The 72,089-nt window shown below is 40.2% G+C and overlaps 1 protein-coding gene across 1 annotated transcript; it reads left to right on the forward strand.

Moving 5' to 3' along the window:
- Positions 1 to 1,697: 1,697 nt before the first annotated feature.
- Positions 1,698 to 30,559, forward strand: SDHAF3 (succinate dehydrogenase complex assembly factor 3). The gene is made up of 2 exons (XM_054641696.2): positions 1,698 to 1,972; positions 29,777 to 30,559. Exons 1-2 carry the CDS (start codon positions 1,811 to 1,813, stop codon positions 29,978 to 29,980), a joined length of 366 nt encoding a protein of 121 aa, XP_054497671.1. The 5' UTR covers positions 1,698 to 1,810; the 3' UTR covers positions 29,981 to 30,559.
- The last annotated feature ends 41,530 nt before the right edge of the window (positions 30,560 to 72,089 follow it).

The raw sequence follows: 72,089 nt of genomic DNA on the forward strand, positions 1-72,089 counted from the left end.
TAAGGCACTCAATTGCCTCTGCTGCCTCACCACATTGCCTGATAGTGCAGAGATCTCCAAGGACTTAGGCATATAAAAATTGTTATTAGACAAAGACTGACAACTTAGACTGTTATCAGCATCTTGATGAACTTACAGCTCTATCTTCTGCTCCACGGGGAATTCATTGATAAATCCTCACTCCCCTCGCAGAACCTAGGGAAGGTGCAAGGATGAGGCTCAAGAGCTGCAGCTGAAGCAGCCTGGAGGTGCAGAGATGCTGCAGGAACCCTCCTGGGCAGGAACCACCTGCTTTGGTCTCTGTGGACAGAAAGATGAGATGTAAGAAATGGTGACGGTCACAGATCGGCCTGAGTTGGTATTTGAGCCTGGTGAGTATCTGAGAGGCAAAGTGAGTGCCCAGCAGAGGGCTTAGGCAGGCCATGGAAGAAGAGGACTCCTAAAAACCACACAGGGTGGATGTAGCAAAAAAAGCTCTCAATGTGCAATATGACATGGTGGTCAAGATATAATAAAATATTTAAATAAGTTCTCTAAATGAATGCACCCTGAGATGATTCAGAAGAATTGCATCACTGCAAATAAGTGATACAGCAAATCAGTTTTCGAACCTCAATCCTTTTAAACTGTGAACATATTGAAAGACATATGGTAGACAAAATACTTTAGGTCCAGAAATCTTCCCTGAAAGAAATGTCTGCAGAAAACACAGTTTGAAAATATGAAACTGTACCAATCAATTTGAGGATCAGGCTGCCTCTGCCAGGGCCCAACTGCTCACTCTGACAGCACCACTGGCAGGAAAAGGACAGGAGACTGTCATTGAGAATAGTGAACCTGTAAGTATTTGCTTTTATTTCAGTAACTTTGTGTTACTGGGAACTTCAGTTTTCCATCAATGAAGTGCTTAGGACAATAAATAAAGAAATAATAATCAGTAAAATAGCCTGTACTTTGCTTTTTACTCTGTTGCTCTCATATAATGACTTGTGCATTCAATGAGGCAGTACATTTTTGTCATTTCCTAGTATTTTAGTAAAACTTAATGCTCCCTGGCCCTATAGAAATGTTTCCTTTTTGTTTTGAATCATGAGTAATTTCACTGGCTGGAAGGAACTTAACACTCACCCGCAATGAGGCAGGACTTTTGCCACTGCTGCCACTGCCTGACTCTGCTTTTTCCATTATATCTATGGCTGCTGACATTTGAGGGTTTTTCCACATGGGTGAGTTGGAAGTGATGTTAAGCTGCTGAAAAAGCTTTATGGAGAGCTAAGGAGTTGGAGTTTGAGCTGTCAGTGGGAGGTAGGAGAACGCAGGAGTGTTCTCGGTAGTGACAACGCGGTGGCACAAAGTCCCACGGGGGCAGTAAAGGCTTCTTGCTATGACTCCTCTCGTCTCATAGTGAAAATGCAAGTAAATCAAATTTTAGCGTATGATGCTTGGGGCTTAGTGGCCTAATTAATTTGTGCCACATTCTAATCTGGTATAAAGTACACATTTCATTCTTCTGGTGGTGAACCTGGAGCCAAAAATGAACTGATTTCTTTATCTAAGGAAATAAGTCTTATGTGAACATCGCGATCTCTGCCACCCGCACCCGTCTTTGTGAAACAACATCCTCCATGTATTCTTCCAAGTACTATTTGCAACCCCATTGCTCGGTATCGCTCTAAACGCCACGGGCGAGACGCAGGCTGCACGTTTGCAGGCAGCGCCGCCCCACACGGGCCGCTGGGCGCTGCTTCGGCTGCGGCGGGGGAGGCGCGGCCCGGCCCGGCCCGGCCCCGAGGGCCGCCCCAGGGCCGCCATGGCGGGCGGAGCGCGGCGCCTGTACCGCCGCATCCTGCAGCTGCACCGCGCTCTGCCGCCCGCCCTGCGCGACCTGGGCGACCGCTACGTGAAGGAGGAGTTCCGGAGGCACAGGGCGGCCGGGCCCGCCGAGGCCCAGCGCTTCCTGCGGGAATGGGAGGCAAGTGCCCGCCGCCCCGCGGGGCAGGGACGCGGCGGGGCCCGGCGGGGCGCAGGGCAGGCCCCGGCAAGGTCAGGGGCGCCGGGCGGTCGCAGCTGCTCGGGTGTCGGGCTCGGTGGTCTCAGAGGTCTTTTCCAGCCCAGCTGATTCTCTCTGCTCGGGCATGCTCCCGTGAAGGGCGAGCTCCTTGCAGAGCTGCAGAATGCCTTGTGACTCCATGTCTCTAGGCAGGTTATTTTCTATGGTTCTCAGTGCCTTGCCTCGAATGTGGGTGAGCACACACAGGTATATGTAACAGAGTGGCCTCAGTTATATAATTAGCTATGTATAAATATATAAATAAAAGCATACGCACAATTATCTGTATGATCTATAATAATGCATTGTATAAGTATATATAAATATTTACAATGACATACATAACTAATTGTATAATTATAATTAGCTAAGTATGGGTGTAAATAGCTTCCCTGTGAACTTGCATTTGATTTTGGAGTAGCATTTTTTCATTGTTTCTTAAGGAAGTAAGTCTTATGTGAACATTGCTTCTCTGCTTAACACCCCTTCCCCTGAACTTCCTGCCTGGTTTCTCCAAGGAGAGAAAAGCACTCCCAAGTGACGAGATCGTAACAAGTTTCACAAGCAGCAGAGGAAGGAGACCTGTAAGGTGCTTTCCCCACATGCCTGGACCCCAGTAGCTATCAGCATATTAACAGGTCACCAGGAGTCCACGTGGCAAACGTATAGGCACTTCACAGAGGAGAAGCTTCAGTTAAAGCATGAGCACAGCTGCAAGAGACAGATGTATTGACAAACTTCCCATTCATTTTCATGCTCCTTGAACTACTGGCTTGGTAGTACTTTTGAATCTCAAAACTGGTTTCCTTTCTGTGGAAGGAAACTCTGTTCGGCTTTGCAGTGGAAGGTGGTTAGCAAAGGCAGCATCCATTGCTTCCCAGCTTACCAGAAGAAGGGTCCTGGGGGAGAACTGCCCCATCCCTTCTACCTGCAGTAGCTGAAATCTTAGGGCTTAGAGTAACTGGGGCATCAGGAATAAGCAGAGAGAAGACTGCCTGGTGTTCTCTACAGAGGAAAGGAATAAATGTATTTTAATTGCCTCTTGCCAACTGATAGATCCTCAAATCAGAGAAATTTGTATCAACTTCTCAAATGCCTGGTGCTATTGTAATTTTCAATTGCCGTTTACTTAATACTGCTGAAATGTTTCCGCATCACTGCTTTCAATTTTAACATGAGCTAAGGAGACAAGTTACAAGTTACTATTTCCAGTGCTAAAATCTTCCTTAAAATAGTTTTAGAAAAGGAAGGAAATGTTTACATTGAAATATCTTTAGCCATTTTTAAAGTGAAGTATACAAATAGTGAAAATGTTTCTCAGTTCTGAAATGTTTTAAAGGTAGATTATAGGGAAAATGGTGACAAAAATTAGACTACGAGTAACGAATTGAATTTTGAAACCTGACATTTAGTGCTATTAGCTATGATATGTTCAAGGAAAGGAAACTAATTTAATAACTGTTTTGAGTGTGTGAATATAAAGAACTTTGCAAATATGTCTGTCTTCTAACAAGATGCTGGGAGATATTAGCACGTAGTTAATGTGTCTCTTCTCATATTTAATTTTTGTTTTGTTCTGGGGTCTTTTTTTCACCCAAATAATAATTTATTTTGAGTGTGAAATTTAAATCAGACTTTCACATTTTTGGTGTGTGAGACTTGCTTTGCCTCTTATGTTATGCTGTGGTTCCCAGCCCCATGAAGACTTGAATGAGGTAATCGAGGAAAGTGGTCTGTGGACAAACTGGGATTAGGTAAATCTGGGCTCTAATTACATACTAATTAATTCATGTTGGAGTCAGTCCTCTGGCCTGTTTTTGGCTAAGATATAGTTAATTTTCTTTGTAGTAGCTTGTTCAGTGCTGTATTTTGGATTTAGTGTGAGAATAATGTTGGTAATGCACTGTTGTAGCTGGTTTTAAGTGTGCTTACTCTAAATCAAGTATTTTTCAGATGCCCATGCTCTGCCAGTAAGGAGATGCACAAGAAGCTGGGAGGGAGAATGGCCAGGACAGCTGACCCAACGTGGCCAAGTGGATATTCCATACTATACAACCTGTAGGATGCTCAATATATAAACTGGGGGAAGTTGGCCATGAGGGTTGATCACTGCTCAGGCATGGGCAGGGCATCAGTCAGCAGGTGGTGAGCAGTTGTACTGTGCACCACTTGTTTCTCTTGTATTTTATTTTTTGCACCCTTCCTGGGCAGCAGGACACTCTTGAAACAGGTAGGAAGCTCCAGGACAGGTCTTGCAGGACACACCAGCATAGCTGTGGAGTGCTTAGATTCTTGCCTAAGAGTCACCCAGTTAGCCACGAAGGAAGCTGAGATAATGCTGCTGTTCATGTAGCTTGTACCATAACTGTGCTTCTTGCCTCTAATTTTATTAAATGAAACAAAAAACAATCAAACCAAACAAAAAATCCACCTAAACAAATCACTACAACATTAATACAAACTGGTTGTCCTGTTAAGTTTCTTTTTTTTTTGGAAAAATGCATGCTTACAGCTCTGATAACAGTATTATGGCATGTTGCATTTCCAACTTTTTTCTTCCCAATTTGCTTGTTCATTAGGCTAAGCATATACCTTGCTGTATGCACATTGGTGTTGTCAATATTCAGCTTCCATCTGGAAATGTTCTTTCCTCATACCTTCTGTAGAATGCAGGGCAGGGCATCTGGTACAGAATGGCATGATATCTCATGTTACAGAGAATTAGTATTCTTAACTTTATGTTAAAGTAATATGTCTTGATGTATATTTATCAGAGGGTAAAGATTATGGATATGATGATTGCAGTGATGTTTCTTGACTTTGAATGAGGATTCCAGTATGAAGTGTAATCTTAATAAGTCATCTGAAGTGCTTTTTGAATGAAAATTTCCAAGATGTTGTATTTTAACATGAAACTCCTTGACTATTGCTAAATCTCCTCAGGCTCTCTTTGGGTAGTCAGACCTTCTGGGTGCACCTGAATATAGTTCATAGCCTGTGGTGTGCTTTCTTGTCCTCCAATATTTGATTCATACTAGCTGAACATTTAGAAAACAGGCCTGGAATTTCAATCACATTGTGGTTGCCTCACATGATGCCCCTGCCCTCCTTGCTATTTAAATTATGTTGAGTCAAGGGAGCTGGGCATATTAATTCAAGTTTGTAGTCAGGTGGAAGTCAGCCTCTTGTCCCAGGCTGTGGTTGCTGTCCCAGCCTCAGGGAGGCTGTGTCATGGGGAGGTTCAGGTTGGACATCAGAAGGAATTTCTTAGCAAAAATGGTTGTTAAGAACAGACTGCCCAGGGAGGGGTGGAGTCACTGTCCCTGGAAGTGTTCAGGAGATGACTGGGTGTGGCACTTTGTGCCATGTTTTAGTTGACAAATTGTGTTTGATCAAAGGTTGGGCTCCATGACCTTAGAGGTCTTTTGCAGTCTGAATGATTCTGTGATTGTGTCTCACAAATGGAATAAATTTCCTTTATTTCTTATGAAACAGAGTGGAAAACCTATAGGGAGATTTCTAAGATCAGCTTTAAAAATAAAAGGAGGAGAAACAAGAAGTAAAAAGCTCCGAGATTATATTATTGTAGGATGTGAGTGGTTCGTGTTGTTTTCCTGTAAAGGAGATGAGAAGGGACCTCATCTTGTTTAGAAAGCACAGGAATTGAGGGATTTAATGTTAGAGCCAACCATGCAGATGGCTAATGAAGTTTTGTAGGAAACCTAAGCTGACCTATTTGCACTTATAAAATAGGGAAACTATCCGTTGAGTATTCTTGGAAGAGTTTTTAAGTGGGTAGCATCAATAGTAGACTGCAAGTCCATATGTGCTCATGTCAAAGTAGAAGAATATAAATATTGTGGTTTTCCTATCATAGGTATTGGATTCCTAGTTTGTGTCTGGAAACCTGCTGGAAAATATTAAAGAGGGATGATACAAAGAAAGTGAGCTTTGTTGTTCAGGAATTATGCTTCTTCAGGTAGATTCAAATTAAGCATATAAATTATTAATATATGTTCCTATCTATTTTCTAAATAGTTAATATTTTAATTAAAATAATTGGTACTCATTTACAGGAGACTGCTGATATAATTAGATTGATACTGATTATTATCTTGGAATGGTATTGAATTAATGTTGACAGGTATGATAAGTCAGTTCAGCAGTCTTCTAAATCACGGTAGCTGATGAGAATGCTTACATAAGATAAGTAATATTAAGATAGTATTGATTACTTCATTTCAGATTGCAATAGGTTCAATATTCAGCTAAGTAATTTCAGTAACAATTTGTTTCGCATTTAAGCATTAATTTTGAAAATGACCATTTTGTACTTGGCTTTTTTAAAAAGCCTGACCCTGTAGATGAGAGGGCCTGGACTGTCACTATGACAAGCAGAATCATTCTGCAGAATTACACAACATTTTCTCAATTTAATAGATTGAATAAATTGCCTTTTGAAATTCTTTGGCCACTCTTGACCTTTGGAATCTTTTTCCAAGCTTTCAAATGAACTGTCATGTAGCCTCTCAGGAATGACTAAATTTTTGAATCAGTGCATTTGATGCAATACAAATAATTGTCATTCATCAAATTTATTTTCAGTTGCCTGCGTCACTTGAAGTATTTACTTTGCTGGGAAGATTGTGGGATGCTGTCATATCTCAGAGAATAAAATTGTTCTGATATGTCTTTTTCTGCTCATGAGCAGATACACTTACAGAACTTTTTGCTTCTTAATTTTCTGGGCAAGTATAATCTTCCCTCCCCATCTTGATTTATTTTTAAACTACTAGCACTCAAAAATATGTTGGAATGTTGAGTGGAGAATTTGAAGAGCAAATAGTCAAAGAGGGTGGAAGAGGAAATTGTGGCCAGTACTGGAGTCAGACTGAAATGGGAATGGGATGTGTGGGTTCCCCTTTGTGCTGTCTTTCAGCAAATAATGTAGGTAGTACAAGTATAAAACAGCTGCTGGCATTCTGAATTCTGCTCTCAGTTTCAGTGAAGTGCATTATATAAGAGATGTTTTCTTTGCCTGACAAAGAAATACATTTTTTTGGAAGTAAAATATGTCTTTAGGTTTTTTGCCATTTTATTACTTCTATTAAAGTTGTGAAATAGGATTTTAGAGTAGTATTTCATTTTAACATTACTGGATACATCGGAATTTGCTTTTAGTGATTTTTATGGCTATCTGGATGAAAACCTTATTAAAAGTAACTTCCTACTGAGTCCTATGTTTTTATCCCCCACTTAGGGTGTTGACTAGTTATTAATCTGTAAGAACTAAACTGTAGTCAATTTCCTGTATTTTCTTTTATATTTCTCAAATGGTAGGAAGGAATTTTGCACTTTTCTGAGAGCCAGGGAGTTGTGGCTGATAAACTGAAGAGCATTTGGGATTAGGGCATGAATGGCTGCAGGAAATCAGGCTGCTGCTCTGACCTGGTGTTCCTGGTAGCCTGCTTGGTTGTAGGATTTGAAGTCTACCTCTGATGAAATTTTGCCTTGATGCACCCATGATTTGGTGAGTGTCCTGAATTAGTATTTATGTGCAATTGCAAAGGTTGACATTTGTTGTGAATCCCAACATTTGTTGTGAATCCCGTTTGTTGTGAAGTTTCATGCAAATGAAACTCTTTCATATTATGCCATCACTTCCATCCTTTCAGTGCTCTTTCAGTTTTGGGTTTAGAAGCAGGAGCTGGTGTCTGCTTCTCTTCTGTAGAGAGCTCAGACAGTCTGGGAGCTTTCTGAAGTGGTGAGACTTGGGGTAGCCTGGTGGATACCCACTGCCTTGTGCATGATGCACACCCATTGCAGGAAGGGGAATTTGTTACTTCTCACCTGGAAAGCAGCATCATTGTCCTTCAGGTTCACCTGGCCACTGCTGAGACCAGTGATTTTTTTTGCTGGGTTGGTTGTTTTGTTTATTTTCCCCCCCTGTGTACATGCTGGTTTTAGACCTTTACCGTATTTTCTAACTTCAAAATTTTATAAATTGTAGCATCAGCATTCTCAATGCTTCTGTCATGTTACTATGCCCATTATCTGTATGCTATCATATCTTTGATTGCATGTAGCTAGTCTGTAGATGGCTCTTTTGATAACTGCTTATCTGCTAGTTGAAGTTTTTATTTACAAGTGTTTTGACCCAGCAGGAAATCACATGCAAGTCATAGGGGTGACATCCAACAGTAATGTCAGTCACTTGCTTCTGCCAGTCACCTCAGGTACAATGCAAGTATAAGTACATGATGTGCAAATAGGTTTATAAATTTCAGATGGTTTCATAGCATGCCTTGGATATTTAAAATGTGGCATGAATTGAATCCCTGAACTGAAAATTCTTGGCAGAATATAGCAATTTTATTAGTTACAACTTAGGTTGAGAAGTTTAAATTGCTGGAGAAATGGGTTGCATCTCAAATGAGAGTTAACAGTTTACTCCTTACATTGAATAGCCCTGAGAGGCCACATTTCTCAGGGTTGAAGATACTCTAGAAGTTTTGTGAATGTCTGCTCCATGAGCAGAGACCTGCACCTTCCTAGTGAGTACAGGTTAGTGACAGGCAGTGTGAGAACAGGTCTCTAAATAAGAAAAGAGCCAGACACAGTAGAAGCAGAACCAGTAATGGAGCATTTACAGAATTGTCAATTTAAAAGGTAATTCAGGTTTCCATCTAGTGGTGGTATAAAATTCTGTCCAAGCCATATGAGGCAGCATGTGCATAGCCATGTTCCTAACATACCATTGTACTGGTGCATATGTGTGAAACTTAGGGAATCAAAAGCCTTTATTGTGTATAAATTATATATGTAATAGCACATAATTCTCAAGACCTCCAGATTTTTTTAAGTCAGAGCTGCAATGACCAGCAGTCTGTAATTTTGTGCATTCAGATATCCAAATACTCTTTGAATGTACATTTATCTTATTTGTTGTGAATGAGGCTGATTCCTCTTTTTCATTATTCCATGACAGCCATTTAAAAACATTTAACTTGACACAGGTTATTGAGAGCAAATGGGTTTCTTAAAAGGTTTTCTCCAAGTTGTATCTGTGCAAGTATGAATTTTGTTCAATTTCTTGCTTTCTCTTATATCTAAACAAAACAGAAAAAAAAAAAGGAAACAGGAACAGATGAGTATTCTGATTCTTCTGCCCCAGTGTTTTAGCTCTATTTTTAGTATTTAAAGTATTTTGCAGTAGAATTTAGAAAACCTACCAGATTATGTTTTGAGATGAGAGTTAACAGTGATTGAAAGATGGACCAAGCAGTGTGATGCTGCAAGGATGTTCATTGACAAAAGGCACAGATATTTAAATTGTTTCAGCTTCTGCCTAAAAATTTCCAGTTGTTCAGTCTTTGTGTGATTTAGTACATAGCAGGCCATAATGTATATTTTTTTCTTTTGCCCAATTACTTATCACAGCAGGCTGTTCTGTTCTTTGGGAGGGGGACACAGTTTCTGCAGGTCCTTCTTTATGTATCTTTCTCACTTTCTGCAGTTCTTTCTCACAGCTCTTGCTGTACAATCTTCAGCAACTCAAGAGTATTGTTCATGTCCTTTAGCTCATTCTGCTCTGCAACACAAGGTATCGAGGTTTGAACTTTGTTGCATTTTAAGACAATGTAGTATCTTAAACACTACATGGGTCAGACAAACAAACTGAGTATGAATTGCAGTTGTAAAGTTATGAGGATTTCTGCTTGTTTGTATTTTATTGACACCTTCCTTCTAGCATTTGTTTGGCACTTGTGTGAATATTGTCAGCATGTAGTGTTTTGTAAGCATGGTAGGTTTTTTTACCGCCTTGTCAGTGCATTTCCACTATCAACACTGTAAACACTGCCAACTTTCTACAAGTGCTGTCAAGTACCATATTTTGTAATTACTGCAATAATATTATGAGTGCTGTAATTGCATATACTGTATAGATGTGCCTTTCTGTCCTGTGTAGATAGAAAATTGATATTTTCTTCAAGTTAAAATTGCATCTGGAGCACATCAGAATAATTGTTTAGAAACTGTTTTTTTTTTTTTTCTTCTTCTTTCAGTGTAATGTGAGGTTGCAAAAATAGTGTTATGCATATTGGAGGATTTTAAAGCCCCAGATTTTTTATATAGAGAGCTATACTTAAGGCATACTGATGTGTACCCATTGAAGAATGAAAGGGGTTTTTTACACAGTTCACTGATATTAAAGTAATTTAATTGAATATTGTTTTTTGCAAGAAGTTGAACCTCAGATTTTGACCTGATGATCTTGTATTTAGTGGCATCTTTATCACCATTCATGTTGCTTTAGCAGTCTTTTGTATGCTGAGAGCTTTGGCTGTTTTGAGACTGAAGCTGACTGTACTTACAACCATACATCTTCTTTCTTCTTGGTGATGTCCTGCTTTTTGTGCAGCTCACTCCTGGGAATCCATCAAGCAGAAAATTTCTGCTGAAATATATTTTGTTTCTTTGTCTCAAAGCTGCTAATTTAAAAATATAAAAATATATTTTCTTTGTCTCAAAGCTGCTAATTTAAAAATATAAAAATATATTTTCTAAATTATATCCTTAAAAAAATATTTTTAAGGATATAATTTAGAAAATATATTTAATCATAGTGCCTGATAAAATGTTTGAGCTTCTAGCTTTTAAAGGTCGTTTCCAGAAGTAATGTATAGTAATGAGGTATTTCTAATGAACAAGTTAGAAATCCTACTAGAAGCATAGTTACTGAGTGTTGGATTTTAGGCTTATTGAAATGTGGGAGGGTTGAGTCCTGTTAATGTCCTGGTTTTTATTGTTTCAGGGGTATTAGTGAGAGACAGAGCAGTCTAAGATGAAAAAGAGCATGATGCACTTTTTTCTTCACTGCAGTAACTAGGTAAATTTGTAAAATACCTTCTAAATTGATCTTGCAGCCATATTTCAAAACTATCTAACAAGAGACACAATGTAGATGCATCTTCCCTTTCTCTGTGGGAATTACTGAATGATGTAAACTTGATAAACTGGTTTTATGCAACTTTATGGTATTTTTTCCTTCTTGCTGAACTATTGTATTCAGTAATTTAGAGGAAATGAACATTAGGTCACTGAAACATTTTTTTTTTAATTTTATTTTTTTTTTCTTCCTGAACCAGAAGAAATGTGGTGGAAGGGTTTAAGTCCCTGTCATCATTGCTTCTTTGGAGATGTCATGGCTGAAGTTGTTGGGTGGTGTTGGAAGTATTGATATTTGCTTATTTTTTGCTTATTATTTCTCTGGCTTATTGGAATAAGCCAGAGAAACTGGTTTATTTTTTGTGGGCCATCAAATACCATTTATTTATAACCAGTTTCTTGCTTCTTATGATTGCATAGTGAAAGCATGTGGTCTTTGTTGTAGAATTTGGATTATAATAGGCAGTCTGTATTGAGGTAAGAATTCATATTACATTAGCAATCCTTGAGACTTCCATCACCTTCTGACTGGAGTCTGTAATGCCCTTATGTGTAATCTCATGGCTGATTTTTGACCTGATGAAAGAAGTGTTGTTCACAAGTTTGCAGTTTTTAAAGTGTACACATGATGGCAGCAAATACTTAGGTAGAGAAGCCTTGTTCCTATGCTAGAAAAAAGAGGCTGCTGAATTTTCTAATACAAACTAGAATTCCTACAGATTCAATTATTGTTAAATTATTTATTGAAATATATATTGAGCATTGTTAACTTACTGGTACAAATGTTGAGAAGGCTTTTCAGTTAGAAAACTTTCCTGGGCTTTCCACCTGGTTTAGTCATAATGTGCTTTCTGGTTTGGATTTGCATTGGTAAACAACACTCTTGGGCACAGGGTGTGACTCTTGTGGATGGTGCTGGGCAGGGCCAGGGGTTGGACTGGTCCTTGTGAGTCCCTTCCAATTTGGCATATTCTTTGATTATAAAATTCAGATCAGCTGTGGGAGTCCCCAGGAGGGTAAGCCCAGAGCAGATGGAGCCTCAGTATGTAGATGCAAAACTCTTTTAAAATTTTATTTTTGTCATAATGTATCTGTTGAGTTTTAAAGCAATTATATTTTTGGAAGTGTACTGTAATAGCCCAAATACAAATGTTTTTTCTGCCAAATAAAAGTTTTATTGTTAGTAATGTCACATTTTAGATGCTGTTAAAAAGTATGTTAGTATTGCATAGTACTGTTTAGAGTAGGAAGTTTTCTATAAAAATGAAAATATAGTATAAAATATTATTTACCTGCTTTTATTCCTGGATGCCAGTGAAACATTTAAATTGAATCTCTTTCTCTTTCTTTGCCCCTTTCAAAATGAACATGGCATATGTCAGTCATCCACCATGATATTTTAAGCCAGAAAGTTACAGGTTGCCACAGTTCCAATAATAAAACCTTGTGGAAGGTGTAGGTCAGCTTTTGGCAGTGGTACAAGCAGGCTGCTCTAAAATTAAGGATATTTTGGTTCATGTTCAATTACTTGTTCTGTCTACATACTTTATTTGCAGTAGTTTAAACTTGATTTTATGCTTAGAATTAATTTTAAAGTGTTTGGGAAATCATGATATTCTGTTGTTTTCTGGGCCTTTTAAATTTGGTTTATTGTTCACAGTGAAGTACCCTGGTGAGCTATTTAACATCCATTATTACAGTGAGTCATTTTAGGAATTTATTTAAGAGATCCATGATGCGAAGGGTTTTAATTAAATAGCAAACATGTCTTTTGTTCTTCAGTTCAGCTGCTGATTGAGAAGTGAAAAGAAATTTCATTGGTAGCACTAGCAAATGTTGTTCTGGTTCATGGACAGTTCAGTACCATCAGTGTAACTGAAAGGATTTACACTGTTGGGAAAAACATTATCATCCTGTCAAGAGGGAAGTGAGAGTTGCTTTGTGAATAATGTCAACTCTGATTTGTCTTTTAAAAAAATTTTATTATTTGTTTTACTGGTGAATCTGATTTTTGTGGAGTCCTTGTCTGCCAGCAGATGCCACTCCTCAGCAGCAGAGTGTTTCCCAGACTTCACCAAATAGAAGAAAATAATTGTGGTAGACCCTTGCCTTTTAGATATAAAACAATTAAATATTTATATTTTACAATGGAGCTGTTTAAGGGTTTGTTTCCTGCTGATGCATTAAACCCCAAGGCTGCAAAAATGGTAGTGTGTGAGGTAAGATGCCTTTGTTCTTCAAAGTATTTTAATTGAACAGAGGATGACCCAGAAATCCTTTGGGGCTCAGGGAGCTTCATTACAGAAGGTGTAAAGGTGTCTGTGTTGGAATTGCTGAAAAGATGTAATGAGAAAGCCTTGGAAACTGAAGTCTCAATGGCTTGCAATAGGCCAAGTCCTTGTAAAACCTTTAAGCATATGGAAAAGCAGATGGCCCAGTTATAAGTGTAAGAAGGAACTAAGAAGTGAAAATAGACAAGGAAATCCTGGTAAGAATATTCTGTTTATAATTTCTAAATTTTGAAAAGATATTGTGATTATGTGTCCTGGGACATGAATTATGACATATTGCTATCTCTAAACTTCAACAGCCAGTGTTTTTAGCAGCTGGTGTTTTGGATATGGGCAAGGCCTGCCTTGGCCTCTGTAGACATCTGCAGTAGAAGACTATTTTGATAATTGTCAAATATGGTTGGACCACCAGACCCTGAATTGAGATGATGGGTGTCACCTTTACAGCCTCAACCCCTTCCATCTGTCTGCCAGAAATGGAAATACTCCTGATATAGCAGACAAGTTTTTGACTTTTCACACAGAATCACCTGTGTGTGTTGTTTCATTCTAAAGGGTTTTGATTTATATTCCTGGTGAGAGAAGATATGTTTTATATATATATATATCTATATATATATGTGTGTGTGTGTATATATATATATATATATATATATACACACACACACACACACACATATACACGTATTACGCCTCCTCAGCTTTAAAAATAGTGCAGACTACTTTCTTGTGGCTGGTGGGAAACCTGTGAAGATCTGGGGATGCCATTTGAGCCCTGGATAAAAAACTGTGAAAAAAGCCATAAGTGCCAGTTTTATTGCATTCCCACGTTTCCTGGGAAAGTTCTCCTTTAACTTGTAGTTTGTGTTCTGTAGTTTGGGTTTCATCAGCTCTTCCTTGGAAATTGTGTATTCTGCATTTTGTTTTATTCCCATCACTTTCAGGGAAAAGTGTTTCTGATTTCATTTGATGTTACAACAAACTTGCTTCTCCTAAGGATGTTTACTGGAGCATTGATTAGTGTCAAGTATCCAGTGTTAACAGACTTAAGTGTTTCACAGACTTAATTTTCTAGATGTTAACTATTTCCAACCTTTTTGAATTTTTTTTTTCTGTATTCATATACCTACAGCTGTGCAGTATACATGCATGGTGTATTTCAGGGATTTGGCACCGTCTACTTCATTGAGTGTTTAATAGCTTTGACTTGAAGCAAAGCATATTGAAATCACAGGGTGATTTCAGTGGCTTCTTCTGAAATGGCAAGTGTGCTGGACATTCTCCTCAGTGGACAGTAGCTGTGGGTGAAGTTGAAGTTCCTTTCAGCTCTTTTACTGAAGTATGAAGGTAAAGCCATTCATGTATCACAGTGTTTGGTTGAGAGAAAATAGTTGGAATTTTGCAGTTAGAGAACTGAAACACTTCCTGTTTGCATGCAAGCAAACCTTTGTATTAATTCTGCTTGACAGCCTTCCAAATGTTGTACTCTGCCATTCAGAGCCTTTGGAGCCTTCCCAGTGATGGGGTTTTGAAGAAGTTACCCCAATACAAAAACTGCACAGTGCAGAGGACGAGACAAAAGCAAGCAGTGTATGAAATAAGCTTTTGGCTTGGGAATAGAGATAACACACTTCTTGCAGAGTTTTCTGGGGACTGTTTGGCACAGCATTGTTCAGCTAAAGGTGGGTCTGTACTGCTGAACTGATGTGATCAGCAGGAAACAAACTTTGCCAACTTTGCAGCTGGCAGTGGAACAGCCCATTTCCATGCTGTTAAACTCCTGTGCTCCAAACTGCCTGCTGGGAGCAGTCCCTGATCTGTGCCAGCTCACTGGCTGAACTTGGGAGTTGTTTCACATAAAGATGGTTATCCTTGATCAAAACCTGTGCCAGGGACTGTGGCACCAAGGTCCCAGGGTGGGTGCTTCAGTTCTGGTACCTTCTCAAAGCATTCCCTGGCACTGCTATGAGCTGTAACTGCGCACAGAGTGCTGGCTCCTCTGCTGTCAAGTGCAAGTGCTGCTTTTGTTCTGAATTCTCTCTGTCACACATTAGCAGATCCTCAACAGCTGTTGGATTTATCTACCTTTCTCCAAATCAAGAGTTGTCATATCTGAAATCTGTGTGGAGGTTGAGCTGTCTAAGAAACAAGCTCTGAGCTCTCTGGTGCTGTTCTGCTGCTGGTCTCGTGAAATGAGAGGAGACTCTCTAGGCCAAAATGAAATTGCAGTGCTGGGCACTGTGTCTGCACAGTAGCATTTGTGAATGTTCAGCTCTAGTGGAAAGTACATTCCTGGAAGGAAAAGAAAATGAAAAAACCCACCTTTGCTGTCTTTCTAACCAGCAGGGATTGCCAGACATGTCTCATTATTCTGCATCCTAGATCGGTAATATTCAGTACCATTCAAATATTATTTGAAAACTAGCATATTAAGAAAATTTCATTTGTGATTCAATTCAAAGACAGCATTCACTGCTATTTCAGAGGCCTCTGGAGAACATAGTCTATCTGCTGTTCAGGGTTATGCTTTGTGTTGATAAGACAAGTAAGCACAGACTTTTTCATCATTCCCTTTTACTGACCTGCTTCTGAAATGTCATGGGCCAGGTTTACACTCTCATGGGCCACAGAGATGAGACTGAGTTTGGGAAGATTGTTTGGTGTGGTGACTTTGGGAGGGTATTGTGGGTATGGGTGAAGGAAAAGCTGCATGAAGAACAAGCTGCATGAGCGAGTTAACAAGCTGTTAACTTGTTTGGGTGATGATGGGTATAGAGGAGCTCCTGAGTTCCCTCAAAAAACTAGAGCTACTATCATCTTACACAATACCTCAAGGGCAAGCAGGCAGAAAATAAACCTTTGAGTAATGCCAGTTTGTGTATTAGAGCATTTCTAATTGTGTTTTGTTGTCACAGAACCTTATTTGGGGAACTGTTAAGATGTACTGCTTGTAAATTTTGATCAGATTTTTTTTTTTGAGTGCTGTTGCATAGTGTGTGTCATTTCCAGTAGAAATGAGGTTTTGTTATTTTTTCACTTGCATATTGTACAAGTAAAGCTCCAGTGACTTTGGTATAGAGAGGAAAATCATAAATACAGTCTGTTTCTTATCTGAAAAATAGCTGTTAATAAAGTTTTGTGTTGATTATGAAAGAGTAGGATGGAAACTAGCTTGTGTGTGCTAGTAATAGCTTGTATACTAAAAGAGTTTGAATATATCAGCTGATTATTGAATAATGTCAGTATTATATTACTGATCTTTTAGGTGTGTGAACTTGTCTGTCTTAGTGAACTATGTAGTTGATTAAATTGTTTTGAAACAATTGCCTTGGGGGAAGAAGAGAACTGTTTGATATAGTATGATATCTTCAGTACTGAAACATTTGAAAAAAATCTGAAATCTGATAGTCCTCAAAACATAATGCCAGATCTTAACAATAACCTGAGATGTGTAATTTAAATATTTTTATCTTGGGATTAGCCATTAAAATACACTTGAACTAATCTTGGGTTTTTAATGAATGGAGTAATAAAGCAGAGGTAGCCTAGAAGATCTTTACTGGCAGGGCCATTTTAGATCGGGTTGGTTGTGACCTCATCCAGTCCTTTACACAAACCCTTTTGGATTTTGCTGGTTGAGGATGTGCAGAAAAGATTTGACTTAAAGTATAATTTTCAAATGTTACCTGAGAAGGTTCCCAAAATTTCTTATATTCAAGCAAGACTAACTACAATTCTAAAAGTCAGTTGTAACCTAAGATGTATTCACAGGTGAATGGTGCTGAAGTACAAGTGCTGACTCAGCACTCTGAAGGAATATGGTCACTGACACACATTGGTATCCTTTGTGGCACTTTTAATTGCTTGGTTTCAGTCCAAAAGTAGTATGGATTGAAAACCTGAAAAATTGTTAATCATACTTTATTGGGTTTTGCCTAATAATTAGTTAAGTTTACATAGAAATGTAACTGCATAGGTATGATATAGTTAGAGGTGTGTTTATGCTTCCACAGTATGTTTAGTATGCTTTAGTTTAGTTTATCTGTTTTTATACAGAGACACAAGTCAGCCATATAAATTGCATATGTTGTTGAAATGAGGATTAATGTGCTATACAGGGTGGAATGTAACTGTGATGGAACAACTTTCATGGTAATTAGCAAGAGTCTGGAAACCTGTGACTGCTGTCTACATCATTATTAGTTTTTATTGTATTGGTTTTGATAGATTGGTTGTGTAATTATTTGCACAAATGCACACTTTTAATGCACAGTAGCAAGTATAAGAATAAATGAAGTGTATGAGTTTGTGCATTTTTTTAATATTAATGCCATGGTATCTAAAAGATTTATTTCTAGTCTTTCATGGCATTTGATTGATATCTAACAGTTTCAGTTGAATTTATTTAGTAGTCTAGCAGAAAGCATACAGCAGTGTGCAGTGGATTTAATTGTGAAATTGAAATTCACTTTGAATTTATTTGGCTTTGTCCTTTTTTTCTTAACCTTAAGATGTTCAGTTCTGTTAGGTGAGATGAAATTCTCATGGTCCCTTGTACTATTTAGCATATCCCATTTGCTGATTAAGCTTTTGGCACAGTGATGCCCCTATCACTGAGTACTTACCAAGTTACCTGCCAAAGGTTTCCTTTCTCCTGGGTAATGGAACTTTTTTGTTTTCATTTGTGATTAGGTAGCTTGTAGGAGCATTTTTGAGGGAAGACAGATTCTGAAAAACATTTCAAATAGGTATGATAATTTTGACAGCAGCTGTAGCGGAACTTTCCCAGAGAAATTCTCTACCTACCTGATGAAATAAAGCATTACTGGGAGGTTCTGTAAAGGAAGATGTTTTGCAAAGTTGTTATTTGTAAATTCACTGCTGTAGTGGATATAGCAAAGAGTTCAGTGAAGATGAGGAAATCTGCTTTATTTTTGTCATAAATATAGTAGAATACAAACGATCCCATCACTTTTCCCCAACGCTGTACAGTCTTGTTTCAGTGTTTTCCCCTATTGAGGCATTAAAAATGGATGTTAAAGTGTTATGCTTTGACACAGAGATGTTACATTTTGTTCCAGTTTTCTAGGGCAGCGGTCACTAGGCAAGGCTAGCCCTTCACTATAGCAGCAGCTGCACTCCAGGCTGACTTTGCTGTAGTGCTCTGCCTCTGGCTCAGAGGTCCAGGGGAGCTTTCAGTGGCTAGCTTATAGGGACATTTCCCAAGCAGCCCACAGGTGGCTTTTGGAAGTGTTTATTCTGGTTCACCTGTGTCTCCTGTGATAACAATGATGGCAGAGGGGCCCCTGCAATCCAGTGCCTTGCTGTGCATGGCCATGCTCACAGCTGTGACCTGCAGCAAAGGCATGCTGTGCTCCCCTGCTGCATCTCAGAATACAGGGGAGGGGAAGGGCTTTCCCCTACATCACTAAACAGATGTAGTGGGACTGGTCTAGGCTTCCCTCTCAACTGGTGCCTTCAGAAATTACTTTTTTTTCAAAGGTACATGAAATGTTCTGCAGGACAGCAAATCGTGCTAAGAATACTCATCCATCCCTTTAAGACTGAAATAAACCCTGCTCACAAAGACCCCATAAATTGCCAATCAGTGTGATCCATGAGGTTTTGCTCTGCTTGTGAGCAGATGTCCACAAGACTTTCTTTTCCATATTTGTATTGGCTAGCAAGTAAAATTCATTAAGACATATAAAGAACTGAAAAATAGTTCAAGTTTTTATTACTCAAATAGTATTGCATTTTTAAAATAAGTCCAGAGTAATTTTAAAGCCATGCAAATATAACCTGAGATAATTCCTTAGTGTTGAAAAGTCCTAAAACACAAATGAAACCTCATTAATAGCTTTGATATTCTCTGACTGGTAGGAGCCATACTTATTGCATCATCAGTGGATGGTAGGCAGAGATTTTTCTAAACTTATTTATATAGTCAATTTAAAACCCTTCCTGATCATATACAGTAGGAAAAGAATTTGGTGTTTTTAATCCAGTGTAAGCAAACAGTGCAGTGGTTTGACATTGATGCTAGTGATAGGAGTATCATTGTATTGGTGTGCAGAGGGCAGCTGAGCAGATGTGGGTCACTGTACCAAAGTGATTATATGGTACCACTTAGAGCAGAGGTAGTTTATCATGGGAGTTTTGGACATACAAATACAACTAGTATGTGACACTTCCCATTTGTGCTCTTTGCCACAGGCAGGCTGCTTCTGCTCCAAATGTTAATGTTTTCTTTACCTCTAAGTGAAGAATGTGGCTGTAGAAGCACCTGCAAGAGTGCCAGAGCACAGAACTGAGCTTGCCTGACCAATCTTTATGTGGTGCATCCCTGTTTCTGAAAGGTTGCCCTCATATTTTCATGACTCTGGTATTTTCACAAGCTTTTTAAAGTATTGAGGTAAATTAACTTCTATGCCAGTTCAACATGTACCTGTTTGCTTGGGATCAGCCTGGTTTTGCACAGAGAAAAAGGAGAGGTTCTAGGTGGGTGAGAATTTTTAGGAATATATAGGCAGTCTGGATTTTTGTTGTGAAATCTGAGAGCTTTGTTTAACTGAATGTTCACTTAAAACTGAAGTACATACAGCTCTAAGCTATTTGACATACTTGATTTCCATTCCTTTATTTTTCCTGTTTTCCCTGTCATACAGTACAGAATATTTGATGGATTTTTTTTCAGAAGTACTTTCAGATTAACTGTCTCTACAGTACTTTATTGAATTTTGAAACTTGTTTGGCAGATGACTGAATTTTCCTTTTTCATTTCCTGCTTAATCCCTCCAGTCTTTGATGGTGAGGCTGTCACTTGCTGTATTGTGACAGACACTATAAAAATCCTCTTAAATGTCAGAGGTGTTGGATAAACAGATAATGACTTGCAGGTGATTACAGAAGGTTTTTGGAATCTCATATTGGAGGGTTCTCATGTAGTCAATAAAGATTCATGCTCCCTTTTAGCAGCTCTTGACTGTACTGATAACACATTTGTTTTCTTCAGTTAACTTCTGTAGCCAGTTCTGAAGAATTCAGAAATTCTATAAAAATCTGCAAGTTAAAACCCTTGGTAAGATACATAAATTTGTAGGCTTTAGCATTTTTTTATATTAAGAAACTGCTGAAAAAATAAGCCCAGTTTAGAATGGGAACTTTTAGTTTCTCTGAGCATCTTTATCTGCAGTTACACCAGAGGACTCTCTGGCTACATATGTTAAGGAACTTTATGTTGTCATTTTGAGAGCAATAAAACTAAAGATGAAGGAAATAACGTGATTTATTCTATTGCTTGGAGGATATGGAAGACTTTTTAAACAATTTATGTTATTAATTTCATTTGACAGAGGTAGGTGTATGTGTATACAAAGCATTTGTCTGGTCTAAAACTTGGATGCCATTTAACATACTTTGCTGCAGCAACATGAACTTAAAAAAATTTCATTTTAAAAATCTGCACAGTGAGTAAGAAGTTAACCTTTTGTGCCTTTTATTAAGTACTGTGAAGTAGATGTTAATTGCAGTAACAAGCTTTTTTTCCATAGAGTGAATTTACAAATATAAACCAGTGTGTTGTTTGTTGTTATAAGGAAGATGTCAATAAATCAATTTGCATTTCTTTTCATAGAGATGTCCTATTGCTGCTGTTTAAATGTAAGGACTGAATTGCAACCAAATGATTGTGGCTAAGTACACTGATTTATTTTTACAGAGTAAGACTTTCAGAAGTTCCAGACTAAATGTCATACTTAGATAAGTAACACCCTTATTAGAATTCACCTGTGTTTCCCACTGGCAGTATTTTTTTCATTTTTTAATGAAAAAAAATTCATGAGTCTGCCTGTGTGTAGGCTTTCTTTTATTGATGGCCAGTCTCCCAGGCAGTGCTCTGGGAAGAGCACACCTCAGAATGTTTGTGTCTTGTTGAAGAAGCAGGTAGATAAACTTCCATGCCTCCTTGTTTGTCTGCTTTAAATTCCTCCACAAGTGCTGAGGTAGGGCTTGTCTCTGTCCCCTGTTACTGGACATGGGAATACTGGCCAAAGAAATCAGCCTCTGATTCAGTGTTTTCTGACACCAAGTTTGCATTGCTAAATTAGTATTTGCATGTATTGTATTGGAACAGGTAACATTGACTATGTTCATTTAAAACTGGGGAGCTTTTTGTCTTTTTGTCCCAAGGGGTGAATCTCACTTCTACACTAATGATCTTGTATGTTTATAAAATATTGCCCATGACTTTTTACTTAATTCATTCAAGCACATATTTCTTCTACACATCCATTAAAGTAAAAAATTCAGTGCACCCTCAGCAGAAGGGTTATTTTTGGTGTCATGGAAATCAATACAAGATGCCTATTAGTGGATTAATTTTTTGTTTATATTTGAGGTTTTCTTTGTTGCTGTATTAGTTTAAGGTTTTGTTTCTAATGAGCATGTAGAAATGTGTGCAATGGAAAAATAACAATACCAAATTTTTTTTTTATATATATGTACACTTTAAATGCATCATTAGCTATAAATTGAGTAGAAGAACATGCATGGAAGTCATTGAAATGTTATCATCTAGGGTATATAATCTTTTGCATGTTCTTAGCATCTAGCAGTCTGGCAACTAACATGGTTGTCTTGGAAACAGGCTTTATTTTCCTTTTGTGAATATCTAGATGTGAAATGATTATCTTCCTTAAAAATCTATAAATAATACTTCTGAAAGAAATAACTGCAGATTTAAGATGCTTGTCATCTATTTAAAGAATTGATACAGAAGTCTGCAAGTGATTGCATTGTGAGTTTTAATTATAGTTGTGTGCTTATGTTGATAAAACAGTCTTTAGTGGTTTTTTTAGGTAAAATGCCTGTCCTTAGTGTTGATATTTGTCTGGGAATTATCTGCAATGAAACACTTTGCCAAGATTTCCTAGCTTAATGTTTAAACAGAAATATTACAGTGTAACTGATGCATTAGAAATGAAACTCCTAAAACCAAACTGATACTGTGACTTACAGTCTTTTCCCTTGCCTTGTTTTAAATTAACAGCATGCAATAAATCCTTGGGTATTCTGTGAGATTATAGCATAATATGTGCCAGATAAAACTTTGCTTTTTTATTAGCCAGAGAGCTGCCTGGCTATGGACAACATAAAATGTCAAAGTAAAATAGAAACTGAGTCAAGATATTACCATCTTTCAAATTGTTGGGTTTTTCTTAGGATTTGTATGCAAATATGAAATAATGTTCTCGAAATTTAATTTTTCTGATCTGTAGCTTATTTGTCCTTATTTGTCAGCAGTCTCATAGTTTGCTATTAGTAACAGAGTATTTTCATCCTGATTTTTACAGATGAAGGTCCAGACAGAATAATTGTCCACGTTTTGTTTCTTAAATTTTTAAGTTTAATAAGTTTTCTAATGGAGGTTTTAATATATTTCTCTTCCCGGTATTTTTGTCTCCAGTACCAATTTACAAGGCTTTTAAATTCGGATATGTACATCAGAGAAGAATATTTTTATAAGCCTCTCATAAAATAACTGTTTTTTTCAGCAAAACTCACACTTTGAATGATACAACCTGAGAGAACCATGGCAAGATCTTGTTTAGCCATTGGAACCCAATTGCGTGACCACTTCTTTCATTCTTCCTCCCATCTCTTCCTCCTGCTTCATTTCTTGTGCTGCACCCACATTTCAGATTGATCTCTTTTTCCCAAACTTAATTGACCATTTTATTTTTGCTTAAATGTTCAGGTGTGTTCCAAATTTTTTAACTTCCTTATTCCCTAGAATAAGATCAGGCTTTCTGTGTGAGGCCCGAGATGAAGCTTATTGACCTAAGTGGAGAGAATCTTGAACACTTAAAGACTATGGTTGTTACCAGATGATGCAAAAAGCTTTTAGTGACCTGTATTTTGGCCCCAATGTAAAACAGTGGCATAAGTATTCTGCACCCAGAAAGAAATAATCACAGCTTGTTTTTCCACAAATAGTGCTGTGTTCCATTTTGGATGCAATAGCATTTATATGTGTTTACCTTGATGGCCAGGCTGTAAACTTCCCACTTTCACCTCAGATTATGATCTCATAAATCTTACATTAAAAAAGGACATTAAAATAACATGTTATTTAAGCTACAAACAAAGCTGATTTAGTCCTTGAGCTTTTTTCATATTCCTCTAAATAAATGTCATTTCTTTGAGTTTAACAATATTAGTTAACTGTGTTCAGCAAAAGCAGTCCATTTTATACCTTCCTGATCAAATAATAATTCTTCATGCTGATTACTAAGTATTACATAATTATATTCCCTGTCTCCATTTTAGCTGAAGATTTTTTCATCCTTTGCTCCTAAACTGCAAACAAGCAAGCAATTGAAAAAAAAACCCAAAAAACCAACCAAACTCCTTATGGTAACAGTTGTGTATAGTTACAGTATGTGCATCATTGTGTGAATGTGGTCAGTTCCCTGAAATTGGTTGATAGTCACACACTAGCATCCTTCTTGAATATCCTGGGAAAACCTGATGTTGTTAAAGTTCTCATGGCTTTTCCTTTCAGATTAACTTTTAGTAAACTTTGATGTTTTCTTTTTCCTGTTCTTTATGATGCAGAGATGTTGTCCTGGAGAAATCTGTTTTACCTCTGTGCATTGTAAGACATGGTCTTTCATCCCCAGAAATGAAATTATGCATAATTCCAAGTTAGTTCTAAAGATAAAGAGGAAGTACAGTTTTTTTCTCTCATGTGTTTCACTTCAGGATGTTGCCAAGTCTGCTATGAGCAGCATTAGGAAAAGATAAAACAAACTTCAGGGGAGGGATTGCAGAGTCATTCAAGGAGAAATGGTATTTTTGTTGCCTTTTGTAATTAAAAAAGCACAAAACAAAATGACTAATGAACATTTTCCTTTTAGCATAAGCAAGGAAGTTGATCAGATAGTCATCTACAGCCAGAGACATGTAGTAGGTTTCTCAGTGATGAGAACCACATCTCTGGAGGACGGTGTATCCACTCATCACAGTGTGTTTAAGACAGAAGTTTCTCTCTCCAGTGCCCAGCACAAAGGCAAGCTACATCTCTAGCTTCACTTTAGGCACATGATATTTAGGTGTAGGCAGTCCCATTGCAAGTGCATGATGTGGCTTGAAATGATCTCTGCAAATCTTCCCATCTAATAATGGACTGAAATACAAAATAGCTTATCCAAGCTGCTCTTTACACAACTTGTTTTAGAGCTTCTCATGAATTACAGTATCTTGTTGCTATTTCTTTCCTGTATATGCTTGGTGTGTCATTACACATATGGTGGATGCTCAGGTGATTCAAATCCACAAGAAAAAGTTGCCTTTTCACCTTCTGTCAAGACTTGCAGTAGGAGCAGGATATGTTTATTCCCTAGAGGTCCTCTGCTGTGCTAGGTATCTCAGAGTGAAAGTCTTGATTCTTCATTCTGTTGCCCTTTCCCCAGCAATTACTGTTTTAATTATTCACATAAGAAACTCTTCTAATGCTGCCATATGTCATTACTTGGTATCATTCAAATACCATTTGATAGGTATTTTCAAAAGCGGGGAGAAGGTTTACTCAGAACTCTTTGTAGTGTATTGATTTTTCTTTTTTCACTTGTTAATGCTGTGACCTTTACAAAACCAAAAGTGATTTATAGTTTAAATTTTGAAATTGATAATAACATTGCTCCTGTTAGAGGATGTGGGACTTTACATAGGTTTTATTCACATCGATTAATTACTTTGGCAGTAATTGTATTTTATGCAATTTTTAAAATGTTTAGGGCTATTTTAATGGTCTTATCTCATGGAATATAGGTTGTTATGGGTTAATGTGTTTGTGAGTGCATGAAAATGTTCACTGTAGTGGTGTATTAAGCTGAACTGAAATGTGGTAGAATTTTCCTGGGTTTATTACTGCATTTCTAACTATACCTACAGCTTCAGGTAAAATGTATGAAGAAGATACTCTGGATTTTCATGGGGTGTAGTGCCCATTAAAAAACCCCTTCTGTAATACTGTATCTTTTTCTGATTCTCAGTTTAACATCAAAACAGCTTTGCAGTAAAAAATATAGTAAATAATTTGCAGAATTCTATCTGAATGAATATGAAATGATTAATTCAACATATCTCTGCACAACAATAAGAACAAGGTGCTCCTTGCTGTGCTGTTCATTCACAGCTGTTTCTTCATGCTGCCACCCTTCGCAGCATGTGTTTGATTTTGCTCTGAGTAGCAGCAGAAACACTTGAAATGCTGCAATTTGAAATTAGCTTCCAGGGAGTGATGACAGTGGCTTGTCAGGCCATGCTTTTTCCTTTTTTTTATGTCACCCTGAATAAAATAAATTTAAAATAAATTGATAGCATTTTTCTAGTGCCTGACCATGCCCTGTGGAACACGTCTCAGAGTAGCATTTTCTGATCTGGCCACAGTAATGTTTTTTATCAGTGCTGTCATTTGGCTGCAAGTGGAGATAGTCTTTTTGAATGGATGAATACTTCAGCTTTATACTTCAACTGCTTAAAGGAAATAAAATTTTTAGAACTTTTTTAAAGAGAAAATCTGACTAGAAAGTGAATTATACAGGTAGTTACTATGAACAGACATATCTTACTGAGATTTTTTGGAGCAGTTGTCTTAAAATGCAGCATTGTACATGTTTAGGAGGATGCCAGAGAAAAGAAAAATTATGATTATTGTTCTTTTCGGTGAAAATGAACTAATGGGCTCTTGATTCATTTAATTTTATGATTAAATAATAAATGTTTATCAGCACTTTGTAGTAGCATGTGAGATAAATGTGTGTCATTGTGGACTAGGTCTGGTAGGAGTCTGTATATCTGGCAGTCAGGGAAGTGGGGCTTTTGGTTGTGGGATTTTTGCTTTTATTTTTCTGTTTAATCCTTTCTCAACTTGGAAGACAAGAAAGCTGATGCTCTTCCTAGTGTGTGGTATTTTAAACCTCAAATGTCACCCATGCCCTTGCCCTTTAATGAATTTGTGCATTCTATGAATGCCCATGAGTCAGAGAGCAGAGGGGAACTCTGTATTTGCTTCAGTTAGTGAATTTAAATAAAAACCCCCTATTATAGCAAACACTCACCTTCTGGTTTTTTGTATAAATAATTTAGAGGTTCAAGCATTTACTCATATAGGTTTTTAAGAGAGCCTGATGCTTGGGTTCAGCATGCATACTGTAGATGCCAGTGATCTGAGGCAGAACCATGACCTGTGTGTGAGGAGTGCATCAGACCTTCCAGAGGAGGCATCTGCCTCCACAGTGCCCATACAGAGGGTTTTGGGGTGTCCCTGTGGTTGCACACACTGATGGCAGTGCTGGGACATGGCCAGTCTGCACCTTGGACTGTTACCTTGCGCCTCCTTGAAAGTGAGGAGAGTGCCTGTGATATGGATGGGCAGCAGGCTGGGATTTAATATGGAATAAATCAGCCATCTTCTGATGGTAAATGGTCAGGAGAGGTGATTGTAACTTGAACTTGATTCTGATCCTCTGTTTCTAGTGGCAGTCATATTCAAGGGGGAAAGGCTTTTGCCATTCAGCAAGTGGTTTGGGTTTTGCTTGCTTTTTTCATGTCAAAGTACAGAAAGTTTACAGCTGGAACAGGCAGAGGATCATTGTAGTAAGAACTCCTTCCAAAGAAATAACTAACCAACCTGAAAACCACCAGGGAGGAGGGCTCCTGTGTCCCTCTGCCATCCTTGTGTATGTTGAGCCTGGCTCTGCGAGGGTGCAGGATTACTTGTGTTCCATTTTGTGTCTTCTGTCTCTGTGTTTGTGAGCACAGTGTGATCCATGATTGAAATAAGATGCCCTTGAAAAATCTGCTAAGGATTTGTGTCAAGAGTGATGACAAAGGAGTTTTGTTATATTTGAATGATGCAGTTAAATACAACATCAAATAAAAGGCAGAAGTGAAGTAATTTTCCTTGTTTGAGGAAGCTAACCAAGAGTTGGTTTCAGTTCTGCTGGTGGAAAATAGTTAAATTCTGTATTTATTAAGTTGTAATGAAAACTAGACCTTACATGACCATACTGCTCCTTATTACCTGAGAGGGACTGTGATCATTGTATTTTATGATGAAAGTTATATTATTGAAAGAGCAAATGTTAGCTTCTCCCCTTTTTATTTTTTCATTATGCTTTTAAACCTGTTACAAAACCTTGGAGTTCAGCACATTAAGTTCATGTGCTGTTAGGAAAAAGGCACATTTTCTAGATAGAAGCTGAATATTAAATGATTATGTACCATCAAATCATGCAGTACCGCTCCACAAATCACTGATCACATAATAATAGTATTAATTTCTGAGGGAACAGTAATGTATTAAACAGTTAAATATTCCAGGCTTTGTTCCTTATCTGGTAACACCGGGAGAAAAAATGAGATATGCCACTATTTCATCTTTTATAAAGGCTTTTATAAAGGCTAAAGCATATTTTATTTGATGCATCACTGACTCTTGGTAAAATGAGGTGAGAAAGCTCCATTTTCTGTCAGGAGTCAACCAGAGCCCAGCATGTTTCCGCTGTCCAGTACTGAATTTCTGTTCACCTTGCAGATCGATGTGAAACTGCAGCCACTGAGGCTTTCTGCTATGTACAAAACATTTGTTCAGCTAGAAAATGAGTGGGGGAAAAGAGCCAGCCTTGATGTCCAGATGGGAGCCCACTGGAGTGCTGTGAAGCAGAACACCTGGTGTGAGGAGCAGGGGATGTGCAGTCCATGACCATGTGTCTGGGTGCAGGGCACCTATGGGAGTGGGTGCTGCAGCTTTGTTGGGGACCACCACTACCGAGATCTGGGTTCTGAAATGTTGGTGCACTGTGAGATGAGGTGCTGTGGTGTTAGATTAAAAAAAAATGCAGACTGTTTGCCCGTGATTAATTTGATATTTTTGGAAAACAGTCAACAGTTTGTAAAATTGTTACTGTTTCTTAAATGGACTTGAGTTATTTCCAGGTACCAGAGGTCATGCCTGCAGCAATAGCTGCAGGCTGCTCCCAGGTGGATGTTATTAGCAGTGGGGAGGACTTTCCTCCCTCGGTGGAACCTGCACTGGTGGGACATTGTATAGAAGGATTCTTGAGGTTTGTGTGTCCAGTCAGATCTCTTGAGAAGATATGAAGAGTTTTGCATTGCTTGCTTTCAGTATTGTGTCTGAATTATATGCTGTGAATGTTGTTGTTGGTATAGTGAAAGTAGTGTGAGGTTTGTTTGTTTGTTTGTTTGTTTGTTTGTTTGTGTGGGGTTTTTGGTTTTTGTTTTGGTACTTTTTTATGTGGGTTTGTTAGTTTTTGTTGGTGTGGTTTTGGTTAGTTTTTTTTTTCCTAATCCAGAGTCAGTACTGACTGGATTGTTCTGCGCAGAAATACAAAGATAGAATAAAGTAGAATGAGGGGAATGGTTGATGTGTGTTACTGGTCTGCTGGGTAGCTTCAGAGATCACATTTGTCCATCTGCCTTGACAAGAAGTTCTGTAATTTGCAAAGTTGAAGAATTAACCCATTACAATTTTTTATCTTATCATTACAATGTGATTGTTCAATCATTGGGAAAAAACCTATTTAGTTTGTTTTAAACCCTACAGCAGCTCTACCATGAGGTAATACCACTGAGGTGTAGGTTTACCATGGAAATTAACTATAGTGTTACTGTTTCTGAATGCCTGTTTAATTTAAAAGCAGGAGAGGTGATGTTGGGAACAACCTTGAACAATCAGTTTGATTCAGAGTCTGTACAAATAATAATTTACTTTTGTTTGCCCCAGCTTGTTTTAGCTGTCAGTTTTCTTTAAATAGCCATGAGTTAAGCTTTGCAACAGGGGTAAGATCCTGCTGACTTCAGTGAGGCTTGACATGGTCCATTAACAATCTAATGTATTTATGTTAGTAAATGGTGTAATTTTGAAATTTATCACAGGCTCATGAATATCTTTATTTCTTCTCGCCCACTTCTCTGGAATTGTTAGACATACAGTTCAAGTAGTGGCTTTAGTTACTTTGCTGGTAATTGGATTAACAATTCAGTATGTCGTGCCAAGGTTTCTTTCAGCTGAAAATTGGGAATAATGCTTTTCTGGATGTATCAGTTTATGAAGTGTATCCTATTGATATCCTGCTATATAGGAAATATTATTTTATTATTTATATCAGATCTACAATTAAATTTGGTTTTGTTTTCAGTAGTAGTATATGATAGGGCATTAATCTGTAAATATATGCATTTTAAACTAGCTACATAAAACTACTGTAGATACTAGAAATGCTTGAATAAGTTATCTTTCTTATAAAAAGTGTTAATTTTTTTAGTCACCTGTTGTCGATTAATAGACTGTTGTAGGAGATTGTGTAAGAGTATGTTATTACCATATAATGCTATTAAAAAAGTTGACCTGAATCTTGCTTTTTTCAGTTTTGTGACCTTTATATTTCTTTCTCATTAGAACTATGCAGCAATGATCCAGCAACAAATTAATGAGGACAAACAAAACTTGAGAGAAAAGGCTGTATATGGAATTCCGCTCACAGAAGAAAAACTTAATGACTTCCGTGATGAACAGATTGGGCAGCTGAAGGAACTGATGGACGAGGCTACCAAACCTCATAAAAAAATCACTATTTCTAAAGACTCAGAATACAAAACCTAAAAGATTTTAAAAAATATTTTAATGCATATTGGAAGCATTTTGAAACTGCTTTTTCCAGTTGTACTTGAATGTGGTTTCTGTGAGATAATGGATGCTGCTGATGCTATAACTTGTCTGAAGTGGATGTGTTTGGCTTTCTGTGCAAGAATAAATGGAAAAATGGAATAATCACACTTTTATGTTAATTGCATTGTTTTTTCTCCTTTTTGTTTTTTCCTTCCTAATGGATGTTGAAGACTGAAAGAATTTGGGGAAATTAAATTGACGTTTTTAAAATATGGAGTTGTAGTTTTGGGGTTGTTTTGTAATCTTGGCACCTACAGGGCAAAACATCTTTCTGTTTGCTTATCATCCTCTTCCTTAATGGAAAAGATGCTATTAGCATTTATTTTCTGGTGAAGATTCAGTAGACAAAGGAATGGTACTAGAGTGGGTTTGTTTTCATGGAAAGAAATGAGCAGTATTAGAAAAGCATACTGCTGGTGAAATTGGAAGTTGATTTTTGTCTTGAGCTTTATTGTGAAATGGACTTTAAAATAAAAGATGTAGCTCATTATTAAATTAATCTTGAATCACTCATGCAGAAAATTCTGTGTTTTTTTCAAAGCTAAATTCAGATTATTGTTAGTATCTAAAATTTTTAAAAACCTTTTATGAATGGGTTGTGCATAGTTTGAATTCAAAGGTTCTTTAAAAACTTGGGATCCCATATTAAGCAATATTTTGTACAGACCAGAATTTGTAAATTACTTGATCACAGAAATTATCCTGTTGATAATACTGTATGACCAACATTAGTAATTTAGTTAGGTCTTCAGTAAGACAGTGTGTGCAACACTTGTTGTAACTCATACTGTTGGAACTAAAGAAAAAAGGGGGTTTATCTATTAAGAAAAACACATACATTTCTGTGCAAAAGACAGCTTTAATTTCATCTTCCAAACCTAGTTTTATATTATTAGTTTTGTTCTATTTCTGGACCTTTCTCTGTCTGCTACTCACAGCACATTTAAGACAACAAAATTTCTTTGCTCTTGGGGAATAACAGCTTTGACAAGGAAGCACATTTCCATCTGTCTCAATTTGTAATAACATGCTGTTTGCCAAAGCTGCGCTCCAGGATCCTAGCGGAGTGGGGAGCAATCTGGGGAGCTGCCTCTTTCCTTCTCCTGTACCTCTCTTCCCAGTTCTTTGATGGGGTTTTAGGCTGCAGGTTGCTCATTTCTATTAAAAGGTCACTTGCAGAATAGTGTGTGAGGAACATGTGGTTGCTTTGCTGCATTGTTGTGTTTCCTGAGAACCCCCACAAAGGAAGGAGTGATGAATCTGACTCCATGTCCTTAGAAGGCTATTATTATTTTATGATCTATATTATATTAAGGAATACCATACTAAACTATACTAAAGAATACAGAAAGGATACAGACAGAAGGCTAAAAAGATACTAATGAAAACTCATGACACCTTTCCAGAGCCCAGACACAGCCTGACCATGATTGGTCATTAAGTCAAAACAATTCACAGCAGAAACCCAAATGAAACAATCGCCTGTTGGTAAACAATGTCCAAACACATTCCAAAGCAGCAAAACACAGGAGAAGCAAATCAGATAATTATTGTTTTCATTTTTTCTCTGAGGCTTCTCAGCTTCCCAGGAGGAGAATCCTGGGCAAAGAGATTTTTCAGAAAATATGATGGTGACAGCTGCATCTTCCTCTGGCACCCACTGCCTTTGCTGTGTGTGCAGTAGGAACATGCTGTATCCTGAGGCACCCAGTGCAAACAGGATGGAAAGGCAGAGATGACATCCAGGCTGTAGAGCTGTTCCCAGGTCCTGATTCTGGTGCTTCAGACGCATGGTTGGAGAGAATGGCAGCTCCTTCCTGGCCTGCTCCATACCTAGGATGCACCAGCATCAAAGTGGGAAGCAAATGGCATGTGCATAGCGGAAGTTTGAAAATTGTCTCTGATACTGCCATTCACACATTTCTAAAGTCTTGTTCTTTTTACAGTTTAAAGGTTGTAAAAATCTAATCCAGCTCTAAAGTTTAGGGCAATAAGATTGATTCTGTTGCTCTTCCATCAGATGAAGAGTAATCAATAATTCCATCACTAAATCTCTTTGGTTTTCTTACTAAAAGTAATTTTTGGGTGTTGACAACAGAATTTGTTTCCAGTCCTTGATTGGTAGTAGACCTGTGCCTGCTTTCCAGTCAGTATCCAAATTGCTTCAAATTTATTTCAAATACTGCAGTTTAAAGCACCTTATTTTTATCAACTCCATTAAATGGAACTTGTTAGTTCAATGGAACTAGGTAAAATACTTGTTTTAGCTCTGTCTACTCATGTATGCATCTAGGTTTTAGAGGCTAAATTAATTAATAATGAAAAGTTTCTATTTGGTATGAAAACTATAAGCTTGTAATGAGACCTAAAGGGAGTTGGAGGTGAGGGTAAACATCTTTATATGCACAACCCCTTGTCTAGTAAAGCCAACAATTTTTTCTTTTATTACCAATAGTAGTTTGCATTTGGTACAGTATTTGTATTCTTGTTTTAAACAACTCCCACAAAAGCCAAAATTCCATTACAGGAATGAAGCGTCTTTTGAGATTGCTGGCTTTAAGACAGGCAGTGCTAATAGTAAGGTGTGCTCTGGTCTGAGCGGGGCTTATGTGGGTGGTGGGGCCCCACAGAAGCTTTGTGATGCCAGCACCGCCACGCATTAATAAAATTCTTTGATTTACAAGTGTGGTTACTGACAGTTAAGTTGAAAACAATCAGTTGGAGTGAGCTGGAGTTTTAAGTAGCTGGAAAAGGCACAAGCTGAAGTCTTACAAACAAGTAAAGAATTTACAGAAATCTCTGTCGTTAAAAATGACCAGTTTTGATATGCAAAGTTACACATCTTAAAAAGAACAAATGAAATGTCCTTCTTTTAGTGTTTTGTTAGGCCTATGTTGTGGGTTTATGCTGTTTTAACTGAATGCCTGACAAGAGCTATTAGGATGTATTTATTTCTTAAAAGTAAATTAATAATGTAACATCTTGAAGGTAGGATTTATGAAGAAGTTTTATTCCTTAGCTATTTGGACTTTAATATTTTAGAATTATTAGTGGACATTCTGTTTCTTCTTGAATACGTATTTGTGAGACACTGACTATGCATGGATGAGTCAGTGGCCAAATTTTCACTGGCTTCTAGGTAAAAATATTGGAGAATTAATGAAGGAAACATGGCTTTCCCTGCCTGTCATAAGCTATTTTATCTTCTGCTTTCTCTAGCTAAATTAATAGCAGAGGGAAGGCTGAATCTTCCAGCAGACTGATTTACCCAAGTGGGACCACAGAGGATCTGTGTACCTTTGATGTATTGTGAAAGCTGAATCACTGTGAAAAACAGCTCACATTCTAGGGCAAAATAAGTCTCTATGTGCTATCCTGCTTAACTCTTGATTTTCAGACCTCTTGGAAAGAGTTTCAAGGTAAATCCTTCCTGTTAGATAGTGTAGATGTAGGAGGGTATAGATGCAGCAGCACAGGTGTTGCTGGGCTTGTTTGATAAACAGGACTGCCTGACCCATCTCCTGCTGTTCCATGTCCTGGTGCTGGACCAGGCTGGGTATGCCCACCTCACAGTGAGCATTGGTTGTACTAGTTTGAAAACAAACCAGTGGAACATTCCAAGGCAGAACTACAATTTCATAGGAAAATAAAAATGAAGGCAATAGTACAGAAACACTGGCTTAAACTGACAGTCAGAATACAACCTGACACCCTGTCAGTCAGGTGGTGGTAACAGTCTGATTAAACGGTGGCTACAGTCCTGTTGGAGTGATGGATGTGGTTTTGTCAAAACAGTGATCCTGTAGAACAATCTGGTCTTTCTCTCTTGAGGTCCAGGAGTGAGTGTTGAGCTCTTGTTTGCTGGGAATCCAGTGGTAGTGCCCCCGTGGTGTTCCAAGCCTCAGATTGTATCCAGGTAGGAATGTCTGGTTCCTCCCCCTGGGCAGGGCATCTCACAATGGGATGATGTAATTTTATGAATCATGCAGTGAGACTCCATTTTCCCATTAGCAGAGATAGCCCCCCCTGAGGGAGTTATCAGGGATGAGTCATGGAAAAGATAAGGAATACTGCCCCACCTATTTTAGCAGTTTATGAAGATGGCAATAGAATACATTATTTTGGTTACATCTTACAATGTAACCTAAGACAGTGGTGTATGGAGGGGTCTTCCCTGTGGAGCCACATCAGGAATTTGGCTGCAAAGACTGATGCAAATTAAAAGGTGTTAGAAATGATAACATTTGCACTTGTAAATGATCTGTGTTTGTTCATGGAGGTTATGCATCTGCTGCAAAACCACTGGCTTTGGTAGGAACATTTTCAGCAGTTTCAGTGGCCACAGTTCTGCTCTGGGAGCAATGACAGTGCTGAGTCCTTCCAGCTTTTCCAGTGCTCTGTCTACCAGGTAGGGTACATATAGCTCACAGAACCAAATTTTATTTAGATGCAGCCTTTACATATGTATATACAAAGTATTCTTTGTTCATTGAAGTTGAGAGCTATAAGTGAGTGCATAAATTCAGTGCATTAGAATGAAATGGTTTTGCTACTTGTAGCAGTGTGTAACGAGGAAATACCAGCTGTTTCAACAAGCTCATTTACTGGACACGTGATCCTGCACAACTGAATGTGTGTCTGGGGAGTGCAGTGTTTAATCTCTGTAACCATTTCAAAGCTATTACTTGAAGTATAAACAAGGAGGAATCCTTTTTTAAATAAAATGACCTTTAGTCATTGAGTATTTATCAGCTTGTTATAAGTGCTTATTACCACTGTAAAGCCCTTAATAAGTACTTTGTTGGAACACCACCACTTGCAACACAACTTCTATCACTGATGAGCCTTCTGGTTTATGGCAGTTACATTCCTTGAGGGTTGAGGTGAAATTTGTGTTAAACAAATGAACCTATTTACCAGTTTTTTCCCCAGAGGTTCCTATTTCTGGTTTTGACTGGAGAAAACATGAGTACAGAATCTGAAACACTGATATGTGTTTATCCTGTGAGATTGACAGCAAAACCAATACAACATGCAGAGGAATCTAAGATGGAAATTCCCTGTTGGGGTTGTATCAAAGGCAGGATTTCACTTTGCTTTACTGTGGTGGAATAATATACAGAATCTGTAGCACAGAAAGTCTGCCAGAGCAGACTACTTGAGTACATATTAAAAATATCATGCTGTTATCAGTCACCTTTGATTATAAATGAAGAGAACTTTTCAGAGCTGAAAAAAATCTCTAGTTAATCAAATACTCAGTTAAAACTGATTTGATAGCTCCATCCTATTCAATTTAATAATGTGAGCACATACTACTGGGTAGTGGGAAAATGGACCTGTGCTAAGTATCAGCTTGGTATTGTACAGTGCTCCCAGAATGTCCCCTCAGGTACACTAAAAAGGAAAACTCCTTTATGGCTTTTCTTTACAAATGATGAAACTGAACTACTCTGCTTCATTTTTTCCTTCTTAGTTAAATTACACCATTCCTGTCCAGTTCAGCTATTCCAAATTAACACTGTCAATTGAAAGATGAGCTTGGAAAAGAAATTAAGGGCATTTTAATGTGCGATGAGGTTTGTTTAGATGCATCTGTATTTCAGCCTGCTATTGTCCTTCTAGTCACAGAATCACAGAATAACCTCTGTTGGAAGTGACTCATAAGGATCATCAAGTCTAGCTCCTGGCCCCATACAGGACAGCCCCAAAAAATCACACCATGTGCCCAAGAGTGTTGTCCAAACGCTTCTTGAAGTCTGTCAGGCTTGGTGCTGTGTCCACTTCCCTGGGGAGTCTGTTCCAGTGCCCAACCACCCTCTGGGTGAAGAACCTTTTTCTAATACCCAACCTAAATCTCCATGGCATAGTTTCATGCCAACCCCTTAGGTCCTCTCACTGGTCACCAGAGAGACTGGCCAGCACAGCACCAGTAATGCTGTTGGTTGCTGATTTCACATGGGGGAACTTAGCTCAGACTGAGAGAGGGGAAATCAACACCTCCTCCACAAACAACTGGGATGCCTAATGATGTGTGACAGACATTGCTGTGGGGTGGGCAGGAGTGTGGCACACACACAGCTGCACATCTGCAGCCCCTGCCCAGGAGACTGGCAGGCAGGGAAGAAAGAGTTTAGGAAGAACTGGCTTTGTTAAAACTTAAGTCTTCCGAGCATCTCTTGTTACTTTAAGGTACTTTCCTCTGGAGAGCCACTGCCGAGTGCTGATCCATCACACAGAACTCCAAAGGCACAGCCAAGGTCTTGGTGCCAGACACTGACTCAGACTGTGGGGTCCAGTCTTTCTCAGGCTCAAAATTCCCCAGTTTGTCCTGGAAAATGCAGTCTGTCCACTGCAGGAGAGAGGGGTCATGGATGTCTGTCAGCTCCCCTGTGCTCAGGAGTGCAGCATTGCCTGTGTGCCTCTTGCACTCTGCATGGCTGTGGCAGGTTCATGGCAGTAACCTGGGACAATTACTGTGATTTTGGTGCAAATACAGCAATGCAGCCCCCTATTTTCTAGGGATTTAGTACAGTGTTGCCTTCCTGGTCCCACAGTGGTGGAATGGTCAGAGGAAGACCAGCATTAGTGTTAACATTTTCCCTTCTCCATTGCTTTCTTTGTTGTCGGCAGTTTGTGTTACAGCAGTGTGCTTTACTGCATACAAGTCCTACAGAGGTAAATCCAGTACTTCCTATCTGCCCTTCCCAAGCCCTGTCTCACACCCCAGATCTCAGGAAAGCTTTTGGGTCTAATTTGGCCCACACTACTCACCCCAGTAGCCTGCTTTCAAAACTGCAATGAACAAGTAAGTTAGAAAATATTTTATTCTCTTTCTGCTCTCCCGAGCCTCAGGTGAGACTATAGGATTGGAATTGTAAAATTGAGGAAGGGAAACATTTTTCATTGTTGCTATGGAGACTGGAGTTTATGCAGCAGTGACTTGTCCTGTTTTCTCTCTCCTTTATGTTAGGCCAAAAAAAAAAAAAAAAAAGGGAAAAGGAACATGAAAATATCACAGACAAAACCTCTGGGACATAAGATTACAATTTGGATGACCTCTCAGCAGTATTGCAAAGAAAAACAAAGATGACAGGAACAAGGAGAAAAAAGTCTTTGTGTGTCAAGACAGTCTCTTTCTGCAGAAAAGGAACATAAGAACAACCACTGGTTGCAGATTCTTTGGAGGATCCAGTGTTCCCTGTCCAGAGCCACTGCTCCAGCCCTGCAGTTCATGGAGCCTGGTCATGGTCAGATGTTAAGAGAGCAACATAACACTTTTAACAGTAAGATAGACCCATATTTTATCTGTAATATGCATCTTTCAACAACAGGGGTATGGAATCTGGGACTTTACCTCCTCCTAAATGGCTGTGGATGTGGTCTTCCCTTGCTAGTTCATCACCTGAAGGAAAATCTGCTGTAGCAAGTGTATGGCAGTGTGGTAAGGAACAGACATGTACCTGTTCCTTGTGAGCACATGATCAGTAAGGGTATGAAGGGTACAATACATGAAGTCTGTACCAGGCTCTATTGCAGATCAAAGCATGAAGTGTGTCTGATCACATTGCTGCAGTAAATAAATTATTTCCAGTATCTGAAAGCAGCTCTGAAGTTTCAAAAAATGACACGTCCTAAGCATAATAGATTGCCCTTAAAAGACCCCCACAAAAGAAGTGGGACTCTGCCAGACTAAAGGCATTTTGATCTTGCAGGAGACCAAATGCATCCCTGACACTGTGATCAGACAGGTTTCAGAGCATTGTGGAGAAATACCTTTTTGGTTTATGACCACTGAAATCCTGTGCTGAAGGAGCAAAGAGGGTGCCCATATGGCCCGATCCCTGACCTCAGATCCATCAGCAGCCTCTTCTGGTTGTCATGACTGGGGACATAACTGAATCCATGTGTTTCTCCACAGTGATGCACGTGCCAGTTCTGAAACAGCACCCAACAAGTGGAAATGCTGCAGAGCAAGTAAATCAGGTGGAATTAGCTTCTCCATTTTCTCTTCTTTTTCACTGTTGAGCTCTGCAAAGCTGCAGCTGGCTCCCAGAGCAAGAAGTGTTTCTCCTGGCTGTTCCTAAGCATCTCTATTGCCTCTAGTTAACAGCAGCCAGGTAGAGGGTGTACAGATGTCTGTGCTGACTGACAGTTATTGAAAGACTGGATAATGGCTTTCAGTGTTAAGAAAACTCCCAGAAATGAGATGACGGGACGTGTAGGAATTTATTCGTTTGGTTACTTATGTTGAACTGTTGTAGGAATTTTAGGGGATATCAAACCAAAAGCTCACCAAAATCTATATAGCAAGTCAAAACAAGCAAGGAATATTGACCTGAATGCCAAGGGGGTGATGCCTTGAGAGGCTATGCAGAACAGAGGTTAGACAGTGTTAAAGGAATCAAGTGGGTATTTGTTAAAAAGGCCTTCAAAGGATACACCTTGGGCAGTACAAGAGCCTCCCCAAAGGCTACACCCAAGATGGACAATGGATCACACGTTTTCACACTTTTGTACATTTTGGTCCACTTATATATTGGGGTTAATTGTCCAGTTACAGTTTCAAGTTAAGAAGTCCCATCCTCCTAGATTGCTCTCCTCAATTTGCTGTTGTTTATACTTTTTTAAGTCTGAAGGTGCAACAGTGTCCTTGGTTCTCAGGCTGGAAAATGATTGTTTTGTCTAACTAAACTGTGAGGAGAATTTGTTAACACATTATACGAACTTCAGAGTTATATACTAATGCAGTACAGAATCTGGAAAATATGAAAGCTAAAACTTAAGGCATCAGGGGTACTTGGAGCTAGAGACAATCCTGTAAAAGCTATTCCAATGTTATTGACATCCTACAATGTGTATAGTTATTTTGAAACCAATTTTCAGCAAGTTTACAGGCCAAAATATGATTCTGCTCATCTCAAAAGCTGGATAAATTTAAAAATTGATGTAAAATCAGCCTCAAAGGGAGAGTAAATTAGCTCCTGAGAAAACATCTAGAGAACTGGAACGGGGATCTAGGGGATTGTTTTAATTCAAGAGTGTCTTCAAATGCTAAGTGCAAGTTAAGAAACTGATTCTAGCTTGAAGACAGTTCTTGCCTGGTTGGACTTGATGATATTGGAGGTCTTTTCCAACCTTAATGATTCTATGATTCTGTTCTTTATTTTGCTCAGGTTAATTCATTTCTTTATTACCATAAGAACTACTTGATGAGTTAAAATTTAGAGCTATTTCTTGTCAAGTTCAGAAATAAATACAAAAACTGATGGCAAGAGTTCTTAACACCAGTATAAAGAGTTCCTATAAGTAACTAAGACTTGAGAAATTTGAAAATTCCTGGTCTCTCCTGCACAAAACAATGAAAAAAGCTTAGAAAATTAATAATGTTAGTAATTACTCCTGAACAAAATATGTGTAATGAGATACCTGTGAAGCTCTTCATATCACATAAACCTTATGTATTATTAATAATCACTTCTGGGTCTCATCTTTATCATATCACAAAACCCCTTCTCTTATAACTAACTGATCACTGTAATTAGTGATGGAATAGTCATTTATAAGAGCAAAAGTTTGTTCCCTGCACAAAGGTAGCTGGGGAAAAGCAATAAACATGAAATATCAATGCTACCTGTGGGATTAAATTGCTGTTTTCCAATAGCTGCAATCTGTAACAGCTTGTTGCTGTAGCTGTTTGAGAAATGTGAAGCATGATATACAGCCATGGTTGAGTTAAACCACACTCTGTCTTTCATTTGGCTACCCTTTAAACCAGGTAAACACTGGGTGTCACATCCTCTGGTGTGCAAAGGAGTATTTGTGCTGGTGGGAGCCAGGGAATGTCCTCCTATGGAAAGGGGGCACCCATTCCCCATGGTCCCACTCCTGCCTCCTCCCCAGGCATTGTGACAAGCTGAGGATGGGCTCTTCTGACTCAGCTCAGCAAACCTCTGAGGGAAATCCTGACATTATGCTGCACACTGCTCTCAGCAGGCTGAGTTTTGGACTGCAAAGTCCACACTTCTTCCCTTGTGGGGAAACAGAATGGAAGTGAAAATTGCATCAAACCAAATCTGGTCCCAGCTGTGTTTGCTCTTACTGTGCTTTTTTCCAGTCCCGAGGAGGCATTTCTTGACCAGAACTGTTTGCTTTTAAGCTCAGAAAATGGAAAGCCTGGCTTGGGAAAAAGACATCTTATCTCTTCCCCTTTGCAGGCAAGAAAATCTGCTGGAGGTTTGCAAACCTGGCTAAGATTATTGAAATGGATGCTTTTTACTGAACACCAGAAGCTCCGGGGAGCTCAGGACCCACTGCACTGGCCTCTGCAATAGAGGTCTCCTCTGTGCAAATGTGCAGGGGCTTCTGTCATCACTCCAAGGGATCTGTGTGGATTTTCTGAATTAATTTCAACATACCACAGAGGGGATTAGGAGGGAACCTTTGTACCATCTGTTGTGGACTGCAAGTGGACTTTCTAGAAATGACTCAGATGCTTTGGTGTGGACAGGCTGCTTAGATGTGAATTTTAGCCTCAGATCACTGCATAGCACCTGGAACACCAACATTTAAAGAGCATATTAAAATTCCATATCTTTAAATAAAAAATGAACTTTCATATAAACATTTGCAATAAGCCCCAAAACAGGCTGCTTGTATTTTTTTTTTAGAAATTATTCTCACTGTGCCAAGTACCAAGTATGCAGCAACATCTGCTGCATAAAAAGCACATCTGGTGAGCAGGGGGAGAGGGGGCAGCCCCAGAGGTCCCTTTTGGAGGGTGTGGTGAGGGGTGGGGATGAGCAGATGTAAGAGGCTGTGGAGCAGCTCTTGGTACAGCTGCTCTCTGAGCCTTGTGCTGCATGTACCATTGCCCTGACCTGTGCCACCCCTGCTCAGCCTCATTCAGCATGGACAAGAAGGCTTCCCAAGCCCCAGGAGTGTGGCTGATTGCTAAACTCACTCTCTGCCATAAATATGAAGGGTTTTTTCTACTCTTTCTGACATTCTGCCCAGATTACATGCTGTGAAAATTCAGAGCTGTCATGGAGACTTGACATGCTGGTGAACACCTTGTCCAAGCAAGATTTTAGTGTATTTTCTTCCCAACAGGTGGGAGAGGCAGTTCCTCCTAGACTTTGGACCACAGGCCTTCCTAGGCCTTTGGTGTGCACTGTGCTTTCAGGGTGCTTGGGAGCAGGGTATGAAACTATTTATAGTACTTGGCATATCTCTATGAAATATTTATAGAAGCACTATATTCCAGTGAATTTCATCACTGGCTCATGCAATTCAGATGATAAAAATGCCCGTTCTAATCCACAGAAAATAAATCCATCAGCACTGTAGGAATAAGATTTACAACTGGCAGCATCACTGAGTAACTGGAATCCAGAACAAGGACAAGCCCCATTCCTCCAGTAAGCCCCAGATACAGGGGAGAAGGTGGCAAGGTTCACCTCTGTCTGTGGAGCCAGGCTCCTGCTGCTCGTGTTAGAGAAGGAGATTTGTCAGCATCTTGGCCTGAGAACCAGCCTGATTTCCAGTCAGAGCAGCACGGGTTGTGATTAAGGAGCAGCATTGCTCATTGCTCACCCTCACACAGCTGGTGTAGAAAAAACCCACAGCTGCAGACAAATTCACAGTCTCAGGTCCTCTGCTGGGAGATAGAAATTGCAATGATCCATAAGGTCTGTCTAGAGGCAAGAACAGTATTTCATTTGGTTAAGGGGAACCTCCCCATTCCCTGAGCACATGCATAAATGCTGGTGCAATTATGCAATTTAATCCCACAGAAATGCAGAATAAAACCCACCATGAATGAGTTTTCATCAAAAGCAGAAGTGAGTTATGAAATTGTGTTCAATATAGTGGTGATTTTCTTTTTCCACTGCAGGACAGACTCCAAGGTATGCAAGACAGAAAACCTTGAAATAAAGTCTTCCTTTTCCATGGAAATTTTATTCTAGTTCTTCCTTTGTCCTCCCTTGTTTTCCTACTTGAAAGTAAGTTGTCTCACCAGAGTCTCAGGCCCTGGCAGCCCCATCCCACAAGCAAAGGAGGTGGTGGCAGGTCAATCTCCTTCCTGCTGCTCAGCCCTGCCATGCCCTGCTCCCAGGACACAGCTCTGGGGCACAGCTGACTTTGGGGGAGATACTGGAGTAAGAGAGACAGGAGCCAAGAGTGGCAAGCATTGGTTTAATTTGTTTTATATTTTCTGGGTTTTTTCCCCTGAGTTTTTTTATTTCAGGGTAAAAGTGGAGTAAGAGATTAGATAAAGAAGTACTGAATGAAGAGAGCTTGGATCAGTGGTGATGAAGGAAAAAAGGGCTGGAAAAATAAAACACATACTTTGTCACAGGACTTCCACACCTACTTTGGGGACAGCAGGCTGCTAGATCCAGCAGAAACCACGATACTCCAGGCCACTGGGTTATCAGGGAGCAAAGCTGTCTTTTTGCAGGAAAGCCACCTTCTGTGTTGCCATTGTCCTGCTTTGGAGTGTAAGTTCAGCCTTGGTGAAACCAAACACTCACTGGCTGAACTGGTTTTCTGCATCTCAAACTTGCAGTCTGGGAAACATCACCATTTCTGCCTCTCCATACTCTTCTGAGTTTTCTCAGCTGTTAGCAAGGATGAACCCCTAAGTGATATTTCTAGTAAGAAGGCTGTTTAGAAACAGATGTGCAATAATTTCAGGAGCATCCTTATTTTAATGTAGCCTCATACAAATTTGTCTTCAAGTCCTTTGGATGGCTAATTCCTCATTGCACATGATGATTCATCATGAAAATAATAATCACTTTACTGGCTGCATAGCGTTTAATCTTTCAGCAAATAAAGAAGTGATTGAAACTTGCTCTTATCACACCAGAACAAGTTTGTTCAGAAGAAGAAAATAATTATGTTATTTTTGTACAAATTGGTATAATGAGCTGTCTCTGTGCTATTATCTCTGAGCATTAACTGGCTCTATTATGCAGGATAATACTCTGAATAATTATTACTTATCTGCGTGTACATACACTGAATAATAAAATAATTAGACCTTTTAAAACAGAGGATAGAAAAGATTCCATTTACTGTAATTCTGACTTTCTGATTATAAGGTTGGAATAAAAAATGTGATATTTCATCAGTGTGTCAAGCCACTAAATGCTGGATTTGTAGAAATCAGTGCAGGATTTTGCGTAAGTCAGTCTAGACTGAGCAGAGATTTACATAAGGATGGGAAGGATCTGGGCTGCTGAGATTCAGGGATGGCTGAAGCTGCTGAGCACAGCAAGCTCTTTGCAAGAGTAGTGCTCCTGCTGCATGCAACTGTGCTTTGGTGCAGTGCCTGTCCCATGGGAGCCTGCACATCTGGAGAGCAGGAGGAGCTGGGCTCCTGCAGATGTGGAGGCTCCTCTCTTCTCTGAGTGGAGGCTGCTCCTTTCCCTCCCAGCTGGCCAAATTCCTCATGAGGTGGAGTGAGCACAATCTGCCTGGCAGCTCAGGCTGGTGTCTTGTGCAGAGCTGACCCAGCCATTGCATCTCAGAAAAGTTGTCTGGGCTCTTGGGCAGTATGAGCACACTGGATTCTCCTGAATTAATGCACATACATAGGGAGCTGTCACATGCTCAGAGTGCCAGAGCCTCCCATCTGTCTGATGGGGCAGCTTCTGCTTCACATGTGTGCTGGGAAGACAAAAGTGATTATGTTAAAAATGGTGGTGTCTTACTGTACTAAAAGGTAAAATCCTCCAGCCCTGTTTTTTGGTTTTGTTTTTTTGGTTTTGTTTTTATATTTGTTTTTGCATATCTGAAAGACATATGTCCTTCAGAAATAGGACCATAGAATAGTTTAGGACATGAAAGACCACGTCTGTAAGTACCACATCTGTACATCCATTAAATACCAACAGGGATGGTAACTCCACCACTTCCCTGGTCCGGCTGTTCCAGTGCTTAACACTTTCCATGAAGAAATTTTTCATAATATCTCATCTAAACCTCCCTTGGTGGAACCTGGGGCCATTTCCTCTCATCCTGTTGCTTGTTACTTGAGAGAACAGACTGACCTCCACCTCACTACAACCTTCTTTCAAGTATCTGTAGAGAGCACCAAGATGTCCCCAAGGACATCCCTGCTCTCCCCAGGACAGGAGGGATGGGGAGCCTGGATGCAAGCCCCGATGGCTGCCAGCAGGGAGCAGGATCTTTAGGGTGGTGTAAGGCAGACCTCTCCTGCCCCAAAAGGCTCTTCAGAGCCAGGACACAATCAAACATACACGGAGGTGTTAGCTTTTATGTGATTGCAAAAGCAGACAGATCCCAGGGATCATCAAAACCTTCTTATTGTACTGGTCCAAATGAAATGGAATCAGTGGGAGATGGCTACTGCAGAGAACAGGGTTAAAATGTTGTGGTGGGGAGATGGATGAGTGGTGCTTTGAGCTTCACATTTTTAGATGTTGCTCTTTATTTTCCAAAGCTGCATTTCTGCCTATCATGCACCCTTCTTGCCTTCTCTTGCCTTCACTCACAGTTCATGAGCAGGCTGGCCTTGCCTTGTGTGCTCATTCTTGGCCTGGGATTGAATTTGCTTCATTTGCCATCTCAAGAGCATGACCTTCTGACTTGCACAGTGGTCCTGAGGAATGGCAGTGGGTGTTAACCATTTCTTGATGGCTCACTATTTAAGGGGAATTTGCTTGGCTGCTTGTTTTTCCAGGACACCTCAGGAATAACCAAACTGTGTCAGATAATGAAGAGAAGCCAATTCATCTCCTACTCTCTTGCAAATCCCAGACACTGGGTTAATCACAAAAATGATTAGGAATTCAAAACAGACTGGTGGAACATTTTAATTCTGTTTGTTGAGAGCTGTAAACATAATTGATTTACATTTCTCTGCAATAAGTTAATTTGAGAGAATGCTCCCATTGTGAATAATATCAGATTCAAGGCTGTATGGCTTACGAATCTCAGTGGCTCCACTGGAGAAAATACAGATCACTCCTTGCTGCAAAGGATGAAAAGGATAAAGACTAATGACTGGTAAATGTTGGCTTCCTGTAAACAGAAAATTACCAAATCTGATAAATGTAATACATTAGCACTGTTACACAAGAAGCAACATGCTCTCCATTATCCCTGATAGGTTAATGGATCAGTGCTGAAATTCAAAAAAAGAAATTAGAGAGAATCTTTGGATGCAAAGTCTCCAATATCCAGAGTAGTTTTGGTTTTAAAAAAAATTCCTGGAAATACTACAATTAACTGATGGTATGATATATGAAACATTCCATTACAAAATGTAGATTGGCTGAAGATGAAGATCCCTACGGAAGGACATCCCTTGAGATTGAATCTTTGGCTGTAATTGTGGTGAGTCAGACAGAGGGAGGGAGTGGGCTGAACATGGAAATGCAGCAGACCCAGATTCAAGCTCCTGCTGATGCTGCAAATGTTAATCTTAACTGGCTTGTCTACAGACTATCTAATGTGTCTTTTTCTTTTTTTTTTTCTTTTTTTCTTTTTTTTTTAACTTTTCCATTTCCTGAAAAAACTTTGTCATGTCTGCATGGAACCAGATCTTATGTGATTTTTTTTTTGTCTGAGTGAAAGAGAATTTTTATATCCTGGAGAGCTCTGTGGTCCTCCCAAGTAGGCAGGAGAAACACAGACACTGTGAAAAATTCCTTGCATACTATTGTTACCTACTGCTATTTCTACAGCAAAGTGAAACAATTCAGAAACTAGAAAGGCTCAGTATTCAGTTTAATCAAAAAGTCACTCAAAATTCTGTAACTAGAAAAAAACCCCAAAATCCCAAGCCCCACAAAAAATGGGGAGAAAAGCCCCCTCACCAGCATGATGAAGGCAATTGGGTGAAAAGAACAAGAGAGAAGGCCTTACTCACAGTGAAATGAAGTTAGTTAAATAATGCCTTAAAGCATTTCAATAAGTATTAGTAACTACCAATATGGAAAAGGTTTCCTTCTGACACAGCCTAATCACAGTGACAGTGAAAATATTTCCCCTTTTTAATGTGATTAATGCAGGTCAAGGTTTGCTGTGTGCTTTTGCAAGCATGGCTTGCATTAATCACACAGATGTTGCAAATGCCTCTGCCTTGCCAACACTCATTTCCACAGCTCCTTGTTGTGGGCACAGCTACCCCAGAAGCTGGGCTGGAGCACTGAGCCTTGCTCACCTGTCCAGGTGAACTCCTTCAGTGCAGGATGCTTGGGCTCCCAAGCCTGTCTTGTTAGGGAAGAAACTTTGGTGTCACCTCCTGGTAAAACATATGAGGAAGGCTCTTTTTAGCAGCAAAATTTGAAAATATTTGTAATGTTTGATACCAGCTTCTTGTAGGTAGCACTGCAAAAGCAGCTCACCTGCATATACATTTTATATATCCCTAGTAATCCTAACCCTTGCAGAGTTCAAATTTACATCCAAATCCCTTTGCTAGCAACCAAACTAAAAAAAGAATTTTTTATGAGGCTATCATGGAGGTGCAATTAACTGTCACTGTAAAACTGAGTCTTTCTTGTCTCTGAAAAGAAAGAAAATAATAATTTTCAAATGGATCTAAAAATTCTGCTGCATCACTAGAAAAAAACAGGCTGGATATTTTCTGCCCCATCCAGTGAATTTTAGGGATGCCACTGTGGGTGCTACTGTGCTGTTAGGATGTGAAGAACAGAAGGTGCTGGGATAGGTGCTTGAAGAGTGGGCAGGTGTCTTACCTCCTTCTCCTCTGCCAAAGCTCCAGTGAGAAGGATGCTAAGATTTCCAAATGTCAGTCTTTCCAGACATGGAAAACACCATTTATTTCTTAGTTCAGGGATCCTGGCCAAGACACCCAGAAACACCCAAATGTGGGCTGTCATGAGAAGTGAATGAATTATTAGAAGTCTGCTGGGAAATGCAGTGAACATTAATGAAGTGCTAACATTTTGTTAATTTACAAAAGGAGCAGAAGAGGACCTTGGGCTGTGAAATTGTACCAAAGTCAGTAGTGTCTGACTGTTAATCACAGGGTTAGATGGGGTACAGATGTTAGTGGCAAGGGCTTTTCCAATTTGTTGTCCTGAGACAGATACAGACTCTGTCCTTTCCCGTTTCTTAGCAATTTCCTCTGATTTGTTTTGAAACCTGAGTTTCTCAGAGAGATGAGAATGATTATCTCAAACTGTTCTAGATTTACAGGATCCACTCTGGCTCAAATTAGCCAGAGGATGTTCTCCATAGGTGCAGGCATGAGTGGGTTATATTTCATCCTGTTTTTCTTGCTGTGAGTTTAATGGCACATGATCTTTATGAAACATTCACCAGTCTATAAAAGCATGGTGTTTTCCCTATTTCAATCTCATTTTGCAAATCTGCTTTACTCATTAAATATATGACAATGGCACATATGCTCTGAATAGCTCCCTGGTAACCTCTGTTTAAGATGAGGAACACAGATTTGACCTAATTTCCTTTGTGAAACCTTGTTTTGCTCCTGAAAAACATGATCCTGATTTTGTAATGATTGGCTCACTTAGAAACAGGTTTTCAGCCCTTTGCTTTGTTTTACAGCCCCAAGCTCCCTTTGGTTTTCCATATACAAGCAAGTTTTTGTTGCACCTGATGGCTGTTGGAGCACACTGCACACGAAGTGCTGGCTCAGGGCTGCTGGTTTGCATCTTGTCTGCACCAAAGTGCTGCAGAAGTGTCCTGGTTCATGGATGGACTCACTAAACCTCACGTTGCATTCCCAGGGAATAGGCAGATTCATCTTGCTATGGAGATGGGTCCAGCACAACTCATTCATCAGTGCTTTCTGATGGGACAATATTTCATTGACAGAAAAGAAAAACATTTTTAAAATGGTCCTTCACAGGATGAGCTGTTGCCCCAGGCTATTCATCACAGTGATTCATTGCAATTTCATTTCTTTTGGGAAGTGTTCTCACTGCTGCTCTAGGCCACTGTGTACCCCTATCTGTCAGCTTGGGGGGAGTGACTTGCTCCATGGGGAACCTGGTGTTGGCAGGATACTGAGATGTATAAAAATGCGGAATTATTGATTAATTTCCTCCCCAAATTTCACATGAATTGCTCAGACAGATGAATGTACGTGTTGTGTTTTGTTAATCAGTTTCTTATAAACATTCCAGTTTTTCATGCCTGAAACCAATCTGTTGACTCATGCTTGGTTCAAGAGCAGCTCTGAAGGATGCTGGCTGTCATAACACTAAGAATTTCAACCTATGCCCCAGAAATTCTGGAAATCTGTTGGTTAAGTAGGTGCCATATTTGTGGCTACTATAGCTCTTCAATATCCATCAGTGTGTAAACTCAGCCTTGAAGTTTAGCTTGCACAGAGAAGTGCTGAGGGACAGCCGTGTCCTGGGACTGAAGGTGTGCCAGGGAAGCTGCTGGCAGTGCCAGGGTGAGCACCCAGAGCTTGGAGGGAGCTTGGACAGACAGAAGGATCTCCAAGCTCACCATGTCACTGCTTCTGTGGCTCAGACAGCTCATGATGGGAGTCCCACAAAACAGAGTTCCATGGATTAATATGGCTCGGGTATGTGTGGGAATGCCCAAGCACGTCCCCTGCGAGGGGAGACCTTCACGCTGTCTCTGTTGTCACAGCCAGTGACCCTAGGGGTCCCCAGAGGGCTGTGCAAGGTTCCAGGTTCTCAGGTTGCAGGCACAGGTCTCTCTCCTGGTGGGCTGGCAGAAAGCAGAATCAGAGTGACTCACACACGGTGTGGACACAGTCCTTGTGACACTGCTGGTGTGCTTCTCCTCCTTGTCCTGACACAGCAAGGCAGCAGGCTTGCCACGCTGCACTTTGTAGCTGGGGATATGGGTGGGTGAAAGGGGGAAGTCTACTGAGCATTCAGGGGGATGCAGAGGCAGTGAGATGAGAGATACTGTGGGGTACCTGGGTCTGGAGAAAAGGGGCACAGTTACTCTAAAATCAGCAGCATGAAATAAAGCTGAAAGATAAATGTACACAGTGGAACTTGCTCAAAGCAAAGTTTGATATTGAGGGACCTCATCTGCCAGCAAGGAATTCCTTCTTTCTATCCCGTGTAAACCATCTCTCTTTGGCTCCAGTTTGCAGCCATTCCCTCTTGTCCCATCACTACATGCCCTTGTAAAAGTCCCTCTCCAGCTTTCTTATAGGCCCTCATGAAGGACTGGAAGGTTCCCCAAAGCCTTCTCTTCTCCAGGCTGAACAGCTCCAGCTCTCTGAGTCTCCTTCACAGGAGAGTCTCCAGCCCTGTGACCAGCTTGGTGGCCTCCCTGGGCTCCTCCCAGCAGGTCCATGTCTTTCTCATTTGGGCAGCCCCAGACCTGGATGCAGCACTCCAGGTGGGGTCTCAGGAGAGAGGAGTAGAGGGGCAGGTTTGTGAAAAGTACAAGAGCAGAAGCAGAGCATAGGCTAAAGGTTTGCAGAGGAGAATTGTGCAGGTTATGAACTGGGGGTGTTTGTTGCCTTATGGAAATAACTTCACGCTCTCCCAGCATCAAAGATTATTATGGAGGGTTAACAATGAGGGAAAAAGGAAATTAAAAAGAGCTGGAAGACAGATCCATGCACTGTTTTAAAAGGTAACACAAAACTCTTTACAGTGTGCATTACATAGTCAGGTTTGACATTTCTGATGTGGTGTTTGATGAGCATGATTAGGCTGAAATGGACGAGTCAGGTCTGCTTTGGACTATGGTGGAACCAGGGTTTAGCTCAGTTTTCCCCATCTCTTTTAATTTGTTCCTGAATTTTGCACTTTAAATGTTTTCTGTTCTGTTATAGAAGAGTTTATAAGCATTTTGCTGAAAAATCTGATGTTTATTGCAAAAGTTCTGGCTTTCTTTTTCACAAAAAAAGCATAAAGCTAACTAAATTTGCACAAAATGCCTTCAAAGATGGCAATTCCCCTGTTAATGAAGCTCCCAAGGAGGTGAAGCTGCAGAAAACAGTGAGGTTGCTGATGGCAGTAGAGATACTCTTGGCTTTTCTGCCATTGCTTGTGGCTCGAAATTACTGCAGCTCCTGCAATATGGATTATGGAATTGTATGAGGCTTGCCTGGTGGGAACAACTCACTGAGCTACCAGGCAAGTTTGGGTCTCCCCTTATAATCCAGATATACAAGGATTTTGGAAGGAATGCTGTTATTGTGGTAGAATGCTTCCTTTTTTTAAGAAATAGAAACATAGAAACATTCAGATAATTTATTTCTGCTCCCTCTTTTTCTGACCAGAATTACTTCAGTGCAAACTTTGGTCACCAGGATATAACACCTCCATGCAAACATGCCGTAGGTGTAAAAATCCCAGCCTGGAGCAACAAGGGCAGAAGGAGCCTTGAAGTGATTTTGGTTTCTGTACTCATCTCCTGTGGCTGGGAAAGTGGGGCCCAGAGAAAAGATACTGGATTTTGGCCATTAATTATTTCTTTCAATCTTCATTCAGAGTGGTTCAACCTTTGAACCCCTCAACCTGGAGGGATACCAGTTGTGGACACTCTGATTTATATTCTTACATCATGGCAAAGAATATACAACAAAAATATGTGGACTGGTTATCTAATCACTTGGATATGCCAGTACACTGATTTAATAGTATCTTCCAAATTATCCTCAAAGTTATCTGTGCACCTTCCTTTCTTTCTTTCTTTCTTTCTTTCTTTCTTTCTTTCTTTCTTTCTTTCTTTCTTTCTTTCTTTCTTTCTTTCTTTCTTTCTTTCTTTCTTTCTTTCTTTCTTTCTTTCTTTCTTTCTTTCTTTCTTTCTTTCTTTCTTTCTTTCTTTCTTCCTTTCTTTCTTTCTTCCTTTCTTTCTTCCTTCCTTCCTTCCTTCCTTCCTTCCTTCCTTCCTTCCTTCCTTCCTTCCTTCCTTCCTTCCTTCCTTCCTTCCTTCCTTCCTTCCTTCCTTCCTTCCTTCCTTCCTTCCTTCCTTCCTTCCTTCCTTCCTTCCTTCCTTCCTTCCTTCCTTCCTTCCTTCCTTCCTTCCTTCCTTCCTTCCTTCCTTCCTTCCTTCCTTCCTTCCTTCCTTCCTTCCTTCCTTCCTTCCTTCCTTCCCTCATCACTTTTTAAAGGGATTTTTATTGTTACAGTGAGCTTTTACTGCCAGGAGATTTTAGTTTGGTGATACATTCCTGTCATCAAGTGTACTATGGTAGCAATTCTATCCAGGCATCCTACACAGTGAGCCACAGCCACTGGTGAAAGAAAACAGTATTTCAGTATATTTAATGTTACTTTGAGGTAGTGTCTTGGGGAGGATGTTAATGAGGTCCACAGTCTTTAAAAATATAAATTTGTGTTCTGGATTTAATCTGATTCTGGGGAGGCAGCCACTATCAGTGAGTATCAGAGTTTCGTCAGACTTAGAACTACAATTCTTCATACTTTCAAGCTTCCCAATCAAGGCACTTCATCTACTGGACTTCTCAAATATGCACATTCAACTTTCTAATACTTTGTCTTTTAAGCAATTTAACAACATAAATTTCACTTTGACTTACAGAAAGAATATTCCTAGGCATGTTTGGATCTGTAATTTTGGCTATCAAACCCCAGAACAAAGGGGGAGATGTTTCCTGCAGAAGAATGTTTACATATCTCTCCATGCTATATATTCTAGAACTTTCACAGCTGCATAACTTCCAAGGGGAAAAGGGAGACCTCAAATTATGAAATTTAAGATCACAGAGGACATTTATATTCTCCTATGAAATGTGCAGTAGAGCCCCAGTTCCTGTGTGTGCTTTGATAAGGCTCAGTTTGTACTACAGTTACCTATTGTACCAATTTTCTGTCTTTAAATTTGACTGCAGTTCAGGTAGAGAGAGAGTTCGCATTATTTTCAACATAAAAGTTATAAAACTCCCAGTAATTCTTAATAAGAAATTGACTCTTACAATCCTTTGAAAAATAGTGCTTGACCAAGCACATATTGTTTTTACATATTTTACAATGTGTCAAAAGGAAAATGTCCCTTGCCACTTAAAGAAATGTCTGTCATTTTTCTGCCTACAAGTTGATCAAATAATTCACCACATCTATGATCAGAATACATATACATTGTAAAGGGGAGAATCTATCTGGAAAAAACCAAGAGTTAATGTGAGCCAACAGCCCACCTCACACCTCTGCAGCAAAGGTAATTCTCTGGGGGACTTGAGGACTCTGCTTTTAGAGTTTGAAAATACCTGGTATATTATCAGAGAAGTATTTTTGGTACATTTCTTCTATGACATGCTGGGAAAGTCAATCAGTCCCACTGGTTGATCAGTGCAGTGCCAGCTCATGTGTTGAATTCACGCTGGGTTCAGAGACTGTCGCTACAGCAGTTAAAAGATTAATCTGCCTTAAACTTAAATGCAGCAGAAATATCACCCTGAGAGCACAGACAAGCCAAAGCAAGGTCTGGAAGGGATGCCAGCTGAGGCCAGGACTGTATCCTCAGAGAATTTCTTGGACCCACAGGCTGAGAGGCCCCCACAGCTGCTGTGGTGGCCACAGGGATGCAGCACCCACAGGGATGCCCAGGGATGGAGCTGCCCCAGTCCTGGACAGGGTGGTGGGATGAGCCCTGGGCTTCCAGAGAGGCTCCATAGCTCCTGGTCCCCAGAGAGCCCTGACACCCAAAGTCTGTTCAGTCTTGTACGTCTCATTTTCTGCATTTTTTCTTGCCTTTAAGAAGAACTCTATGATTCATGAGTAGATATTTATAAATTCATGTGGGTAAATATTTGGTTCTCTTCAGCTATGTGGAAAACAATTAGATGATGAAAAGATTGTGACTAAGTACAATTAATAGTGCCAGAGTGTGCCTTCACAGGGGAATAAATACAACAATTAGTGTCTTATTTTATCAATTGTATAGGTTTGTTTCTAATTATAATGGCACTCACAGAGCAGGTTAATACAATACATCAGCTGAATAGGAAACACCAGCTCCTCTCAAATCCCAGGACTGTGTAACTTGGGAAGAATAAAACCTACTATGAAGCAGAAACTTTTTCTGGACTGATGCAAGCTCGGAGGCAATCTTTGCTTTTTAGAAAATTGAGGACAGTTGATGGAGGAAACTTTGGGCTCCAAGCCTGAGCTCCAGCCCAGACACTGATAACCATGAGCTCAAGTGACTGGGCTGCACTGGAGTCAGGGGGTGCACAACAGAGCACTGCACCCCATGGATGCAGCTGAAGGGCCTTCCCACTGCAGCTGGATGTGCCTGTGATGGAGATCAGCTTCCTCTGGGCTGTCTGTCAGAACAGGTGCTGGGAGGCAGGGACAGCAGGTTAGGATGCAGGAAGGCAAAGCTGCTGCCTTAGCTGCTGCAGCCACTCCGTGTCCTCAGGTGCCCCCTGTGAGGTGCAGAGAACCAGACACCCAGCTAGAGAATGCCATACAGCTGCAATTGGCTCCATTTGGCTGTGCACCATATCTAATTTTAAGTTGCAATGTCACAGTTCATATGGCATAACTTGTGTTGACTGGAGCTGCTCAGCTCTGGTGAACCCAGGCAGGTAATTTTTGGGGTGAGAGAAGGGATAGCCTTGCCACGTACAGTCCCTCGTCAAATCCCATGGGAAAAGTTGTCTCCATTCTCAGAAGGGCAAACCAGCTGTCAGGAATGGCCATATAGTTTTCATTACAATTTCTGCTCTCCTGCCTGTAAAAACCTTGTGATCTTTTAGATGAAATGGCCAGCTAAGATCCTGGTGGCTGATACCAGACTGTTGCAATGGAGGGCTCTGGATAACCTCAAAGGCAGGTTCCCACCTGCTACATCACTTGGTATGGAGAGGAACTTTGGTGTATAATTGGTCACATGTTGGTCACTAATCCCATATTAGCTCTTGATGTCAATAAATTTCCTTGTATGATTGGAAATAAGAGTTATCTTGGTTCCTTTTTCATGGAGACAGAAAACGTGACAATTTCTGAGCTCTCCATGGCTCTCTGGCACTGTCAGCAGCACACGTAGTTGCATTACTCAGTCTCAAATCAATCCCTACTTTAATTGCTCTTGCACTTTCCTGTGCATTGTTATAGCACTCAGGAATTACTTCAAAGGTGCTATTGTTTTCCTAAAACGTATCTTATTGATAAAAAGATCTGACGTGTTCTATGCAGCATTTCTGATGTGTTCTATGCAAATGCTGCCATTCATCTTTTACTTTTAGCTGGATTGTTTTGAGCATGGTTAGCTAGAGCTTTAATAACTTAGCTACTGTTCATGTGTAGATAAAACCAAAATTTAAGGGGACAGTATGTGATTTAATCTGAAGAGCATAGCAGCAAGCAGACCACCAGCAGCAGAGGCAGTGTCCCTGCCACACATCCTGCCAGCTCCAGCTGCCTTGGGATGCTGTTGTGAGAGATGGATGTGCCATTGGCAAAAAAATGTAAGTCATGTCCCCTGTCTGTACCCACTCAACAGACTAACATCTGGAATGCAGAAAGGGATCTAAAGCCCCTCCTACCCTTGCTCTTGCCCTGAAACCAGCCTCTTGTGGGATATGGGGCAAAAAGGAGGCAGAATTACATGGGCCTGATGCCCTCCATTTGCCTCTCTCTCACCCATGGTGGTGATTTATCTCTTCTCAGAGACTGAAAGTTGAAGGACCACAGACTCAGAAAAAATATCAGGTGTGATGTGAGGCAATAGCAGAAAACTCAGTTTAAACAAAGAAAGAAACTTCCACCAGAAGTAGAACAAACATATATGTATACATGTATGTGTATTTTCTAAATACTGTAATGATTCAATGTGCAGCACCCAGTAATGACTTGAGCTATTTTTGGACATAACAAAAACCCACCTTGAACTGTATTAAAGTCTATTGTACCAAAAGTGATATTCAGACTGAAAGCTGTTGCTCAACCAGAAAGGACTTTCTGTAATTTAAATTAGTCTCAATATGCTTGAAAGAACATATAAAAAGACTCAGCTTAGATTATTTTCTTAAAGGCACACAAAACTTCAGCTGATTCAGTTTAAGAAATGCAAATTTTTTTCTAAGGCTAATTTTCATGGGGGCAATCTCCTGTAGCTCTCTTCCCTCTTCCAAATAAGCTTTTACAAATCTTCAGATTGGCTATTTGCATCTGTATTTTCTGAAGTCATTATTCATGTCTTCCCGATGAAGACTTACAGAAATTTTAAAGCAGTGTATTGCTGGAACATAAATTGATAGAAGACTTTAAACTTGAGGTGAAATCTTAATAAATGGTAAAGTTCTTTTATTTGCTACAATAAAAACATTTTCTGCTGCTTTCTTGAGTTGTATGCATACTACCAATGCTGTCATCTTAAATTTTTTGTCTGTATCATCTTGGAAGAGAACTGCTTCAGCTCTTGTTTACCAGAATTTTCTTCTAATCTCCTTAAATTGCCTTCCCTCTCATTGATTCTAGTGTGCTGATTAGATTTATAAAGACTATAACTAGTGCACAGACTAAGATCAGTCTTAATGTTTGCAGAAAACACAAACCAATCCAGAAGAATGTCACATGCTGATGTTCTTATCTCCTCTTGCTGGTCCCCAGAAAAAACACTGGATTCAGAGCTCACAATCAATCCCCAGAAGCAATCCTTCTCTTCACATTGAGCAAAGCAATTCATCAGTAGACTGCAAGCAGATTCTTTATTAAACTTCATCCACAAAAGGGAACAAGCCCCCCCGTTTTCATTCTGTCTGGCCTCCTCAAAGATCAATGTGGTGGTTGCAGGTGGTGTTTTGCCATTTCCATGGGCTCAGATAGTAGTAGAGCTAATTCACGCTAGTAGACACATAGAAACAAAAATAAAATAAAGACAGATGAACTCTAGATTGTTTCCTGAGCCTTTGTTTGCTGCCATAACCCTACACCAAACACACAGAATGCTTTGCCCATATATGACAGCAATTCCCATCAGCACCTGTGAACAGGTCTTTCTTCTGCCAGAGGTGATTTTGTGCTGTTGACCCAATGTAGCTAGGCATGAAATTTTTAATTGCAGAAGTATTCTGCCTTCCCAGGGACTATAGGAGTAAGCACTATAAACCCATTAGCTTTTGCTGAACTGCTCTCTTCTATTGTCAAACAGCCTTGGGCAGCCAAGATCCGTTCTACTCCCCCAGGAACTACTATTATGCCAACCTAAATTTATTTGACTTCAGTGAAGTGCCTGCCCTTACACAGCAAAGAGAGATCAGACTGGACCAATTGTCTTCAGCAATGTTTTTCTCTGTTGCTGGATAGATAGCATGTCTAAACTTTAATTTAATAAAATAAGTGTATCTAGCATAAACAAGATGGACTAAGGTTTGTTGACAAAATGGAGAGGTTATTTTCATGGACACTGATTCAAGGTCTTCCAGAGAAAAATAGCATTTAACAGATCTATTGTTGTTGAATAAGCAGTAGAGAAACTGGGAAGATCTATTTACCTAATGTTGGTTTTATATTTTATAGGTATTTTGCTGGGAATGGGGATACATTGGGCAAAAAGCGAACCTTTCATTATTTTCTTTTAGAATCACAGAATCATGTAGGTTGGATGGGATGCCATCTTCTCCAAGCCCCTGCTCCTAGCAAGACCAAGGGTGAGGGTGTTCAGTCTGTCCTTGGATGCTTCCAAGGATGAAGATTCCACAACATCTGGACACCTTTTCCTGCTCTTGACCACTGCTGTGGTGAAACCTTTTGTCTTGAATGAAGTTGGCCTTTCCCTTTCTTCAATTTGAGCTTGTTTCCTTTTTTACTGTGCACGTCTGAGAGCAGTATGAATTAATCTTCTGTATGATTTCCCCTTAAACAGCTGAAGACAGCAGCAAAATCCCTATTTAGAATTCCCTTTTAAAGCAGACTCAAATCTCTCAGTGTTAATGTGTGTGTCCCAGGACCCTGATGGTTTGGGTGGCCATAACTCCCAGACACATGATGGGATTCTTGGTGTGTCCTGTGCAGGGCCAGGAGCTGGATTCAATGAATGGGGCTCTTCCAACTCAGCATGTTCTGTGATTTTGTGACTTTCTCCAATATGTCAACGTCTTCTTTTAATTTTATTGCCCCCCACCCCAGCCCACATTTCCAAAAATTATGAATTCAAAAAAAGTGCTGCATTTCTAAAGCTCTTTCAGCCACTAGCTACGGACAGCCACTACTCTGCTGCAACTGAGATGATGCTTCTGGAACTTTAGGAGCTCTGAATCCAGTGTATTGGGTTTGTGTGGCAAGGTTCTTGTAGTGAGGGGTCTGCAGGGCTGGCTTCTGTGAGAACTTCCCAGAAGCTTTCCCCATGTCCAACAGAGCCAATCCCTGGAAGCTCCAGGATGGACTTGCTGCTGATCAAAGCCAAGCCCATCAGTGATGCTTGTAATGCCTGGTGATAACATATTTCAGAAAGAAAAAAGTTATTGCACAGATGTAATTGTGGTCAGAGAAGAGTGGAGTGTGTGAGGAGGAGCATGTGAGAGGAACAGCCCTGTTTACACCCAGGTCAGAGGAGAAGGAGGCCAAGGAGGTGCTCCAGGGGCTGGAGCTGAGATTTCCCTGCATCCTGTGGTAAAGACCATGGTGCACCCCTGCAGCCCGTGGAGACCCATGTTGGAGCAGATATCCAGGTATCCCATGCTGGAGCAGGCTCTTTGCAGGGACCTATGGAGGCAGGAGCCTGCAGACCCATGGACAGAGAAGCCGTGGTAGGAATCTCTTCTCCCTCCTTGCTGGTATTCAGGGAGTTGTCCCCAGTTCCTGAGCCCAAAGGAGAATTTTTTTGTCTTGCTACTCAGTGGTGCATCCTGTCCAGTGTGCTTGGCCAGGCTCTCGGGGGCTGGGACTTGGCTTATTCATGGGATTCCTCTTTAAAGGGTCCTCTCAGGAGTATCTTCAGCATTACACAGATCTCTGAGGCTGTGCAAGCCCACACAGCTACTTGGGTTTTGGCAATACAAGCCAGGGCAGACTAGGAGAGGCTGGGATGTCGTGGGGCACCCCAGTTTTAGCCCACATCACATCACTTTGGCTTTGGTTTATAAACCCGGCTGCGAGCCAAAGCACTTCTGGCAATTAGGATTGGAAAGGCAAAATGAGGTCTTCCCACAGCAGCGAGCTTCCCAAAGCAGCTGCTGCATGGATGTTATTCTGTTCCTTGCCTATTAATATTCATCTTGCTTTTCAGATCTAATATTGATTAAACCTTCATAGGTAAACAAATGAGATGCCTTCCTTGCAGTAAAAGCTTGAGAAAGGCAGGACATTGGCATTGGTGTGCTGTTTTCCTCTGTTCGAATATGATCTCCAAGCACTGGCAACATTATTTGAATCTAATAAGCAAGCAATTTTAGAGTGGTGATATTCTAACAGTTCCATCTATCTAGAAGACAGGCATTTTGAAGGACTCCATTTGGTGGGTTGGCAAAGCTGCATCTGTACAGAATAAGAAGAATGCAGATATGACATATTGCATTATCTCTTTTTCTCTGCTAAGGCAACTTCAGCCCATGCATATGAAAGTTGTATACGTGAGTGAAGACCAAGGCACTAGATGAATAGAAATTATTTCAACCATAACACTGCCCCTATCAGGGACCTAGCACATTTACACAGGTATTTTTCATCTCTCATTATTTTGTCTTTTTTTCCCAGCAAAGTGCCAAACCCTGCAGGCTTTGCTTGGCATCACAGGCATTCTGCAATGAGAAATTAAAGAAAGACAAGACAATGCAAAATGAGAGCTGCAACATTCACAACAGGAAAGAACTAAAGGATATGTTCAGCTTTCCTCAATATTAGTTCAGCTGCAGCAGGTGTGTTGTAGTCCCATGGTCCTGATTCCTCCTTCTTTATCTCTTTCTTACTCAGACAGCTTTATTGTTTCTGTGAACTGGAATCTTGAACTCCATCTGCTCCACCCAGCAGCAGAGACAGATAGTAATAAAAGTGAGAGGGTGAAATGCCTGCCATGGGCGAATGCTGCATTTTGTGTCAGCTTGATCAAAAGCAAACACCTTTAAAACATATTTTAATTACTTATTAAATGACTTTAAAGGGTTTTTGTGAAACAAAAACTGACAGAGGAATATCAGCTTTTAGAAGCACTTAGAAACCCACGCACTGCATAAATGCTTTCAACACATATACATACAGATATATATATATATATGTATATATATATATGTATATATATATATAGCTTTGAATAGCACCATCTTTCCCACTCTTGGATCCTCACTATAACCAAATCCAGATTTTGCCCACAAGACATTCAGGTATTATGGAGAGGGTTCTGCTAAAAGATTTGGGCAGGTGCACAAGCTGACCCTTCTGTTTCATTGTGCTTCAGTGGCTTGAGTCCTTGCACCCTCTCTGAGGCAGAGCACCAAGGCTGCAGTGGAGCCCTGTGTTGGGAGGTGTGCAGGCTGCAAGCCAGGGAGCACAGATGGCTTTTCCACAAAGTGCAGTCGCTGCCACCATGGGCAGTGCACAGCAGAGCTGATGGAGAGGAGTTTGCAGAAAGAGTGTTGTGCTCAGGTAACTAAAAGTTTTATCATGATGTGTCCAAATGGCTTTAGGTTACATTGGCATCCTTAGCTGGTGTTCTCTGTGGGATTGGCTGTACAACTGGAATGGTAGAGCTGTGTTGGGATCAATGTATTTAGATCAAGGTATTGATCTAATTGATCTAATTTAGATCAATGATCTAATGTATTGATCTAAATACATTGATCCCAACACATCTAAATACATTGATCCTTGTTCCAAAGGATCTTCTAGGAATGTCTCAGAAAGCAGAGCAGAAGGCCTGGCTCAAAGTGCTCTGAGCAGGCCATTGCATCAGCCCCTCCAATGTGAGCATTAGCAAGGAGATATGGCTAAATAATCATCCCTGTTTCAGTTTAGAAAGAAAATAAATAGGAAAGAGGCCACAAACAATCCCTTCTGACAGAAGAGGATGACTGTTTAAATTTGTTTTGATTGAGCATCTATTAACCAAAAATGGAAATTCAGATAGGTTAAACTGCAAATTCAGCTGGTATTTCTCATGCTGTGTCATCTCAAAAGAAAGAATAAAAGTAGGAAAAGATAGGCAAAACCAAAGTGTTTTGAATTATGTTAAAAACAAACAAAAAACCCGTTATTTACTTATTTATGTGCTTAAGGAAGCAATCACTGGAAAACAAAAATCTTCTTCAGCTAATGTCTCAGCTGGAAATCTTGTAAGTGGCATTATCCCTCTGCAACCTTGCTGTTGTTTTAGAACTTTTTGATTAACAAAAAAAATGCATCTTTCATAAAGGAAGACACCATCTCTATGCTGGTAATATATTTTGCCATGGACTGTATAACACTGCCCTATAGTTAATAATAAAAATTGGTACAGATTATAAGGTCAACAATGCATTTCCTTTTACTGTAAAAGGTAATGGTTTCACCTGGCTGTGGAAGCCTCTTACAGGCAGCACTCTGTGGTGGAACACATAGTCTTTGCCACTGTTTGGAGCAAATTTAAGTTGTACCATAAGATAAAATACTGGTGTGGCCAGGACTTTTATATCAGGTATGCCGTGGCTCAGAAAGGGCCAAACAGTAATGCTGAAGTGAGAGCAGTGTTTTGGAAAAATATTCTTCACAAGTCAGTAAAAATTTCAATTTCAGACCTTAAGTTTTAAATGTGTTTCTGAATTCATATCAAACTGTACATTAAAGTATGAGCAGAAGTGCTATAAAAGTCAGAACATTTATTTCATCATTTTCAAATAAGGCCATTTGATTTTTTTTTCTTCCTAAGATATCTAAACTAATTTTGAAAATTCCACCTTAAAATTGAAAAAAAATATCTGAGGTTGAACAAACTGTTTCTTCGATCTAGACATGCATTATAGAGATAGGGAGGAGGCTGCCTCTTACAAGACATAAAAATAAATTATTCATGCAGCCTAAATATGATGTATCTATTATTTAACATCACCCTGTTGTTTCAATTTCACATTACTCACACAGCAAAAGTGCAGAAAAACCCAAATTCTTTGAAGGACGATACATGTGATCTCATAATAAATGTAATTGTCTAACAAATTGGTGTTCCACAGATCTGTAAAGGAGGGTATGAGTAATTAGAAGTGCTGTATGATAAATCAGGAGAGTTCTTCCCTGCAGTCCTGAAGAAGCAGCACTTTAGATTTGGTGGAGCTGTGAGCTCTTCTCACTGATATTCCTGCTGTCAGTCCAAGACAGTTCTGTTGACAGGTGGCATTGATTTTTCTAAAATGCCAGCAGGCTGACTCCTGACTGCTTTGGCTTTGTTCTCCCACAAAATGCAACCCACAGAATAGGTCAGGAGAAGGTATTCCAAAACTGAGGAAAGTGATATGTGCTGAGGGAGTTTTGCTCTAGGGAAAATTCCTCAGAACTTGCAGGAGAGGCAGTGCTTGTGGGGAGAAACTAAAAAAGATAATAAACTGTTTCTATTCTGATTTCTATAGAGAGTCAAAAGAAAGAGAAATTTTAAGTAATGGTCTGCTGAGATTTGCTCTCCTCTGACTTACAAATTGGAGAGAACAACCTGTATCCTTCTCAGAACCTGGATCCCAGTGGAAATACATACTAATAGAAGAGTAATGGGTTGTCGTGTTCCCTGCCAATCTCTGTCTTTAATCCATAGATTTTTTTTTTTAATCTCACTCTCTTCTCTTTCCACCATTGCATTCAATCCACTGCAAGTACTGTCATGCCAGGAAGCCAGGCATACATGGAGCAGAAATGCCTTGACTACATATTTTATGAGGGTCCTTAATCACACGCGTGGAAAATGTTTATTTTATAAGTGCAGAATTGTCCCCTGGGGATGTTTTGCTGCACAAATGAGCCTAATGAGCATTAGAAGAGCAGTTTTGTTCTGGAAAGTGGTAGGTTTATTGTTCCTTAATTTTTTAATTACAACCCCTGACCTGAATGACTAGCATGAAACTGTAAACAGATCAGGCTTACAAGCAACATGCCTTTTTAATCAGTGCCACCGAGGGGGATATGGCAATGTGCATCCCCCATGCTGCTCAGGGTGATGCAGGGTGAACTCTCGCTCTGCTGAGCGCCAGCACTGACCTTGCTGCTGCTCCCCTGGGAGCTCCTGTCTCCTCTGCTCTTTGCCAAGGCTCACAGGCATCCCCCTGACACAAACCCTGTGTGATACAGGCACTGCAAAGGGGCACCTGTAAATGAATGGACTTTGCCTCCCCGAGGGAGGGAGCATCACACAGACACATCACACACAGCTCACGGCTTTCTCATCAGGTGAGACCTGTGCTCAGTTGGCAGCACAGATTTGCAGAGATAGGGAAACATAAAACAGCAAAATGTGTTCTCATGGTTGTACTAAACATCTCATCTGACTGGTGGGCTGTGCCCCCTGCCAAAGGTACTGACTGGTTCCTCCTTACGTTTTCCTCCCTGTGATTCCCTCTGACTGATCACAGGAATAGTGTCTTATGTCACCATAAACGACTATATAATTATTTCATCCCACTCTTTAAGGTTACCTGATTAGTAAGCCTATAGCACAATTTAGGTTTTTTTGGGTGATATAAAAAAACTGATCAGCACCCAAAAAATTTGGATTTTTCTCCTCAGACCTGTTAGTAATTTCTGAGCAGACAGATGGGTAGCACCCACAGGTACCATTAGGGTGACTCCCCTGAAACATCCCCAGATCTCCTGGCAAGCATCAGTGTTGACAGATTGATTTCTTTGTCCAGGCACCATTGTCCTTTTCAGTCAAGATCTCAGAGCAAATGTCAGGCTGCTTTTCACCACTAATCTTTTGAAAAAACCCAAGAGCTTTATATTGCTGCTCCTGCTCATGCTGAGAGCATGTCAGCAATGGCCATGCCCTCAGATATAGATCTATTATCTGGGTATATGTACCTATATCTGTTTTCTGTATATCCATTTTTATCAGTCATTCAAAAAAAAAAAAAAAAGAAGGAAGAAGTTTTTTTTAAAAGCTGTTCTTGGCTTTCATGTTAAATTAATTTTTTTTAGAAATACAGTAAGTGAACCTGAAGCATTAAAAAATGGTAGCCCAAATAAATATCTAGTAAATATCTATGCGTATCTCTATTTTGTATGTAGATACATACACAGGGCTAGAATAATCTATTTGGAACTGTTGTCCCTTTGTATTTTTTATGCTAGGGATGTGGAAATGCTGGGACAAAGAAGAAGAAGAAGTGAGTGTGTACAGATGGGGGCCAGAGGCTTGGCTTTCAAAGCAGCTGAAGCTCTTCTGTCAGGGAAAGCACAGCAGCAGCCAGAGCCCATGACAGAACACAAGTATACATGTCCTGCAAAAACAGTCATTATCCAGAGAACATCAGATTTCTGCAGTGCAAAACCATAAAAAAGAGTTCTGAGAATGGAAAAGGGGATCCAAATATACTTCTGATTTTTGCTGGTGTCTTGAGAGTCCTTTTTACTGTGTATTTCTGAAAACAACCCATTTTATCCTAGTAGGAGTGTGTTACCTGGTGCTGACTTTGCTCAATGCTGTTTGCAGAAGAGATGCCTTTTTGTTTGGCACTCACTGAGTATACAGAACACAGAGAATGGTTTAAATTGTGCCAGTTTAAGTGGTTTAAACTGTTAGCAACACCACAGTAATGTATCTGTTGCTTTTCCTAGCAGAACAAACCCCTAACCCCCCGTGGTTCAAGGTGTTCCTATTTTCTCTTCTATTTCTGTCCCATTTCCTTTCATAATCAAAACATCACTACATTAGATGCCATACGTAAAAAAAAGTCTGAATTTTTCAGGGAAAAAAGTTTAGTTTTCAAACTAAATTTACTTTACAGAAGATAGTGGAAGTGTGGTTGCTGGCTCATTTGGCTATGTACACATCCAAACTAGTTTTCACAACATGAAAGAGCTCCTTTCTTTGGCCAGAGGCCATAGCTTGTAACAGCTCCTTGTAACAGCTCAATCACCTTTTACTGTGCAGTCCTCTGGCATGTGGGTCCTGCTGGACCCCAATATGCAGGAAGGAGGTACCTCCTAATATCAGAGACATTACAGTTGAAATACTATAGGCTAAACACATTAAGAAGAAAGAGCAGAAAATTTTTGAAGAACATTTGCTCCCCCAGCTGTAATTTTTGTGTCTTTTCCTTTCTTATGGGTGAAAATTCTCATAGAAAGGTATTAAGAGTTCCATGTCGTAAATGCCTGTTATCTTGCTATACTTAAGTGATAGTAGGAACTTTCAGTATTTCTAAGACCTTCCCTGCTGTGAAGCAGTTAATTTTGACATTTTGTCGAAGATGTGTCAACCCTTTTGATGACTTTTTATTTAGTGGAGTGGTGGCATTACTTCCCTACATAGTACCAAAGTGTGAATCTCAGGGTGAGAAACTTTTAGCACAGCAGGAAATCTCGATGGGATAGTGGCTGGAAAAATTGTTTACATTGTCTAGAGAAAAAAAACAGTCTGGGAAAAAAGTGAGGAACATTAAGCAGGATTGCTCTATACCTTCTGACATTCTGTTGCTCCTTTGAATTCAAGGAACAGAGTTAGTGAAGTACCTTAAACACATTTTTATGTGTATTGGTGTTGCACCATCTGTTTTATGGCCACAGAGGCGGCTTCTGTGAGAAGCTTCTGGAAGCTTCCAAAACACCTGGCAGAGCCAATCCCCGGTGGCTCTGAAGAAGGACATGCTGCTGGCCAAGGCTGTGCTGATTAGAAATGGTGGTAATGCCTCTGTGGTAACACATTTAAGAAGAAATCAAAACAAAGGTCATGGTGCAGTTTTAACTCCAGCCAGCAAAGAGGAGGAGGTGAGAACATGTGAGAAGAACAACGTGCAGACACCAAGGTCAGGGCAGAACAAGGAGCAGGAGGTGCTCCAGGTGCCAGAGCTGGGATTCCTCTGCAGCCCATGGTGCAGCCCATGGTGAGGCAGCTGTGTCCCTGCAGCCCATGGAGAGCCATGGGGGACGCAGAGATCCACCCACAGCCCATGGAGGAGGAGCCCACACTGGGTGGGTGAGTGCCTGGGAGGAGGCTGTGAGCCTGTGGGAGACCTGTGGAGAAAGGGACCCTGCTCCCAGGCTGGAGCAGCCTGTCCTTGGAGGGATGCACCCCGTGGAGGAGCGACCCACACTGCAGCAGCCTGGGGAGGGCTGGGACTGTTCCCCATGGGATGGACCCACACTGCAGCAGCCTGGGGAGGGCTGGGACTGTTCCCCATGGGATGGACTGTTCCCCATGGGATGGACTGTTCCCCATGGGATGGACTGCTCCCCATGGGATGGACTCACACTGCAGCAGCCTGGGGAGGGCTGGGACTGTTCCCCATGGGATGGACTGCTCCCCATGGGATGGACTCACACTGCAGCAGCCTGGGGAGGGCTGTTCTCCATGGGATGGACTCACACTGCAGCAGTCACAGGGAGCTGCTGCTCGTGAGATGAGCTCACACTGGAGAGGTTCCCAGAGAACTGTCCTCTGTGAGAGGGACCCCACAGAGCAGCAGGGGAATGACCCCTCTGCCTTAACAGCAGGAGAAGCCACGGGTGATGAACTGACCATAACCCATCCCCTGTCTCCTTGTGCCACTGGGGCAGGAGGTAGAGCTGGAAGGAGGGAGGGGTGGGGGAAGGTGTTTTTGGGGGCTTATTTTACTTTTCATTATCCTGCTCTGATTTTGTTAATCAATTTGCTTTGTAATAAATTCACTTCGTATCTCTAAGTTGAGCCTGTTTTGCCCTTGATGGTATTTAATGAGGGATCTCTCTCCAGTCCTATCTCAACCCATGAACCATTCATTAAATTTTCTCTCCTCTGTCCAGCTGCAGCAGAGGAGTGAGCAAGTGGCTTTTATGGGTGCCTGGCATTCAACCAGGGCAAAACCACGACATTATGTCATCTGTAAATTTCTTCTTACAGAGCAGAAATCACAGTCATATTACAATTCTCTTCTCTTCACCATTTCATTTTAACATTTTCTTCATCATCTTGTGACTTAATTGTGTGGCAAATGCACACTCAGTCTGTAAATCTATTCCACTGTAGTGTGTTTTTAGAAGACCCATTATGAAAATGCCTTTCAAATTATAAAATATTGAAACAGATTTGGCTTCTCCCAGCTAGTGAGATCAGTAGATCTCTTTCTACCTGGCTATTTAAATTGGTTTTGTTTTTCAGAGATTAGTATGGCCAGCTTCTTTGAGAGCTGGCTTCTTTGTGGGCCTCTTCTAGAAAAAAGTAGCTGTGGTTTAGAGAAGGGGTTTGCAAAGAGCTCGTGTTTGCCACGTGCTGTATGTTTATGGACAGAAAAGGAGCACTATAAATAACACTTCTGCACAACTACTAGGGGGGTATATCTAACATTTGTGCCAGTTTTTGCGCTTCCAAGGTTGCCTGAGGTTCATTCAAATTCAGTGTTCACTCAATATTCAGTTATGTTTCACTGAAAAATATTTATATCAGCAGTGAGAAAAATAATAACAAACCCTGAAACTTCAGCTATAAGTGTGTGCTACTTCAGTGTTCTCACTGAAACACTTAAAGGGCATTTATGTGGAAACCCAGGGCCCTGGGAATATTTCTCTGTCTGCTCTGGGGTGCCCTGACCCCCAGGGGAGCACTGACTTTGACCCTCATTCATGGAGAAAGTTTCCTAGACTTCAAGATAGACTAGAATCCACTAAAGTGTGAAACAGATTATAGAGAGTAGTGTAGGTGTATCACATGGTGAGAAATTTAGGTTTTGGGATTTTTAGTATGTTGTGAATGGAAGCAAGATGGAGGACACAGGCTGTCATCCTGGGTTTCTTCTTCATGCTTCTTCTTCCTCCTTCTTCCTGGGTTTGAGTGGCATTTTGTAATTGGGTGGAAAAGTCTGCATTGCGGGCTCTGTGGGATCAGTTATTGGGTTAAAAGGGAAATAATCCAGGTGTCAGTTCTCAAATGGATAGTTTAGTCTTAAAAGACTAAATCTCTTGTAACAAGAGTTTGTTGGCCATTTTGTGCCTTCTAATGAAAAGCTGCCAAACTCACAGTTGTGAGACTGTTTTACTGATAAGAAATAATAAACACCTGAGTCCAAACACGAATTACTGTCTCAAGTGCCTTCAATCCAGACCCATAGAAACCCACAACTGGGACTGCCACACATTCAGAACAATATTTGCAGTTGCACATATCAAAGGATGGACAGCCACTTCAGGACTGAGGCAGCCATGAAATTATCCTGCAGGCATCCCTTCAGAAAGGAGCTCCAGAGCAAAGAGAGAGCCAAGAGTTCTGTACAGTGAGTCTTCTTTTGGCTTTGGTCTGAGCTACAGCCTGATCACCAGACTGTGTACCAGACAGGGGACAAGTGGCAAAGGAGACAGCTGGAGGAAAAACATTGAAGAGCATAATGAAAGCTGTGCTAATGCCTTCTCTCTCTTTCTTAATATGGGCTGGGCGCTACATTATGAAAAAAGGAAAAATCACAGAATTGCAGAATCACAGAAATGCTGAGTTGGAAGGGACCCCCAAGGAAAATTGAGTCCAACTCCTGGTCCAATAAACCTTCCTGGGACTTCAGCAGATCCCTTAGGTGAGTGAATAGGGAGCAGCCTACAAAAGAGTGTGACTAGGATGCATCTTCCCAATTACACCGAAATTCAAGAAATTTTAACATATGCCCACAGACTGAAACTCTCTAGTGATCATACACTGTAAAGATTGGCATAGAATCAGATCCATTTCTGGGTTTGTGGACATCTGTTGAAACAGATATACAGATTCTGTTGTTACAACAATTTTGTTTGCTGTTACTATTTCCATGTAAAAATGGAAACATTTGTCCTATTTCATCTTTGAGTTTATCTGAGCATCTCATAAGCTTCAGTCCTGGTACACTGAAGACTTTATCAGAAGGAGCAGATCTCTAAACAACATTCAAGGACACAGATTGGGATTAATAAAATGCTTTTCTGTTTAATAACTTGCTTAACCTGCTTTTCATGTTGTGCTTCTCTGATAAGCTACTGCATTCCTTCAATGACACCCTTCTGTCTGTATCTCTTTTTCAGAGCTCCCCCATATTTTATTCCTAGCCATTGTATTTAAGCCATTTGGAGCAGTTGGATGCTGGTACTGCTCATGGATGGCAAGGCAGGGCACTGAAGGCTCAAACACAGCTCCCAGCAAACACAACCTGTTTCCAGCTTGTTTGGCTCTAAGATGTGTATTTAATAAAAAGCTGCACAGGACAGACTTTGTATCTTTTCCATTATTAATGTCCCCTAGAAGAATGCTGTCTGAAGAAGGTTTGTCCCTTATTGGACAAACCATTTCCCCCTGGTATGCACAGCATTTGGAAGTCTCACAAGTGACAGAGGAAAATATAAGTAAAGGCTTGGCTTTAAGCTCTTATTTTTGTTTGATCATACTGAAGTAACATGTGGTGGGATAAGTTGCTTTGTTCCTAAGCAACAGTTTTAAGGCATCAAATTTATTTATTTATTTATTTATTTATTTATTTATTTATTTATTTATTATTTTAATTTTATTTTGGGGTTGTTGGCTTGGTGGGTTTTTTCCTTTTCTTATATGTTTTTGTTGTTTTGAGAGGCACAGATCTCCTTGACTTGAGAACCTAGGAAGCCAAAGAGATTACTGGCTGGAAAAAATAACCCCAAGAAGTGAAAAGTATGTGTTAATACGCCAGTTTCACAAACATTAATGGCAGTGGCCTGCCCAGGGCCAGGCAGAGTAGGCTGAGGCAGGAACAGCTCTTGGTGTTAGGTTGCAGGCAAGTCCTCCCAAGGCATGTGCTGGTTATTGTCAGTTTGATGGGCTACATTGCCATCTGGGGCTGTCTCCTGAACATCAGGGAGAACTTCAGGATAAAAATCTTCCAAATCCTGCTGTCAAAGAGGATTATCAAGGTGTGTCTCTCACTGCCTCTTCTTCTGTGTTTATTCATGCACAAAATACAGGTTTTCTTCAAAACTTGCTGTTTGTGCTCCGCGGAAGTAAGAAGAGCTCTGAAACAAAGTTGTGTGTGTGCTTCCCAGAAAAATCTCTGAAACTAGAAAGGAAGCTCTCCCTACAGTGCACCAAAGCTGTTCCAATGCATGGTGATAGATCCATTTTCTCTTGCACAGGACATGGAGTCTGTCTCTACAGACAGTGCAATGTCTCTGGGACATGGGTTAGCAAGAACATTTGCAATTCAAGCTAAAATCTCTAAATTGTGTTACTTAAAGACAGAGTGCATTGTTGCTTCATTAAGTTATTAAGAGCTGTTATTTAGTTTCTAAATAATTTTGAAATGTCCACAAACCAGAAAGGTGACATTTCCTGCAGCTCCCATTAATTTCTTTTCCAAGTGTTCACATTCTGCAGGTCTGAAATCCAGGTCATTTTCAATTACATAGTTCAGGAGTCTTTAGGTGTTCATTTCGATCTCATACTGTACAAAAGACAAATCTATCCCTCAAAATCCCTGGTTGGCAGTCAGATATTGCCTCTTCCTCTAAAGTAATTTTCTTTTACGCAGTGTTAGAAAATGTCCTTCTCTTCTGACCAGAGTTCTATAAAAAGGGCAAGCTCAAATGTAAAGCACTTCTTTCTCTATGTCAAAGTCAATGAGACAAGACAAGATATCATTCATCACTGTTCTGGGTGAAAGAAGATTGTCTTTGCTAGTTTGAGCTTGGGCATCTTGAAATCTCTGGAAGAAATTCCAATTTTTATATTGTACCTTCTGCACATATGAAGAAGCATGCGAGCTACTGAAAGTAATTCAGAAAATATTGTTAGCAAGTCCACAGGAGCTGTTATTCAGCACAATCTTGTAGAGGCAGTGTGCATATAAGGTTTCATCTCAGTTTCTGGGCCTCAAAACCCTTTACAAGTACTAATCTCTTAATCAGTATTTCCAACAACATTACCTGCTCAATACATTAACATGGCTTTCTCTTACTCTTTTGTAAGGAAATATCAGGTCTCAGTCTTGTCTATTCAAGCTTTGGCAGCAACAAACTGCTAATAAACAAATCATATTATAAGTACATTCTTATAAATTCCTAATGAAGTGACCAACTTGTGCTCTCTGCAGTGCACATGAAATTACAGATGCAACTGGATTAATTCTGGTCTGGTGTTACCATCTGCTGCATTGAAAATTTAAATTTCCATAGGCAGTCCAGCTCTTCTTATTCAGCAAACACTGAGGATTTTTAAGACCTGACATTTGAGTAACACAGTCCTCTAATCAGGCACTCATGGGAAGACATAGAAGGTTCAAAGTTTCCAGGAGGTTTTATATCTGACCCAGAGATGATCTCAGATTGTTATTTTAAGACAAGATGCTGAAACTTTTCACACATCTGGTGCAACTTGGTAATTTTTGTTTATGACCCAAATCAGACATATTTATCCATTAATTCATGTGAATTCTCCAGATATCAAGTCACTGGATGGGAGCAAAGTATTTAATAATTATAGCTATGTGACACTTTTTGTTGATGCAATGGCTGTTCAAAAGATACAAAAAGTGCAAAATCATCAAGGACTGAATATAAACCCCATGAATTTCAAAAATAACTGAAGTTTCAACTAAAATAATATTGATTACTGGTAGCAACAGCAAATACATTTCTTGTCAGTTAATCTATGTGAGTAGCAGAGGCTAGGAGAGAGAAGCATTGCCCACAGTAGAAGGTAATTAAGGACCACTAAAGCAAATTAGATATGCAGGGGATCATCCAAAAAATGCTGATCAATGTCACTCTGGAACATTTCTCTACTGTCTTTGAAAGGTCATGATCATCAGGGCAGGGTTCTGATGATAAGGAGAGGGCAAATGTTGGGCACATCCATTTTCAAGTAGGGCCTAAAGGGATTTATAGGCCAGTCAGCTTGACCTCAGGCCCTTGAGAGGTGAGTCCAGGCATAGGACAGACAAGAAGCTAATTTGGACATCAAATATTGATTTACCAAGGACATATCACCACTGACCAATCTAATTGCCTTATTGGCTCTGGATGAGGGTTGAATATTGTTTATCTCGACTTCTAGGGTTTTCCATAATATGACCAAGGCCAAGCTGGTGAAATAGGGCCTGGAGAAGTGGATGAATAATAAGGCAGAAAATTGGTAGGACTGCCTTAAAGGGTGGTGTCCAGCAGACAGATTAGTGCCTAGTGGCATCCTTCAGGGAGACACCTGGGCTGCAGTGGTTTAGGATATTTACTGGGGATGTGGAGGAGAGAATGGAGAGTACTCTCAGCAACTTAGTGGGCAAGCTGCCCCCAGGGAAGCTTTGTGCCTGGCAGCAGGGAAGCCAGCTACACACAGGGCAGTCTTGGCAAAAGCATGGTCAGCAGGTGCAGGAAAGTGGATCTTCCTGTCTTCTTCACCCAGTGAGATGCCCTTGGAGCACTGGGTGCAGTTTAGGGCTACCCAGTAAGAGAAAGACATTGCCACACTGGAGAGAGGTGGATGACAGCAGGACAGGGGCAGGGCTGCAGTACATGAAGGGTAAGGAGAGATGGGGAAGCTCCCAGCCTTTGTAAGAGGTGTCAGTGATGGGAGCTCACTGCCCTCTTCAGCTGCCCTCTTGGAGCAGACAGGGAAGAGGGACCAGTCTCTTCCCAAAGGTGCATGTGACAGAGCAAGGAGCAGCAGATTCAAGCCACAGCAAGGTAGGAAAGCAGTTAGGAAAGTATTTTTCCAGTAGGAAAAATAAAAAATTGCTATGAGGGTGGTCACACACTGGAACAAGTGCCCAGAGACACATCTGAGCAGGCACATACTTGAAGGTCCCTTGCCTGGACACTGCCCTGAACAATCTGATCTAACATTAAATTTGGCAGAAGGGCAGAAGATTTTGAGCAGAAGGTTGGACTGGGTATTCTCCAGAGATTCCTCTCAAAGGACAGCATTCTGGATTTTACATGCAGCAGTTCCTCAGGTATCCTTCAGGTGTCTGGACAGGCAACACTGAGTCGCAGAGTCATCAAAAGGAGGCTCTTGGCCAGGCTTGAACAGTAGGGCACAG

The sequence above is a fragment of the Agelaius phoeniceus genome, chromosome 1 (genome assembly GCF_051311805.1).
Source record: "Agelaius phoeniceus isolate bAgePho1 chromosome 1, bAgePho1.hap1, whole genome shotgun sequence".
NCBI lineage: Eukaryota > Metazoa > Chordata > Aves > Passeriformes > Icteridae > Agelaius > Agelaius phoeniceus.

What these genes read in the sequence shown, in the direction of transcription:
- SDHAF3 (XM_054641696.2), top strand. Translation starts at nt 1,811, where the DNA reads ATGGCGGGCGGAGCGCGGCGCCTGTACCGCCGCATCCTGCAGCTGCAC. An exon ending in GCTTCCTGCGGGAATGGGAG is followed by an intron (nt 1,973 to 29,776) that starts GCAAGTGCCCGC and finishes CTTTCTCATTAG; the next exon opens with AACTATGCAGCAATGATCCA.